We start from the raw sequence: 72,089 nt of genomic DNA on the forward strand, positions 1-72,089 counted from the left end.
AAAATACCATATATATGTAGTACCTTTCCTTTATATGTAATCACTTTAACTTTTCAAAATCCACAAGTTTTTAGTATTTTTTCTGTTATTTAAAGTGACAAAATATCATGTGGTGCGACCAATAATACCAATAACTGTATTAAATTCAGAGTAAAATATCACTTTTAATATTAATCACTGATACAGTATGCTTAACTAATTGTATTTTTTAAATGTTTTCAATCATTTTTAAGCAATTTACAGGAAAAATAAGTCTTACATACATTTCAGAAGGCAACTGTGACATTATAGAACATAAATATGAGATTATTATTTACAAAAACTTAAAGGACATGCAAATAATTTGTTTCGAAACACTTAAATTCATTTATTTTAAGATAGATCATGGTCGTACCACATGACTTTTTTAAGGTCAGTTCTAATTCATCGAGATGGAAAAACACATAAAACACCTAATTTACTATTTTCATATGTATTTATGTGTACTCAAAATTCTTAATGTTTGAATTACTGCAATAGATATTCCCATATTTTTTTTATTTTTTAGATAAATCCTTATACGTCATTGACCCATATATGTATCTACAAGCAGGATTTTGTGGCAAGCCAGTCATTGTCCAATATGCAACTTACAGAAGTATGATGTGGCATATTTATACATTTAGGGTTTTTCAATGAGGGAAAATTAATAGATGTAATTTTAAGAATGTTTAACTAACTGTGATTGAAGTAGGAAGGAACTGAATTTTCTACAAGACCACACAAACTCATCAATATCTATCTCAAACACTGACCTCAGGGATCTTTTGTCGACACATCAGGAACATGAAGAGTGCTCCCAGGAGGATGCCCAGACCTATCAGCATGAAGGGAATGTTCTCCACCACATTCTCCTCAAGAACAATCGTCTTCAACTTCGTGGCTGAGGCGTCGTCGATGACAACGCTCTGAGTAGACAATGGGAGAAAAGACTGGAGTTAAGTTATAGTTCAACTTAATTCATAAAACTGTTGTCTGAAATCACTCCCTTACTTTCCCCCATATAACAGACACTCAACAGTTTACTCAATTGTGAGGAGTGATTTTAGATTTCAGACATCTTCATTTTGTGTGATAGTTGATGAGATATGGACAGATCAGCTGATATTGCCGTCCCTAGAGCCGCCATGCTGCTGATGAGGTAAGACTAAACAAAGAAAATCCTACCTGAGGTCAATTATCGATTACAGTAAAGAATAAACTTCATTATTCTGGCATTTCATGTCTGTTATCTATTGCACCTAAGTTGAGTGCTTTAATAAGAGTGGGTGGTTTTCAAATGTTCAATCATTTAAATTTAGAAAAAACTGACCCTAACCCTTTTCTTCACAGACATTTTTACCCGTTTTAAATCCCATGTGTTACTAATAAAATTAACAATGGCTGTGTTCTACTCAAGCAACTGAAGTCCCACTAAATCACAACCCTAAAACTGTAACGGCTAAATTAAATTCAGCCATCATTAATTTCATTACTTTCACCTGGGGTTTTTCCCACTGCCACATGTCAAAATGCCTTCCAGTGAAAAAGGCCTGTTGAGCTCTCTGCCAAAAACCTGCCACCTTAAAAGTTTTATTGCCACATCTGTGTCTTCTCATTTGTGCTCTCATTATAATACTTCACTTCTACGGACCGAAAGTCTCTTAAAGACTTATTTCCAGGTATTACACAAAGGCCTTAATTTTTTTTTAAAAAGCCAAAAACACATAAGGCATGTATTGATCTTAACCTATTCATTTTAACTGTAACTTCACAGGCTAAATTAAACTGGTATCCCTCCTTAACAACAAGGAATCTGCCTGAGTCAATCAGCAACAAATACTGAATATTACCTGTTTGACCTAAATATTAATTATTTGAATGCTGAAGTGAAGCAATGAGATGCATCAATGATATTCTGTAACAGGTAAGAACAAAAAGCTCTTTGCCCCTTTGAGTATATGGCATACATTTGATCTGGACTGTTGATGATTTGCATGCAAGCCAGGGTATGTTTGGTATGTTTATGACAGACCACCATGACAAAAAAATGTCTGTGTGTTTGTTTTTACCTCATTTAGGTAAACCACAGGCAAGACCACCGTCCTCACGTTTCCTGTTTGACTGAAAGAAAAATAAAATCATTATTTTGTTGTCTTATTAGTAATCTGAACATTCTGCTATTTTATACAAAAATGGCAAAGATACATTCAGAAAACCTAACTTAATGTTGTCTGTGAACAAATTCTTTATGGCCGTGCTGTTCAGGTTGTAGATAAGTAGCTGCAGTGCTTTAACACTTTCTGTTACAAGGTTAATGTGTCTGTCTGAACATCATTTGAAAACATGTTATTGTGTTAGGTCTGTACTCAGAATCATATCACTGTTTTGCTTCTTTTGTATGTCAAGCGGATCCGTAACAAGTGAGGCAGGGCTGTCCAAAAGTCCATTCATCATGATGATGGTGGCATAACTGCTTTATAGTTACAGTATCTTCTTGGCAACACTTCCTAGACGCTGGTCATACAGCTTTTACAGCTCAATTTCAAAGGAGAGGCAGTGTCATGACAGCTGAGCGGTATACTAGACACTGATGAAGCCAATGAGTTGATTACCTGAAGGTGTCAATTTTTTCTACATAGACGTTGACCTGGAGACGCTTGGCAGCTTGCAGGATGAATCCGGTTAGCTGCAAAACAGAATTAAACTTTGTTAGGAACACAAGGTTTTAATTTATAAATTAAAAGGTGAAGAACAACATATCACAGAACTGATGTGTGCACAAACCTCACATCTGACACATATATATATATATATAAATGTAGGTTTGGCAGAGATGATCTGACAGCTAACACACCAATCTTCCCATGCACACAGTGAATGCTGTAATAGTCTGCATACATCTTTGATGCAGGTAATCAAAGTGAAATTGACAGCTCTGAAGTTGGCAGTGTACATGGTTTGGTCTTCCTCTCGTGTCGCACAGGACACTGCCACTCACAGTATTTATGACAGAAGTCAAATGACTTTGATCAATCACAATAATCTCATGCGGTGGCACATTTATTTACCTTGGAAGGTTAATAGACAAAACAGTAGTTTGTTTACCGAGTTCAAGACGTGTAATTGTTACTTTATGATACCCCCACCTGACATGTTGGTCATAATAATTGAATTATTCACTTATGAAGAGAATTGGCATAGAATTAAGTGTGTCCTCTTCACATACAAAAACAGTAACCATCTTTGATATTCATGCATTAAAATCAGAATTTGTTTTATTTCCCTTGTATAAAACTGAGATTTCATAGATAACATTTAAAATTGTATCTTCTAAAATATACTGCAACCAGAGAAAATAAATTAAATCATGTCTAAATTCAACTTTAAAAAAAGAAAAATGGACATGGTTAAAGGATTATTTTAGATATATATAACTGAATTGTAAATGCAAAGCAAATACTGCATGTCCTGTAGTCTGCAGAGAGTCTCAAACTGAACTGTCTTGAAACTGATTTATTCCTACACAAATATTTTATGCTTTACTGAATCTTTCTTTGCCTTGATTTTGGAGAGTATCGGTCAAATTACATTTATCATATGTGACTCCTCTAATGGATTTTTTTATGCTTCCAATATTTAAATCATGTGCATTTTCACAACAGGCGATACAAAAATGGCACCAAGATGACAAAAACGTAAGTTCATATAGATTTTGCATAAAAGTAGATGATTCACTGCAAAGTATGACTCTGTATCTCTAAGGTGTAGCCTTACTGAGCCGACTGATTATTTTGCTTTGTAACAGGAAGCATCTTTGAGGGTGTTCTGCAAATAGTAACCCTGAATCCAAGTACATACAGGAATACAGGAAACTACTCTTAATAATTAACTTTTTAACTCTTTCTGATAAACATACATTCAGGCACACAGTGTGCATCTGAAGCCACGGAGCTTTTCCTGGTCTGCCTTATATTATCACTTATTTGCCACAGACTCAGTTATTACACATGATAAGAGTTGTTAGAGCTTATCTCCGGTGACAGCTCCGTACCAAGTACCTCTGCTTTAATTTTTAACCACTGTTTAAAAAAAGAAACTCAGCCTTGAATGTCCAGTGTGCAGCATTAAGAGGCATCTAGCGGTGAGGTTACAGATTGCAACCAACTGAATACCCCTCTCCTTCCCCTCAACATCCAAGTATGTAGGAGAACATAAGGTGACTGCAAAACTTGCAAAAGTCCCTCTCTAGAGTCAGTGTTTGGTTTGGCCATTCTGGGCTACTCTAAAAACACTGTGGTGCAATATGGCGGGCTCTGTTAAAGAGGAGCAGCTCCCTGTGTAGATATAAAGGGATCATTATAGGGTAACACAAACACAGCAGTTCTTATTGTCATGGGATTATACACTAATTAAAACATATTCATACATTTTATATGCTATTTCTGCCAGGTCTGTTCCACCAAATGCCCCTAAATACTACACACTGGACCTTTAATTGATAACCACAGGTATGAAGCTGAGATAGTACACCATCTAGTGGTAAACATAAATGTCTTTGTGCCAAGTTTTCTACCGGTTTTCAAATCAGTTTAATTACATCACAAACAACATATTCAAGGCTAAAAACATCTTCGAGTATTAAAATTTAATTTCTTACTGGATTGATATCGATGACGGTCTGGTGATACTCCTTCTCAGGTTTCATACCAAATACATCTTGAACAAATTTCTCATCTGCCTGGTAGAAGTGTGGTGAAGACATTATAATGGGAGCTCCTAAACACACAAAAGATTCAGTTACAACAACATTCACACAACACTTCATGTGAAGAGTCAAGACTGCTTGTTTTTTTGTTTAGTTTAGTTTTTTTTATATGCACCAGCTGCTTAATGCACTTCCTACCTTGTTTACATCCGCTGACATTCAGCACGCCAGAGCCCAGGCAATTTCCAGCAGGGACACAGAAGCCTGCGTTGGCTGGGTTCACAGTCAGATTGGCAAACACCATGCTGGGGGGAACGAAGCGATACCCTGGGATGCCCTTCACTTTCACATCCTCCTCATACAGAGCGTATAGAGACCTTGGAAAACAGTCAGATGCTGATTAATCTTTTCAGGCAGAAATAAATTCTATAAAGCTGAAAAAGCAACATAAGAGGAAGGGTTTGGGCAGATTTTGCTCTGTGGTAAGCTGATTTACAGTAAACCTGCACAGCACAATGTTTTAATATGTTACTTCCTCATAAACCTCAGCCAGCAGTTAGTTGACCTCTATATGTTGTACTCTTTGTTCTGATGTATGAACAATTACAGTTGTTGATGTTTGTTGTTTTAAAGCAGCATTAAATCAGTAGTAAGCTAACAGTGACCTCATTCAAGAGGCTAACCCTGACCAGCCATGCAATCAGCCAGGTTAAATAGGTATTTGTAATCCCATATCCAGACTTGAATAATGCTGAGGGAAAAGGCTTAGGAAGACATTCTTAGCATGATTGTGGGGGAGAGCTATTTCTCTGCTGACTCAAGCCAGGAAGATAAGACCAGACCAGACAAAGAATGTCCAACAAAAAAAGCAACAGAGAACTATAATTAATTTGAGATTACTTTTATAATACCTAAAGCTGTTGACATAAGGAGTTCATTGTTGGGTTCATAACTGGATTTATAAACACTCAATGTGTTAATAATGTCTATTCTCTACAGATTCTCCATGAAAACATAAAAGCCCAAATGAGTTTAGTGGTCAAATGTAAAGCCTCGGGTCATTTTTACACGTTTAAATATCAGATGTCCATCCATGAGATTTGTGAATACTAGACAAGGATAAGATTGCCTAGAGCTTCATCTGAGTATACACTTGTCTTGAAATACACTTAACATTTGAGGACACGCTTAGTCTCACAGTATGTTCTTTGGAAACACTCACCTGCACAGGTCAGAGGAGAACATGTAAAGCGTCTCAGTCTTGGTGATGACTGGATGGAAAGACGCTCCGTTGGTTCCATTAATCATATTGCACTCATCAGAGGACCACCAATTCAGTGAGCTGCACACATAGACAAAAAAAGTATAGTATCAATGTATTTGTTTGTATCAGTCTGTCATGTTTGCATTGAAAAATCAAGCAGGTTCATGCATTTAGAATACCAGCTTTAATAAGGGGCCACTAAATGATTTGTTAGCTAAGAAATGTGTCTTAAATGTTTTAAGTGGTGTGGGCCGTAGATCAACATTCAGAATAAGGCTAAAACTACTGCTGCTTTAACTGAACACATCATTTTTGTGTTTAAAGAAAATTCCCTATTTTAACCCTCCTGTCGTCCTCCCGGGTCAAATTGACCACGTCTCTTTTGACTGTTCCTTCTTTCCTTCCTTTCTTCCTCTTTCTTTAATTGTTCCTTTGTTCTTCCCCTCCTTCCCTCTTTCTTTGCTCCCTCCTCCTTCCATACTTCTTTCCTCACTTCCTTCCATCCTTCCATCCTTCTTTCCTCCTCCCTCCTTACTCCTTTCCTTCCTTCCTTCCTTCCTTCCTTCCTTCCTTGATCCTTTCCTTCCTTCCTTCCTTCCTCTTTTCCTCCCTCCCTCGCTCCTTCCTCCTTTTCTTCCTTCCTTCCTCCTTTCCTCCCTCCCTCCTTACTTTCCTTCCTTCCTTCCTTCCTTCCTTACTCCTTTCCTTCCTTCCTTCCTTGCTCCTTTCCTTCCTCCCTTCCTTATCTCATTACTTCCTTCGTCTTTTCCTCCCTCCCTCCCTCCCTCCTTCCTTCCTTCCTTCTTTCCTTCCTCCTTTCCTCCCTCCCTCCCTCCTTACTCCTTTCTTTCTTTCTTCCCTCCTTTCCTTCCTTCTTCCTCCTTTCCTTCCTTCTTCCTCCCTTCCTTCCTTAACTTGAGGACAACAGGAGGGTTAACCATGCAAGTGCAACAACAAGCGCATGGTAGTAGATCAAACAGACAGTGAGGGCGTCTCCATGCGAACCTACAGTACTGTTTTCGTTCAACTATGTGCAGCAACACAACGTGCAGAAGGGCTGAATGAAGGTGGATGTAGATCAGCGGGTGTGGTGGTTATTAAATATTCTCTGTCAGTCACATCACAGGTCTCAAAGGTCTTAAACAGCTGTGCTAATCACAGTTAAGAATTATGACAGCATCACCAAAAACTGCCGGCCAAAGACAGGTTTGGTTTAGTTTTTATAATAATGGTAGAAATAAAAAATGGAAGGAAGTTGGAAAAGAGAATTTAAATAGCTCTGCTAACCTGACATCTCATCCATAAAAAGGCAGAATATCGAGTTATAACAGACCAGTCTGACGTATGTGAGCGTGTGTATGGTTGTTCTGTAGCAGTCCAGTGTCATTTTCATCCTATTTAATAAAGTTAAACACAGTGACCGTGGCCATTTGTGCCGACACTGCGGCACTCTAGCACGGCACTTCTCAGAAGCTGCGGATTCAACGTTTCTGTCCTGCTGCCTTCAGATGCTGCAAAGATTTAATGAACTAAAGGAGAAGCTTTTCATACAATATGAAGTAGCTGTAAATAAAATATACTGTATGAATCACCCATATTCATTTATAGATCAATGCAAACTAATTTACTGACTTTCCTACTTGACCCATCAGAGTGTTTCATTGAAAAATTCCAATAACTTATTTATATTTCAAGCATTAATCCATTGCTGTAGCACATTTGCAGCAATTATATAGTTTGCCCTTGTTGATAAAATCTCCAAAACAGCAATTGACAGATGTAGTTGTGGGACATCTCTTTTCAGTGCAATGTCTAGGTCCGTATTTCAACCAAAATACAATAACTGTCTTACCCCTCCTCCATGCACTCTGCACTGGTCACCAGAGTGAGTTTCAAGGTAAAAAAAAACATGAATACCAAACAATCAGAGCGTTGCTTGCGCTGGACATTGCGACGCTACAAAAATAGAGTCTGCATGCTAGCCAAAGCTAAATGCCTGCTGGCCGTAGCTTCATATCTAACTTACAGATTTAAGGGTGGCATCAATCTTCTCATCTAATTGCAGTGTTAGTATGGAAGGTCATTGTTATATCTTACTGAAGCAGAGATGAATGCTCTTAAGACAGACACAATAAGTGGATTTACTGTTTGATAACTAACCCATTTAGTGACTTTAACTAACCAGATAACCTAATTAATCATTTCATTAATCATTACAGAGACAGTCCCAGAAACAGTGTCATATCAACTATGATATGACAATGGTCTCTTCATGTTATTATGCAGAATCAAACAAGCTTTGATCATTTTCCTGTTTGATGCTGATTAATTACTTGTTATCTGACTGTCATCCAGTGAAACTGCATGTGATCAATGATTCTCACTGATTACAGGGTGATTGTATGCTGGAGATTAGCAGAAACAATTACCTTTCACCATTCCATGTATCCACACGAGCAAAGTCCTTGGAGTCTTGTTGGCCAGTGAAGAAAACATATTCTCCATCATTGGTACCATTGTTCTGTAACCAAAAAAAACAAACAAACAACTTTAGCACAACAAAGCAAAACAACAAAATACAATACATTATACACTACAATTAATGTAAAGCTTTTTTTGTGATTTCTACAGGATTTCTGTGCAGTAATCTTTGTACCATGATATAAATATAACCATCGAGTTTGTAGAGTGTATACAATAATGTATTAATATGCTGAAATTACACCTTGTAGAAGAGTCCGAAAACGTCATCCAGCCCAGGTGATAAAGTTTTGAGGGCTTTGAGCAGCCCATCTTCATATCCCCACAGCAGCTCTCCCACTGTACGGGTGGTGAACAGGCCTTCACCTGTGGATGTCATGTAGTCTGCAATCAAGCGCGCCACTAAAAAGACATCCTTGAATTTTTCCATCACTGTCTACGAGGAGGGACAAAGGAAAGCGTTAAATTATTAACCTCTTGTGTACGGTGCTAAATTGAGAAAGTTCTATTAAAAAAAGGCACCATGTAATTAAATTAATCATTTACTTTAGTAACATTTTAAAAATGTAAAATTTAGGGAACCTCCACATCACAGTAGCACATTCCAATAGATGGTGTAATCACTGATTCATTGGTATATTTTTGTAACACTAAAAGGAAATCACATAATAAAAACCTAATCCTGTAATGCTTGAGAAACCAGCATGATTATTAGATTAAAAAAACATGTAGCAAACTATAACCAGCAAGAGTACACTATTTCATTTCTCTGTCAAGTTAGTTTAATAATTATCAGGAGAAGCTCTTAAAAAGTAAAAAAATAATGTGCATCATATGAATGCTAAATGTTAAACATTATATAAATATAATAAATTATTACTGTCTTTAGACATTCCTTTTAATCCTTTGTGGCTGAAATCATCCCATAATATTTTAGGAAGCCAAAACGTCTGATTTACTCTTCCTTATTTCATAGCTGTAACCTTCTTGTTCCAAAGAGTGAAGCACTTATGATTTAAAATAAATAAATTGAGTAAATAAATACAACAATGGATAATTTTTGTAACTGAAAAAAACAAAAAACACATGTTTTGGTCCATTTATTCCACTGGCATGAATGTGAAAGCTAGTATTGAAATGCAATGCTTTTAACTGTGAAAAGAAAACATGTTTAATGAAACTACACTATTGATTTTGATAGTTTTTTTGGCTCACCAGCGCAGGGATATTGACTGTCCTGATGAGGTCACTCTCTGGACCTCGGGACATGTTACGCTGAAATATGTAGGTTTTAGTGTTGACAGCTGTTACTTTGGTCCCATTTTCCTGGAAGTTCACTTCCTCCATAGGCCGATACTCCCTGTGTTTAAAAAAAAAACAGACAGAAACTGGGTTAATGTGTACATAATTACAAGTGCCTTGATACAGAGTAGCAGCCAAATATGTTGAGAGAGAAAAAAACCTTGAATAAGTTTGTTCATGATGACGGTATGGATCCTACACAAGGATGACCAAGAATGAACTTGATATGAAATGCAATATCATCACCTCAGAACATTAAAAAAATCTTACTTCTGTAATGAAAGTCATATTTGGTATAAATATAGCATAGCATACAGAAGTACTGTCGCTGTGGTTTATTTCCTTCCTTGACTCAATTTCATGTGACTGTTGCGGTCATTGGGCAATACCAACAGCCACTGTGATGATCCAATCATTATCAATCCTACAACTGACAATCCTGATCGATCATCAAAAGGAGTTCAGCTGTTCTTCACTATACCGATTATTATCTTATCTCTTTTGTTACTGCTGCCATCAAAGGTCCTCAATGAGTGACCTGTGTGTTTTGTTTATTATTAGTGGAAGTCTTCATTGTTTATTGTTCAGTATGTTATATGTGATTGCTGTTGGCTGTACCACAATTTGCCCCTCGGGGATAATAAAGTTGACGTTGACCTTATTGTGACTTAAAAAATTGTAAATGGGAAAGAGCAGGAGATTCAGGAGAGTGAATAAGAATAAAGAATAAAGAATAAGAATCCCCTTTTCTCAACAAATCCACATGAGGTGGGTCTAACTGCTCCTGTGTAACCATTTGGTCAACAGCCCATTTATGGGTCAATGACGTATAAGGATTTACAACAACTCAATTGTAGAATAATAAAAACAAGCATATCTAATGCAGTAGTTCAAACATTCAGAATGTCGTGTACCTGAAGATCCATATTATACATTTGAAATTAAGTGATTTTAGTGGGTTTTTCAAGATTAATTGGCACTGGCCTTAAAAAAAGTCATGTGGTGCGACCATGATTCATCTTGAAATAAATTAATTTACTTAACACGCTTCACATCTTTTTTTTTAATTTTTTTTTTTTACAAGTTTTTAGTAATATAAAGTGTTTGGAAACAAAGTATTGCATTTTTTTAAAATTTTTTTTATTTTTGTAAATGATGATCTTTTATTTATATAAGATATTTCAAGATGAATCATGGTCGCACCACATGACTTTTTTCAGGCCAGTGCCAATTAATCTTGAAAAACCCACTAAAATCACTTAATTTCAAATGTATAATATGAACTTTCAGGTACACAACATTCTGAATATTTGAACTACTACATTAGATATGCTTGTTTTTATTATTCTACAATTGAGTTGTTGAAAATCCTTATACGTCATTGACCCTTATACGGATAGCAAAGCTTTCATAAACCTTGTCAGCTCAAGTATTAACCTAACCCTGTTAAACACTGGGTTGGCAATTAAAATTGTCTAAATAAATGCACAGTCAAATATATATTGGGCAGCTCTCCATTTTTTGCCTGGAAGGTTTTTTTTGTGTTTATTGTGCACTGAAGATACACTGTAGTAACATTGTTACACCGCTGTCCTACAGTATATATCTTACAGTCTCTTCTTTGTGTTTCTGGTTAATCTAATCATCAGCTTCTTGGCACCTTTCTATCTTGAGGGATGACAAGCATTTACATTTTCTATGAGACAGCCAAAAGCTTTAAACTTACCCCATGAATAGTAGTAGTCATTTTTGTTCATGTATAATGTCAACAATAGTTTTTATTCCCCCGCTTCTTTAATTCTATGTGTCTTTGTCTTCTAGGTAGAAAAAAGTGAAAAAAAAGTGACGCCATTTCTCCTATTCTTCCCTCACCTGTACGTATACGGCCCAATCTCCACCACAGCGGGCCTGTCCCCATCCAGCACCTCCATAGGGTTGGTTAGATTAAAGAAGTAAAACTGCATGTAGATAGGCGCTGGTGGATTCTCCCAGGCCTCAAATGCATCTGTGCCATTCTTCAAAACTACTTCCTATTGGGAGACAGAGGTCAGTGGGTTACTACAGTCCTACACAGCTAAGACAAATGTGACTTTCACACAGATTATGTGCTGCTGCTGACTAAGCTTGTCCTCACATCATATGACAAATGACCTAACTGTGCTGAAGTGTGCTAAATCACCATGTGGGTTATGAGTGTATGCTTTATCATTGACTTAACATTAAAAGTATTCAAATATAGAAGCACAGTAAAAGAGAAAAAAACTGTGCCACAGGTGATACACGTTTAAATGATGTAAATCTAAATTTGAATTTTACTGAGAGATTATGATAGGAATAGCCTACACATTTCTTTAAAACTGTTCAAATAGCTCATTAAACCGAGTAAATACAAGCTTAGTCGTCTGAAATGGCACTCCCAAATATGAGTCATTTGTAAAAAAAAAATGGCACTTTCTCAGCTGAAGCCCACCAGCTTTCCAACATTTAAATAATGAAAGTTAAAGGCCTGGGGTTTGGTCAAATCAAGCTGCAATATCTAGAATAATCCGTAATCATAATGTTAGCTTACTTGGCTAATAACGAAAGTAAATGCTTGATTTGTAAATGACGTTATAGCCTGGATAAAATGTGACTCACCTTTTTAACTATCGCCTGAAGAAAATGTGGAAACACGTTAGACAAGATGAGAGAAATGCCCACAATGAGGAGCAGTAAAGAGACCACTCCGGTGCTGTAGATGCAACATGTTTTCAGTGGCATGATGACAAAGTAGGTCGATATGTGACAGCAGTAGCCTGCACTGACACTAGCTCCAGTGTGTTGTTGTGTTTGTTGTTGTGAGAAGTTGCTCCGTGGAGCAAAACATGTCACTGTTACCACTTCCGCTTTCTTCGAAAGTCGACAATTTCCTGACTCACGCGGCCGTGACGAACACACATTTTAGTGGTGTATTCAAAGTAGCTGATTTAATGTAAGCTGCTATTTATAATCCTGGGATATATCATGCTCTAACACTCATTCAGTGCGGGATAAAAATACGTTTTTTTAAAGATATTCGCTGGTTGTCATAGCTCAACTGTAATGGAGGTATCTATCTTGCAGATGAACACTCTTTGTTTTTAATCACATGACACTAATACCCCCTCTATAGTCCATTGTTACAACCTCTTTAGTGTCAAAGATAGACCATGACATTGATATTTAATCATTGGTGGAAAGACACGAGAAGGTTGTTTTCACATTCAGCTGCTGAAAGTGTGATAATAGAAAATTAGAGTATAAGAGGTGCACGAGCGTGAACTGTGATGTCACTCCCAGTTTGGATAAAGGTATCGTGGTCCACGCAACTTAAAATCACTATGATGTAAAAACTTGAAGCCTCCAGCTCACATACACTGAGAATGGACTTTTCAGTGAAGTAGGAGACATCTTTAGTCCAGCAGTTAAACTTTTGAAATTAACAGTATTTGCATATTCATTGATTATGGGGTTTTCAATGACGGAGAAGGAGGAGATGTCATTTTAATTAGGTCATTTGACTTTTGACACATATTCCAAGCATTATTTTTATACAGTGCATCTTACGTCATGTCTGGAGGGGCTCTTTAATTATACCACAAAAAACAACATCTGTAGTAAACAGATTTTCCACTAGATGTCACTGCTTTGATAGTTACTGAGACTTTTTTACACCACTTCCTACATTCTTTAATGCCCCATAAACTGAAGTCATGGTTCTTGCTGAGTGAAACTGTCATATTAAAAGGGCCACACCTTAACAAAGCAGATGGGCAGGCATGTGTGTTTCCCTCTCTCTCTTCCTGTCTCATTTTCCTGTCCATAATTGTTGACATATATTCAAGAAACATTTAATTTAACACTGATTAAACTAATTTAATCATCTTTTTATACCTGCCAGATGGTTTTCTGAATAGAAAACAAAATGCTGACTTTGGTGAAAGGTGTTACATTTATTCAGACAGACTATAAATCAAAATATAGAATATTTGCTTTGAATGAATGGTTTCAGTTTATGACAGACAGACAGTGAGAGTCTGACTTATCATTATCTCATCTTACCAAACTGCGTCAACATCACAACCTTACGGCTCAGACATGTTCTTACCTGCATTAATATGTTTCATTGCACTGCTGTTGCGACACAGAACTGTAGCATCAACATGAGTTGTTTGACTGATGCAATTACACATGAAGACCAGTTAACACATTATGGGGAGTACTGCACAGCCTGAGTAAAAACAGTCGAATTGTGACATGTGTGGATCTGGGGGATTTTTGTCAAGACTGGGATGCATTATGGGAAATGTAGGATCCAGCATTTTGGAGCTTAAGCCATATTTTGAAATAAAATATATCTTGCCTCCAGCTGCACCAATGTTAACCACTCTTTAAAGTCTGTGTCTTGATATATAGTTCATATCCTACGGCATTGGCTGGTTCATCAGTTTTAATTAAAAATACTTTAAATAGTGTTATATATTAATCTATGTTGAGGAAAGGTATGTCACATGAAACCGTGATCTGAAGCTATTTCTTGGGGTCATGGGAGTTCAGGGGCCCAGTAAAAAATGTTGAGAAACATTATACACTTTGGTAATTAACAGAAAGCAATTTCTGTAAAAAAAAATCCAGGAGAAGTTTTTCTCAGCTATAGAAGTATTCAGATCCTCTACTGAAGTAAACGTACCAATACAGAAATATAAAAATATTCCATTACAGGTAAAAGTAGGAGTTCATAGCAGCAAAATGTATTACAGTAAAAGTATTCACCTTGTCCCTCTATATATAATAGAATTAGATTGTTTTGAAGCTTCAGTGTGTAACCAGCATGTTACTGTTGTAGCTACTGGAGATAATCAAGTGGTTCCCAACCCAGGGGTCGGGCCCCTCCAAAGTGTCACTAGATAAACATGAGGGGTTGTGAGAAGATTAATTGAGGAGGAAGAAAATAAAAAACAGAGCTCTGATCTGAAATCTTGCTTTCAGTGTTTGGACTTTTCCTCTAATCTTTGATTTTTGGTGAAATATTTGATCATATGAATGTTTATTTAAATGAAACCATGTGAGAAGTTTAGAGGGAGAAATAAGTATTTTGTGGAGCTGTTCACAACTCATAGTTATCTGAAATGTCACCCAGACTATACACTAGTTTTTTTTTAAGACGTCAAAAGCCAAAAAGGTTGGACACCACCGGTTTAATCTTTAACAATATGTTGTATTTTTAAAAGCTTCTTATATTATTCATTGTGTTCAATCTGAAAAGTAACTATAAACTGTCAAATAAATGTAGTGAAGCAGAAGATACAACATCTCTCTGAGATATAGTGCAGTTGAAGTAGCTACAAAGTAGGACAAAATGGAAATACTCAAGTACCTCAACATTGTACTTAAGTATAGTATTTGAGTAAATATACTAAGTTACCCTCCTATTCTATCCTGCCCTACTCCACTGTAGCGGTGTGAGTGTGGTTTTGTGGGGAATACCCCTTTACCCGCAGAGCATGAATGGGGCACAATAGAGCAGAGAAGAGGGCTCGCTCGCTCTCGCTCGCGGTCACGGGAGCACTGGGAGAGTGACGTCACTTTCCTAACCGGGCAACAGCCCTTGAGTTGAGTCCCGAGAAAGAGAGAAAGAGAGAGAGAGAGAGAGAGAGAGAGGGAGAGTGAGAGAGTGAGAGTGTGTCCATGAACACAGCTCAACTTTTAATGTATGCGGGCCAAGTCGGGCCAGTGTGTAGGGGCGCACACACACATACACACACGCACTGTTTTCTTCTCCTTTATGCATCGACTTAGCTGAAGGACGGCTCGCTGTTTTCACACCGGCTCGGTAGCTAACCTGTTTTTTGGCACAAAAAGCGGTTGTGTGTCAAGTCTTTTTTTTATATGTCCAGCCCTGCTACGACTCCTCCAACACATAAAAAGGTAAGTTTGTCCAACAATGTCGTATCATGTAAGTCGCTCTTGTTGTTCGAAGTGATGGTTAATGTTTTTTTTTTTATAATTTAGAAATACCTCTCAACTCTTAACGAATCCGGTTTCGGTGTAGTCTGAAGGCGCAGTCACAAAGCGTTCAATCTGATATTTAAGTGTTTTTGGGTACAATGATGCACATCGCGCGCATTTGATACTTTTTGTGCTAAAGGAGTAGCAGCTCCACTGAGGTTTGTTCATGAAACCAACCAAACAACTGTTTTTTTTGAGCAGTTTGTGTATAAAACAGTGTACTGAACTGTTTGCTGGCATCTGCAAGAGGCTATTGTGTGTAGCTACTGCTGCTTCAAAGTCGTGCTTTAATTAAAAGCTTGTCAGTGGGCTCTGGGGTAAAAGTTTGCTGTCCTGCAGTGTCTTTTTTAAGGGAGTATGTGTGCATTGTTTTTGCTCATTTTGCAAGCTCACCTCTAATACTAACACATTTTCATTGTAGTTTTGATGACATACAAGGTTTTCCACTAATGGGCTGCTGATATTTTACAATATATCTCAACAGTGGTCCTCAGAGTGAATGTGGAAGCTGCCAATATTATATTGAATGGCTTGAATCTTGTCAGAGGAGCCCAGACATGGCTGTCCTTGATGTATCCACTTACAGCAAACCTCTTATCACATCAGTCTCTACCCACATAAAAGTGAAGAGTCTTTGAAATCTGAATAACTCCTTTTAAAGTTCTAACATATGCTTTGTCTCTATAAACAAGCAACATAAACATTTAAAAACTGCCAGTAATCATTGAAAAGCGACTCAAACTGCTTAAGGGGCTGTTGGTTGAAATATAAGCAGAAGCAGAGGACCTGGAAATAATAATAATGAAGTAAGTTGCCTCATTTTGCCTGGAATGCTCATAAGGATATTTTGGGGGTAAATCATTGACAAGGTTATTTCAGCCATGAAAAACTGGAATTTGCTAGAGGGGATTAGGGCGCAGAAATACAGTTACCAGACTGCCTCAAGGGGTTTTGTGGTGATTTAAAACATCCCAATAGGAAACAATACCATGCCGGATACCATTTGCATCAACAGTTTTTAAATTAGAATTGCATGTGTTATGCTAAGTCCATCCCAAAACTGGCCATTCCCTGGAGAGGGGAAGGTAAATGTGAAGTAGCTTCAGATTTGTTACAGCTCAAGATCAAACACATGAAAACATTTGCTTTTGTCACATAGAAGTAGAAGTTGTGCTTGTGATGACACTCTAAAAAACAGCTGCACTTTTACGCCTCATATTGACGGTAATTGTAACTTGTGTGTAACCTGTGGAGACGGCGTGCTGCATAAGTCATGTCGCTGTCTCGTTTTAGGAACGCCAAACTTCACTGAGTCGGAGTTTAAACATCTGTGTGTTTTTTTCCCCCCCCCAGCCTCATTTGAGTGATAGAGTGAAAGACTGTATGGACCAGACTGAACATGAAGAGCCTTAAAGCCAAGTTTAGAAAAACTGATGTAAGTACTCTAACATATGTTCATGGCTATGTTAAAATGTGTGCACATGTGTACTGTATGTCTGCATGGCTGAGTCAGTGTCTGTGTATGTATGCCTTGAGTAGTTACAGATGATTTATGGCAGAATTTCTCAATCTTGGGGTCAGCACCCTGTGGCTTGTTGATGTTTTGCTACTTGTTTAAGAAAAAAATAAATAGGTTCGAAAAATAAAATAAATAGATTTTAATCAAAATATCTGTGTAGTCCATTTTAGAGCTGCCTCCATGCTCTTGTAAACAGAAAAAGTATGCCATCCAAAATTTCACATGACAGCTTGTCAGCTCTAACTGTGGGTGTCATGAGAATTTTAGGACCTGAAGTAAAGGGGGTCACGGGCCACAAAAAAGGTGGTGGAAATATGATTTATGATGTTAGCAATATGATACAGACTTTAATACAGACAGACCAGAAAGAAAACATAAACTTTTCATGTTTATTCACTTTAGAAGGTGCATTTTTTGATAATTCCCACTCAGGCAACAAATGTCTTTGTATACTCTGACTCTGCAGCACTTCTGATGTGGATTTGATCCTGCTGACTATGAATCAGTGTTTCGGTAAAAATTTGTTGGTTCAGTCATTCATTCGGCCACAGTCTAAAATATTGTACACTCACAGGAAGTGAGGCGTCTCCACAGTGTCTGACTCATCTGTTGTCACGGTGACCGTAATGACACAGAGCCAAACTCCAGACAGGAAAAAGTCTGGAGGGTTACTGGATGAATGGGATAAGTTTTAAGTGGCTGGAGGGAGTGTCAGAAGTAGAGGAGTTGGCGAACGGAGCGAGGAATGCTGAGTAAATGAGATATTCGGTTCATGTAGACAGTTTCTAAGAGATTAAGTGAGTGTGGTGAGGCAGGATGGCGAGCTCCGGTTAAATGCTCTGTTGAAAGAGAGACTGTCCCACAGAGGAAGAATTAGGTGGAGTACATCAGTGCTTTTATTTAGTTACAACCACAACATACTGCAAGACATAAGTAGTGCATCAGTGTGTAAAGAGCAAGACTTCTGCTAGTGGAGAGAGAATTCACATCATTAGAGACTGACCTGTAGAACATATTAGAAAATATTGAGATGTATGGAAGATGTTTGTAGAAAATGGGGAGTGAACCGTTTATTCCTAACAGCCTGACATATTACATGGGCATACAGCCTAATATTAGTAAATTATTGAAATTCAGTCAGCTATGTGGGGGAGTACAATGATGTCCATTGTTCTAGAAAATGTTGGGATGAAGATCGGGCTGCAAGGTCGCCATAGTTCCTCATCAGTGTGGAACATGGATGGTGTCTGTCTCACCTGTTTCCCAGCCAAAACCTGATGTTGCAGTAAGAGTTGTAAATAGTTTGAGATGGATGCTTTTGGAGTGAAAGGCTCAGCCTCACTGAAATATCCAGTCGTAGGCGGCATGAGCGAAGAAAGGGAAAAGCAGTGGATGTGAACGTTGCTTAGAAACACGACTGAAGCCATTTGCAGTCATGCATAGTTTTGCAGACTTCACACCCACATACAATGTCGCACTTACAGTAAATCGCAATAATATCTGTTAATGTTCTGGTGAATGAATCCGAGTTTGCTGTGCATTGATATGATACTGTTTGGAAAAGGATATGGCTGCACTGCAAGGTACAAAAAGGTAGTTTTTGTTTTGATGTATGTTAATATCCATTTGAACAATACATTTCTGAAATGGGGATTGCATTTATTTTCAAGTACCCTTTTAAACTGTTGACAGTACAGTGCAACAGTTTTTGTACCAATTATTTTGCAAAGAGTCATTTTTCAAAATGACAGTAATAAGGCCTTGTTGTTTTGTTGTGGAATATTACATCATTTAATAACTCATGTTTGTTTCTGTGCATGTTACGTTTCATGTAAATCACTGCCTGACATCCAAGTCAATATTACCCCCTCAGTGTATGTATGTCATGCTGTGTATATTGATTACTCAATAAATAAAAACATGTCTAATCAACTAAATTCTCACATATATTTACCTCCTGAACAGTTTTCTGAAATACAAAACAATAATACATTATTTTAACACAAAATGACCCACATTTTTAAAAACAAAACTTTCAGGGGAGTACACAATTTGTTCTTTTATGCAGAGAAAACCTGGGTTTAAAAAAAAAAAGTGCGTGCCAGTATTGCAGTGCACACTTGGTGATTAAAATTAATGGTCATGATTAAGAAATGCAGAAAAGAATGTTTCACAGGCCAGCTTGTTTATCCTCTGAGCCAATAGCCATTCCATTGCTTTTTATAGAAACCCTGAACAACGGTAATAGAAAGAAAATATCTCCGTGGGTCTATTTTAGACCGTGTGTGTCAGTGACAGATTACTCTGGAATGTTCCCCCCAAAACCAGCCCTTCATTTTTTTTTTTTTTTACAAAATAACAGAAACTTGATGTCTTTGTAAATGTTTTTTATTTTTATGAAGTGAAGTCATTTTCAGAAAATGTTGTAATGGAATCTGTGTTTTAGTGTCAAATCTTAATTAAATGCTTCACTCTGAGGATCCTCCTCCAGCCCAGTGAGCTTAATGCATCGGGCAGCCAAGCCTTTACCCAAACACCTCTGCAACATGAGGCCTAAATAAGGTAGAAACTTATTTATGGAAGAGAGAATAGGATGTGTTCTGTAATATGATACAGGCAGTATTAACGCTAAATATTATGGTCTGACAATAATATTTATAATGACAATTAATTGATCTTTTTCGGTGTCTTTACACAACCTAGAGTGACTACAACATAATTCAGACTTTTATCAACAGTAGACTTTGTACTCCTTATCAACTGGACCTAGTATTATACAAGAATGAGAAAACAAAAATCATTACATTTGTCTTCGCTTTTCTCAAGATGGCCTGTAAACTAGCTCACAGGAGGGGAGGGGGGGGGGGATTGTTTGTTTTACAGTGCACATAAAGTTAATTCATTAGGGCGTTTACACAGCAGATATTTACACATGTCATTGTAGAAAAAACAACAGGCGTAACTAATAATGCTAACAATTGCTCCCAGTATCACAGTGAGACATGACAGTAATAGAATGCAGCTATTATTGATGTTGTTAGTTACACGTTTGCTTTTCCTGCCCTGACACGTCGACTTCCATCCATCCATTTTATCTAAAGCTTATCAGAGGGTTGCGGAGGAGCTAGAGTCAGTCTCTGCTGACATTGGGCGAGAGGCGGGGTACACCCTGATTGGTCGCCAGTCAATCCCAGGGCTAGCATATAGTATACTAACAGACAACCATTCACACTCACATTCAGATCTACAGTCAATTTAGAGTCACCAGTTAACCTAACCTGCATGTTTTTTGGTCTGTGGAAAGAAGCTGGAGTACTGGGACAGAACCCATGCAGGCACAAACATGTAAACTCCACCCAGACATCTTTTGTTAATAAGACCCTTTGCCATCAGTGTAGCCTAAACTCACACTTGTACAATTCAGATACACACTTTACACACCACACAAAAAACGATTACTCTGCTGAACAGCTGGAATAATGTTTCCACTTGATGCAAAGGTGTAGCCATAAGGGATATCTTCGAGTTTGAATTTAAACTCAATTTGCAGAGGGAGATAAACAATATATACACAAGACTGTACTTTATACTATTACCTATTGAAAAGCCAGCCTTCCGAACTTTTGCACTAATTCTCTTTTTTTTTTTTAAATTCAGACGGTACTGCAGGGGTTTCTTTCTGAGCTTACTTCAGTCAATTTGTTCAATTCATACATTCATATTTATGTTTTTACTTATTACTCTATTTTTGCTTGCTTTCTTTTTGCGTCGTGATCTCATTTAATGCTTAGCTGCAAATCAGCTACCTCTTAAAGTGTATGTATATGACGTCAAGGTACAGGATGTGAAAAGGCTTTTTATCAAACTTTATTGCTACTCAAGTGATTAGGCTTAGAGAACATTTGAAGGCAAGTGGTTCATTTACTTCCCTGCCCTGTTATATTTTACATGCTTGACTATTGATTAGGCTGCTGTAGCAGATAGTGTCAGCTACATAACTATAGGTGATTTCTGCTGATAGAAAAGATGTGGCTGTGACACAAGCTCAAACTGTATGAAGTCACAGTCAGTGTGGACCTCTGAGAGTTCACTTGAACACAAATACACTTTCACATTCAGATCCATGTCAGATCATGGACACTTTTTGGGGACATTACATTTCAACCAACTTCAACCACTACTTGCCTAAGCCTAACCCTTACTCTAACATAACCACTGACCCAAAAGTCTGATTATTCCTGTCCCCAATTGTCTGAAATGTGTCCCCAAAAGTAGCCTATGACACACACACACACACACACACACACACACACACACACACACACACACACACACACACACACACAATGCATTGATTGCACCCATTTGCCCTTGAACTGTGCAGGATGCACACTTCAATACATTGAAATAAAACTGCAATTTCCAATATTTGCTGCCCTCCACCATGATTTTACTAACTTTATGCTGAGCAATTCATCTCCTCTTTTAACTATGACGAAACACAGACCTCACCACATTATGTTTGAGGTATGCTTCTTCTTCTTTTTTATATTTGGAAAATATGTTGGCTGTAGAAATACCACACACACCAGCTCAAACTACACAGCCAGGTAGACTCAGCAGAATGTGTCACCAGGTTAAGTAGATTGGATTTCTCAAATGCTGCACTGTGAATGCACTGTAAGGCTAAGTAGTGTGAAAACACCGCCTACACTAAAGGTGCTCATGCATATCCAACTTCAATATTAAACCGTGTTAATGCTGTACAGAACATTAACTGTGAGAACACATCTGAATGTAAGATTTTCTCGGACACCATGCAGCAGTGGTGATAACAGTATTTTTCTGCACTGGAATCATCATGACTGTGTTGTTGTCTGGCTTTCCACCGAAATTCTGTGCATGCCAGTGCCTAAAAGGGAGTAACACCAGCGCTGCTTTATCAGACGCCGGTGAGTAGGTGTGTAGTTATGCAAGGTCAATGTGAATCAGAGGAATTCTTTTAAGTGTTTGTGTGTGTTCAGAAAGGTTTGCATGTGTCTGCTAGACTTTGTGTCTGCATTTGAGTATTGCTTCTGTTTGTGTGTGTCTGCCTCAGTATATCTTTAGAATACATCACTGACATTTTGGGATTCGTATGTGGATCATTTAGGCTAAGCCTATTTGCCAAACAGTCAGTATAATGAGGGAGGTTCACTGTGTGTGTGTGTGTGTATGTGAAAGCAGTGTTTAAGACAAGCAGACGGTGTAATCTTGTTTCTGGGAATGGGTTTGGCGAACAGCCACACAGAGACTTACAGGCATTCAACAGTCAGCTGTGAGAAATGGTTTTGCCATGATCTGCTCTTAATGTCAATAAGAATGGTTCTCTTTGTTGTGTGCGAACTAGACCTGAATAATTTAAGTGAAATTTAACTCTGTCAGTTCTATCAATTTCACTTAATTTGACCACATATGGAAATTAAGTTTATACACAACCTTTCTAAAATAATATAATGTAAGAGTTAAAATAACATCGCATCATTGGCGCTTTTCCACTACACAGTTCCAGCACGACTCGCCTCGACTCGCCTCGGTTCTTTTTGCGTTTCCACTAGGGATAGTACCTGGTACCTGGTAGTTTTTTAGTACCTGCTCTGGTGAGGTTCGAAGCGAGCCAAGCCGGTACTAAAATGTGAAGTCGACACACTGTTGGCCGCTGATTGGTAGTTGTCGCTGGAAGCGTCATGAGCCGTCCCACACAAGAATCAAACCCGGCATTTTTAAATACCGGCAGCAGCGTTACAACCATAGTTACAGCCATAGTTACAGCCATACGGCTCAATTTTCTTGCTTTTTGTGTGACGGAAAGCCTCAAACAGCAGCAAGTACACCACGGCTTCAATGTCCTCCGTTGTTTATGTGTTTTGTGTTGCGTATAAAACGAAGTCACAGCAGTTTCGCGGAGACGTGCTATGACGACCCCGCCCACGTTGAGTAGGTACTTTTTTGTAATGTAAAAGGTCTGTTCTGGAACCGTACCGAGGCGAGCCGAGTTGTGCTGGAACTGTGTAGTGGAAAAGCGCCATATGGCTGCCAGTTATGTCCCAGTAATTACACTTATGTAATTAGTTTAATGCTGAGATCAATTTTAGATGACTGATGATATTCAAATACATAATTCAGGCCAAACAGTATAATCCGTGTTTATGTGAACATTTTTATTAGATTTACATAAAATATTGATCAATATTTTTGCAGTTGGTAATGATAACATTTGCCAAATGTAAACATGTTTTCCTACAAAACTGTCCAAGTAAATACAGGCAGTTGAATAACAACTTTCCCTAAATAAAAACAGGGTTTACATTAACAAAGCTTTGTTTGTGAGAAAGAAGATGTCAGAAACTGTCATCAATGGATAAGTTAACAAGACATCCAGTTCAAGTCCCGCTATTCTATATAGTAGAAAGAAAACAAACTGTTTTTCTTGAGGGTTTCTCAAACAACCTTAAGCTCAGAAAAAACTGTCATGTGTAATTAGTTTGAGGAATCTTAATTAAATCTTGTAGTGTGCACCGACCCTTTGAGACCACATTAACAACTCTGTCCCTGCTGTTTGAGCAGAGCCAGTCTAAATTAGTTAATTTGCTTAGACTATTATCTTACTCTCAGCCCCTTACTACCATCCCCCGAGCACATTACTTAGTGGCTGTGCTGTTCTACACACACACGCACACACACACACCTTTGTTTATTATGTGTTTTCTATTGTTGACTGTGGTCCTACTATTAAACCCTCACCCATCCCTTCATACTGTCACATTACTTAAACGTGCCCCCCCAGCAATTCGACTAAGCGGGATTACTCGAGGCTTTCACAAACACACACACACACACACACGCACTTTCCCATCCATGTGCACAGACCAGTATATACAGCATATGCACAGACATACACCCCCCTCCTCTTATCATCCAGTCTCTCTGTGTCTAATTGATGTGTGGATTATGCTGTCTCCTCTCACTCCACACAGCTGTTTCGTGGCTTCAATTCATCTCCGCTACATCCGCACCGGAGACTAAACTCCACATTTCCTGTTTGTTTGCTGGCCGCTTCAGAATGTATAGAATCTAATTTTATCCATGCAAATATTGCAAGAATGGAGTCCTCCTTGTCAGGAGTTATGACATTTGTCTGCTGCTGTTAATTGGAGCTGCACTAAAAAGAAAATCACATGCTCATCATTTGAAAACATTTCCACAGAACGCCTTTTGCACTGTGTATTTGAAAACATCCCCCCGACTTGTTGGTGCAGTACATAAAGGAAAAGATAGCCATTTGAAAGAAATGTTAGATGTTACTTTTTGACACATACTTCAGTCACAAAATTGAAATCATTATATGGTTAATTGATAACGCTGAAGTCCTTCAATTATAGAAGGTTTCTTTTTAACTGAACCATAGTCTGAAGTATCTTCACTTGGCTGTATTTGATTTGGCCTGGTCTGACTTGGTTTGGTATGGAATGGTTTGTTCTAGCTGGGAGCAATGAAAGGGTATTAGTGCTGGGAGCGACAGTAAAACCTCAGGGACAGCCCACCATTAATCTGGGAGAGAAGGTGGAGGAAGGGTGTCTGTGTATGTCTGGCAATGTGTTGTCAATTGTCAGCAGGAAATAGCAGGGAAGTCCAAGGGATAGGTGTGGCCCTGTTCACACTTAATTTAGGATTACTCAAATTGTATTAAGATAAATGGCCGATCAATGTCAGCTTTGATCTGAAAATAAATGGGTGACATGATATGGGTTTGTAATACTTGCCAGTTTGATTTAATCATGCAGTAGGATGAACAATCCATCAGCCAATCAAACAGCATGAGCAGGAATATAATTGAAACATTTGGTCAGTTAATTGATGTGAAGTTTTGCTGCTTATTTTAGTTTTAAAACATTGTGAACTGAATATTTTTCACCTCTGCTCTCTGTCTCTGTGTCATGGATGTATAAAGAGCAGCAGGGCTGTGTCTCTGTTTGACTGAGGGTGCACATACACAGATCAGAGGGGCCATTGCAGACAGTATGAAGCTCTGCATTCACACAAAATCCAGCAATGCTGAACCTTCCCTCAGTGTTGTGCAGTGGTGTGGGTGTGTTTATTTGTGCTTCAGAACCAACGCAAAACAATCAGAAAATATCACTCTCACTCTCTCTCTCTCTCTCTATCTCGCTCTGATCAAGCTGAGGAGGACTGGCCAACTTGCACACTAATGGCGCTTTTCCACTACACACTTCCAGCACTACTCGCCTCGCCTCAGTACGGTTCCTTTTCCATTACAAAAAAGGAACTACTCAACGTGGGCGGGGTCGTCATAGCACGGCTCCACGAAACTGCTGTGACTTCGTTTTATACGCGACACAAACACATAAAACCACGGAGGACATTGAGGCAGTGGTGTACTTGCTGCTGTATGTGGCTTTTTGTCTCACACAAAGCAAGAAGATTGAGCCGTATGGTTGTAACTATGGTTGTAACGCTGCTGCTGGTATTTAAAAATGCCGGGTTTGATTCTTGTGTGGGACGGCTCATGACTCTTCCAGCAGCAACTACCAATCAGCGGCCAGCAGTGTGTCGACTTCACATTTTAGTACCGGCTTGGCTCGCTTTGAACCTCACCAGAGCAGGTACTAAAAAAGGACCAGGTACCAGGTACTTTCCCTAGTGGAAACGCAAAAAGAACCAAGGCGAGTCGAGGCGAGTCGTGCTGGAACTGTGTAGTGGAAAAGCGCCATAACACTAACTTGTGAACCCTGCATAGTATACCTTTAACTATTTGCTAGACCAAGCGATTCATTGATTAATCAATAAAATATCTGGCAGGTTAAATTGATAATAATAATAATAATATTTGTAACAGTTGCAGCTTTACAGAAATAAAACTTTTCAAATGTTTCAATTAAAAACCTTCATGGTGAAAAATACACAAAATAATAAACAATGCAAAATCATAACAGTTCTAAAAAACTAATAAAAAGGAATAATCTAGTGAATATAATTAAATTCTCACATTTTATCTTTTTTTTTAAATGGAAAAATAAATGGATGATTTGATTTGATTAAATGCTAACATGTAGGCCATTCACTCTGTATGTCAGACATGAGGCATATCAGTTAAGCAGAAATGTCATGTTGCTAAAAGTATTTTATCTTACAGTGGCTTATTTAGTGTGCAGATGTCCAGTCCACCTTTTCTGCTACTTTATTCGTCACAGTTAGTTAGCATTTCATTGCACTAGCCACAGTGCTCATAATCCTAAAGTTTCACCCTTGATTTTGACCACATGGGCTCCTACGAGAATGTTAAAAAACAGACTTTAACTATTTTAATCAATCTAAGGAAAGGCAGAGGAAAATGGCTTAGGGCCTGTTTAAACATGGATCCAATTAAAGCAGGAAGTACTCATGGGATCTCTTCATTTCTTATCAGCTGTGTACATGAACTACAGACATGCAGCCAGGAAACCTGCTTGTCAGCAAACACATGAGGCACTGAGCATGATAGAAAGAGGCGGGTGAGATGCTTGTGTCTGTGCATGTGTTTGCATGCTCATCTGTCTGTGGGTGTGTGTTTGTATATCGGTCCGTTTGTTGTCTATAGTGACATTATCGGTGATGATGCAAGGCACTCATCTGCTGCATTTTTTGTATGAGAGTGTATTTGTTTGCACAGGCATATTTCTCAGGGTGGATTAAAAGTTCTTTAGAGAACTGTATTGTGGTAAATTGAGTGTAGCATGACTCACAAGTCTGACACAATTGAGAACTACGTGAATATCGTCATGTAGATGTAGTAATAATGTGAGACACAATTAATCACTGATAATGACGGCAGCACCAGTGAGATAGACAAGAGCAGATAAGGCAGACGAAGGGAGAAGTTGAAAGGTTGCGGAAAAGAGAGAGGAGTTGTAAAGAATAATGAGAGAAGAGACGCAAAGATGAAGGAATAATGAGGAACAAGACCTGAAGAAAGGAGAGAGGATGAAAAGACAAGGATAAAGGAGGAGAGACATTGTGAATGACGAGGAAGAAAGCGAGCTGGAGAGCGGGGCAGTTGGGCTCCCCACCCCCAGTTCGGTTCAGACGGGGGTGTTTAGTTTGGCCTGCTCTGAACAACTGGAACAATATTCATGCTAGGAGATGGATGGAGGGAGGGTTACACTGAGTTCACCTGAAAAAAAAAACGATGAGAACTTTCCTTTTGGCATTGAGCTGCTTGATTTTCTGCTTACTTTTGAGAACTGTTTTTGCTTGCAAACGTTTGTGAGATGTGTTTTTAGCTTTATCTGATGATTTATGTGATGGAAATGACATACAGCTTTATGGATATAACTTTAAAGTAGATAACTCAGACGAACACTGCTTCCTGTTTCAAGTTTGTGCCCCAAATGTTGTCCTAGGAATGATGTTTAACTTTTTTAAAACTCTACTCTGACTCTTTGCATAATGACTGATCTCCGTTTGTGCATGTGTCTATGAACAGCCTTTCCTATCCTGACTGAACTGAGGGCCGCAGTATACTTTTGCCCTACTCCACTGACTTTATGAGCAGCCCTCAACCGTAATGAGGCTGGGTGCTTTCCAAGTCCAGCAGTGTTTATTTATAGGGCAGGAAAGGCTATTTGTGTCAAGAGGAAGTGTTGCAAAAGGCCTATTTTTTACTGGAGGTCTTCTTGCACCCATAAATGTCCTATGCCGGACTTCTGCATCAATCCTTGAGTTTTAAAATAAACAACAAATGCCTTTCAGTGAAGACTTTTATTCAAAGTTGAAACTCCAATTGTGACTCCAGTTGCAAACCATTTAAATACTTCTAGCAGTAAGACAATGTACATGTGGTCAGCTAATTTTGTTATGCTTTTTTTTTAAAGAGGTGACACACCAAACAAACATGTTTTATTGTCACTATGTCCAAAATTGCATTTGAACTTTGCTTTGATTTTAGGTGAACAGCTGATGCTTGTATCTGACAGAGCACATGGGTACAATGGGCTTGAGTCATGGTGGCCTGTAACTACGCAAGCTGTTTATAAGAGGGTTACTTGGAAAGCTGTAAAATAAGAGGTAATTAGAAAGGCCAAAGGGAGATGTTTGGAGTAGGGGTCGACTGGTTTGCTGAATGAGTTTTTCAAGGGCTGATAGTGAAGTGAAGAGAGGGCAGGGTGGGCGGATGGATGACAATATATATATCTTTGTCTTAGTGGAAAGGCTGAGGAGGAGAGATTACATGCAGTCAAAGTACAATGACATTTCAGTGCAGTTTTCAAAGCAATTTTAAGCTAATCTTCTAGTGCTTTACCTTTTTAAAATATATTACATGTAAACACAGTAGCCTACTTGTTTAGCATACACACTGCAGTATTTCTATCGGACATACATTTTCATGACAGTATATTTAGCAAGTAAAGCCTTAAAGAATCTCAGTATTAATAAACACAAATGAGAAAGACTTAAAACAACTTAAATAAGAACTTTAAGGCACTATGCTGAGTGCTGCTTTATTTCCTTTTTTGCAAATGAATGGCAAACACAGTCATACGACCACAACTTGATTCTTTTGAAAATGATTAATCATCAGTTCATCTCAGGCTAACATTTTCTCATTGGCATTCTTTGATGTTGGCAGAGTCGGTGCAAAAAAAGCTTCCTTGGCAACCGTTAGGTGTTAATATGGCTGGCTTTTTAACTTGCCTTCTCGCTGGCATCTGCAACTACAGCGCTGGCTGATGTTCTTATATGGACATACGTTACGTGTTATATGACAGCGCCAACATTCACTAGTTTTGAGAGAAAAATTGTAGTCAGTTTAAAACAAAGTCGCTAAATGCTGTCAAGATGTACATTTTTTTTCATTCTCTAAACGTGCGGTCCAGATTGGGCACTATTGTGAAATACATGGCGGCATCTTTCATTATGAGAGCAACCATCTGGTCTTTGTTTAAAAGTTCTGTCTACTAACTCTCTTATTCTGGGTTTGAGTTTCAGAGTCCAGTAAACTATTGTGGTGTGTGTGTGTGTGTGTGTGTGTGTGTGTGTGTGTGTGTGTGTGTGTGTGTGTGTGTGTGTGTGTGTGTGTGTGTGTGTGTGTGTGTGTGTGTGTGTGTGTGTGTGTGTGTGTGTGTGTGTGTGTGTGTGTGTGTGTGTGTGTGTGTGTGTGTGTGTGTGTGTGTGTGTGTGTGTGTGTGTGTGTGTGTGTGTGTGTGTGTGTGTGTGTGTGTGTGTGTGTGTGTGTGGCTGCGAGTGCTCATGTGTGTTTGTACCACGCTAAGCTGTTTCAGCTGCAGCCCGAGAGAAAGGACGTATTGTTTGAGGACATTTGAGCATCTGCTTTGTTGTAGATAAGGGGTTTGAAGTTAACGTCCACTGCTGATCAAAGGGCACAGATATTGTAGATGTGTCATCTCTTGTCTTTCCTTCACTGTTTCTTTTCCTTTCTATATTCTGTACATTGTTCTCTTTCCCATCCTCTCCTCTCCTCTACTTCCTGCCTGTACTGCCCTCCTCTGTCTCTCCGCCAGTAACAAAAGAATATAGAGGTTATTCCCCTCTGGAGTCTTTCTGTCTTTCCTCATATCTAACCTATTTTTCTTTCTGCATTTATGTTATGTTCATGTTATGTTCAATCATGTCACTTCTTCTTTGTATTTTCATCTTGATAATCTCTCTTTTCTCCTTTCCTATTTGACATAACCTGACTTGATCTGTTTTATTTCCTTTGCACTTTTTTTTTTTAGTGAGCCAGTGTAACATATTTAGAAATAATACTTCCTAACTCAGTCTACTCTCTTCTCTCATCTATTTCCCTTCTGTCCTTTCTTTAAGTCTTCACCTGTTTTTGTTTTTCTAGTCTTAACTACTGTAACAGCAGGCCCTGGTTGGTTGGCAGTTGATCTGTACTTCACCTCGGTCCAGATCAAGATGTCTTGACAATTACCGGCTGGATTACCGTGAAATTTGTTTGGGGGTATTTTTGATCCCCAGAGTATAACTACCAGTGATTTGGTGCCACCGCTGGGTCAAATTTCCCTGAAACAACACTTTAGTCCATGACAAACCATCTGGAATGTAATTCCTGGATTTCCATGAAATTTTCAGTGGATATGCACAGTCTTGATTTGGCCTCGCTCTCACTAATTTTTCTAATCTTTAGATTTCCTGGGAAAGGATTTGCTTCACATGCGTTTTCTTTTTCAGTGTCACCTAAGTTCAAGAAATGCATGGATGCAGTTCATGAGGCTATTTGTTTGACATTATTTGACGTTAGTTTTATCAGTTTTAATACTGTTACTACCCGTACAGCCCTTGTTTCTTTATATAGGGAACCAATACAGCTGCATTGACATAACAGTAGGGCCTCCTCCCTTAGTCCCTTTTTTAAAGTGATTTTGAGCGTAGCGAAGGCAAACAGGGCCCAGAAAATCAAAGAAGAGCAAACACCTTTTTATCTGTAGATCAACAAAAATGTTGTTTTGTCAGTGTAGGAGGGAAATATCGAGGGTTTTCTAAAGTAAACATTTTTCTGTTAAGCTATGTCTGTTCTGAGTGGCTGAACTCTACAAACATACAGAATGTGATGTAGGAATTACTGTTTCCTGATCTTTGTTTGTTTTTCCCTGATAGACAGAGGAAGTTCAGAGAAACTGAAAAATAACTCTTGGCAGACATGTTTATGCAAAAACAATTAGGTTCACAAACATTCAAATGCACTTGATGAACTGCTCTGATTTGTTTTCTTTGTAATTTAGTCTAAACATGCAGTGATTACTGAGTGTTACAAGTCCCACAGTTTGTTTTCATGACTTCACAAAGTGATATATTGACACCTGTGAAACACATGAAGGACAGAGTGGGTGAGGTGAGGAAGAATGAGTCAATGACTCAAATATAAATTTCAGCAGTACACAGAACATAAAGATAGATTTATATATAATGATGTAATATATCTCTTTATCTCCTCTCTGCTTTTCTCTCCCAGTTCATTTATGGCGCTTTTCCACTACACAGTTCCAGCACGACTGGGCTCGCCTGGGCTCGCCTGGTCTCTGTACGGTTCCAGGACAGACCTTTTCCATTACAAAAAAGTACCTACTCCACGTGGGCGCGGTCGTCATAGCACGGCTCTGCAAAACTGCCGTGACTTCGTTTTATACGCGACACAAACACTGAGCACACACATTAAGGCAGTGGTGTACTTGCTGCTGTATGAGGCTTTTTGTCACACACAACGCAAGAAAATTGAGCCGTATAGCTGTAACTATGGTTGTAACGCTGCTGCCGGTATTTAAAAATGCCGGGTTTGATTCTTATGTGGGACGGCTCATGACTCTTCCAGCGACAACTCTTCTGACCAATCAGCGGCCAGCAGCGTGTCAACGTCACATTTTAGTACCGACTTGGCTCGTTTGGAACCTCACCAGAGCAGGTACTAAAAAAGTACCAGGTACCAGGTACTTTCCCTAGTGGAAACGCAAAAAGAACCGAGGCGAGGCGAGGCGAGTCGTGCTGGAACTGTGTAGTGGAAAAGCGCCATTATTCTTACTCTTCTCATACCTTTTTACCTCTTTTGCTCTCTTGTTCTTCTCCTTGCAGCCAGCCTCTGGCCTGGACAAACAGGAAACACTTAGTGTTATCAGCTGACTCTTTGTGTGTCTTAATGAGTGTCAGGCTAAAGACAGAGAGGGAACAAACACTACCGTCCACACCCCGATCCCACTGTAAACACACTTATCACCGCAGAAGAAAGAGAAAGAGAGGTAGAATGTGTGAGAGAATGGCAGAGAGCTGGAAGGACGCAGGCAGTCAGGAAAACTCAACTGAAAGTAAGAGAGGAAGTGAGATCCATTTCACTTCCTGGCAGCACACACAGAATGACAGTGGTCTTACTGCTTCACTGTATAATCTCAGGATTAGTGACCCATGATTTATTGCTGGTGCAACCAATGTGGGCTAAACCCATGCTGTCCAGTACAAACCATTGCATGATAAGCCTACAGTATTCAATACAAGCACATATTATCCAAAGTCATTCACAGTTCATGTGGCGTGCTTTTTAAAAACATTTTCTTATTTAAAATGCTCCTTACTATGTTGTGTCGAGATATTACATCATGAGGAGTTTAATGTTAATCAGATGACACTTAAAAATAGGGCTTTAATTTTTTTCTTAATTAATCATTTAGTCAGAGAAATGTAAAATAAATAGTGAAAAAGTTGAATTCAAAGTTACACAGAGGCCATTGTGATGTCCAAAACAGTCCAGAACCAAAAGATATTCCATTTAGAGTCATATGTGATAGAAAAACAGCAAATGCTCACAGTTAAGAGACTGGAAGCAGAAAATGTGTGGCACGTTTACTTGAGAAATTCCTGACATTATTAATCAATTATCAAAATAGTTGCCAGTTAATTTCCTTTCAATGGACTAAGTGTTGCATCTCTACTGTTATTGATTAATTGGCATTGATATATCTACTGAATATTCAGAAGTTGTTCTCAAAACCCAATCCTATCATCTAGTTGTCTCCAGGACACAAAATGAGCATTCAGCCACCAGCCTGGTAAAATATGCAAGTGGCTGCTAGATTTGCTTCACTCTTAGCAAAAAACTAAACTAAACAAACAATGGTAATCTACTGAGTGGCTGGTCAAATTTGAATATTCACTAACCATTTGAGCTGGTGGACAAAAAAAGTTAGTTTTGAACCCTGAAGTTGTTTTCACACCTTTTTTCCCTGCACCTAAAAATACTCCTTTGTCTCAGGAAACATGTTTAGTTTCGTACAAGCTTTCGGTTACTGATATAATTTCTCATTAGTCTGTAGCTACCATATTCACACAAAGATGTATTTCTCCAGTGTGTATCTGATTGGATCTCTTGTTGTTTAGTAAATAGTTTTTTTTATTTTAAGGACACAAAGAAATGTTCCCCCGCTGGTACACTGCTTGAGGCCTGTGCTGATTTTGCACCATCTCTGCCAGCACATCATTTTTTCATCAGCCTCCCTGCGATGACTGTAGTTGTGTCTGAGGCCGAAACTGGAGCAGTGCATTCCGCTCCACTTAAACCTGTCCATTACGATGTAGTCTAATGCTATCGGTGTCATGCTGCTCTATCGCGTTGGCCCTTCATTTTTGTTCAGCCTATTAACATCACAGAGGCCATTAGGCAGGATCATACTATACAGTGCATCAGTGTTTCCCCTGTAATTCTTTGCTGGTAGGTGGTATTTGTGTTGGTAGAGGTTCAAAGTCCATTCCAACTTCTCTCCCACACGCAGTTCCTGTTAATGAGACCACGATATGAGCATTCAGAATTGTCAACTTTATGCTCTACCAGTATTTTGAATGGAGCTGTTTCTTAACAGTAACAGTAACAGGACAGAAGAATTGCACTGAGAGTGACCCACAACCAAAGACTTAACAAATCTGTGCAATATTCTGACAGCTTTCTGCTTTGTTACTCTTCATGTTTTTTTTTACTTGCACATTTTTCTATTTTTGATCCTCGCTGCTGTGGAGCATGACCAGTGTGATGCTTCAGCATACAAATAGGAGGTCCTGCATGATATGAGATGTAGAAAATAATCATGAACATTGAGTGATACACGTGAGATATGTGAAAAGTATGCAAAACTGTTTGGATCTTGTAAAGCTGGTTTCTCCAGTCATAAAACCCCCTTTGGTTAATAATAAATGTCATAGTAATTAACAGTAACATATTTCTGTTGCATAGAGATGTACAGTGTAGACTCAATAGACATAGTGGAGGTTAAACTTTGGGTAAAAGCTTTGAAGAGATATAAACTTTTAGAGTGAAATTGCTGTGGCCCTCTTACCATTTTCTTTGCCCTAAATGTTCTGCGGCTTCCTGATTTCAAAGTAACTGACAACCTGAGTAGGCATGAACAAATCTTTACTGAAGCGAGTATAGAGAGAACTGCATGTCTGGTGTTTCTGGTAGTTTTTTTAATGACGGTGCAAAACTCTGAACCAAGAAAATATATATATATACCCAGATCCTTGAACCTTAGTTTTAAGACGCTGCACAATCTCATACCTTGTTTGTGGTTTCCCTTCTCTGTAAAAGTACTCTAGCACTTCTAATTGAAGGACCGCTCCTCTTACTGCCCTCTTCGGCCCTACAGGTTCGTGTGGTTGACCATCTTTCATGGCAACTCTGCTCTCCTCTTGGCTTTCCCTGTAAATGTTAGGCGGCTACATCTTAAGAATAAACTTTAGCCCACATATTCTCTCTGTGAGATATTTTCCTGACCGTAGCTGAAATGAATAGACATGCTTCTCTGCATTGGACCCGTATGTTTCCTTCTCCTTATCTATCTTAGTCATTTGGAACATGCTCAGCCAGATGAACATGTCTGAAAATCATTTCATTCCAGCAGTTAAATATTTGCTGCTTGAATGTAAATCAGGAACCAAGATGGCCAATATCACAGGGGGAACATCTTATTCTTGTCATGCAGTGTGTGAGCCTGTGGAAAACTTCTGAGAAAACAATATTCACTTCTTGTAATAAAAAAAATCTATAATAGTTTTCCAACCTGGAACAGGTGAGGATGCAGGCTGGTACAGAGTCTGGTATGATCACATTGAAACAAAACCACAAATTCGCAAAAGTGAATCAGATGTAAGGCCAAGAGAGTTTGTTTTCTTTTAGAGATCTCATATATTTTTGAATTATACAGACGCACAGTAGTTTAAAGTTCGGCTTTAATTCAGCTGTAGTAGCCTGAACTAATTGGGAGATGTGACTGCCTTTTGTTATCCAATCTGTCATGTTTTGGGGTGTGTTGATTTTGCTGCTGTTTCCGGCTCTCAAAGGCACTCAATTACAGCAGTAAGATCCACCCTTCCTGGTGTCCACCAAACAGGATAAGGAGAGCACCGGATATAACTAAACCAGTACTGTCTCTGCTTCAATAAAATGTGTTGAATGATGTAAACAAACCACTGTTTACATTTGTTTACATTATGTGGTTCTGTTTACGTTCTCTTTGAGGATCTTGATAAGAGTCTGGCAACAGAAACGCTGCATACGTTCACAAACGTACATGCTTCTTTCCATTTCCTACAGTTATGTCTCATGTCTATTCATCTTTGCCTTTTTAGTTCTGGTAGCATTTGTGTAAGCGTAACTCTTTTTAGAACTTGAATGCTTCAACGGCCTGTGAGCTGATTGAACAACACATGACTGTCTGTATGTATGTCATGAGATTTTTCATACAAACGTACTGGGAGGGAAATGCAGCCCACCGCTGTGAAAACCGCTACTACACCATATGGGATTTGTCCTGTACAGCCTCATCTACCTCCTACTGTGTTATGTTTCACTGCACACCAATCATACTGACAAACATTTGGCACGTTCCCTGACTTCCACTGTTCCACTTTCACTTACATCCCGCTTATCCCACAGCACCTTTGTGAATGTGTAGCTCAAGACCTCAGGGTCTCCAACAGAAGTGGTAAGCCACCCAGGTCCTGATGCATCTTGTCTAATAATACATTCAGTTTCATTGATGACAGTCTAAATAATAGCCACACTCATTAAAGTAAGCTGTTTTCTGTGTGTGAAAAAGCACATCTTTTGTTACTTTACGTTAATGTTGGATTTCATAAACATGTTTCAATGTTTTGTGAATTGGTCATCATTTCAGGTTCAGGTGAGGTGGTCCACTCAGCTATAATGGAAATATTAGGTTTCTCAGTTTCTGGGGGATGCTAATGAACATGCTCATAATAAGGGCTAATGCTAGGTGTGCTATATAGCTAGCTACTATCTCCTATAATATTGGAATTGGGTAATCAGAATGTTAAAACTCAAATAAACTCATATTAGTTGATTTTCTAATGTTACTGACAAATGGTTGACTCCAGAAAATCTCACGTTAGTGTCTATTTATCAATTTCTATTTACAAATGATGAATGTGTTGAAATTCCTACTACTTCACATGTGCTATACAGCAGGGCTTCTCAACCTCGTTTAATTTAAAGCCCACTTCTGAAAAATCTTTCAAGGACCACCAACCCAAATAAATGAAAAAAAGAACATGAGAAAAATAAACTGGGCTTTAAATATGTGTTATGCCACTGTAAAAAAAATATTAGTCTTACTTCTAGGAAAATAATGAGATGAAGTTGTGGTGTGATGGGTGAGAGGCCCACTGGTTGAGAATAGCTGCTATTGAGCAATGCATTTCGTGATCCAGTCACTACTTTATTTATTAACACTGTACAGGTCTTTGATATTTTGAGATACACTTTATGATCCATCACTGCTGATGATAGACTTGGTTGGACACCTGGTAGATTCATATTTTCCACATGACATTTGTCAGAGCTCAGCCAAGTGCCTCAATACCCAATCTGTTATTCCCAGTCTGTCAGAGAACATTCTCGTCACCACGTCTTAAATCAAATCTCACTTCTTGTTTTACTTCTTTGAAGCCTCATCAAGTAGTTGTGGATGTTGTGGTCGAATTTGTTTACAACAGGATAAGAATCAGTTTTTCAGAGCTCCACAGAATAAAAGCAACAAACTCTAATCGTGGTATTTCTATATTAATTTTTAACACACGAACAATTGAAGTGTTTTTCACTTCCTCAGTAGTCCACATTAATGAATATGTGGCTCAGGCTGCAGAGCTCAGTGGTCATTTTGGCTGTTTCAGTGACAGAGGGGATTTTTATAGCTCTGCGTTTTTCCACCAGCTGTGCGAATTGTATTGCAACGATTGCATTTGGGTGTTTGCCGCAGAGATTATTTACACCATGTATTGCTATGCTGACTTATTGCTGTCCTAAAATAGGGTACAGTTTGCCACCAACAGTATTTATGGAGTCAGAGAGTTCACCCCCTTATCACGTGTAGGTCAGTAGGCTATCGGGTCAAGTCTAATATTGCACTGTATCCTAATATGCAGGTGGATTGCAGGGGGAGTATAATTCAGCTGACTAATGAACGTAAGCTGCCAACATGTTTGGGCTGCATAGATCCAGTTCTCTGCCCTTACTCTGCTATCAGGTTAAGGAAAAAAGTTCTATTTACAACAAGCTCCTCCAACAACCCCCTTCTTTAAGTCTGTTTTAATGTGATGTTTGATAGGTTGAGTAGCTCCTCCAAATGACTTGATGTATGATTTTGTTTGTTATAGTTTGTGTGTCCAAAATCATTCTCTCTGTATGGTTATTGGCTAATGTGCTCATTTATTAAATTGGAGCTAACATTTGTTTTGGTCCAGAAGTAAAATGCTGTGGTGGGCTGCTCTTAAAGCTTGCTCTGCTGGATTTTGTGCCATCAGACTGCAGTGTAGCAAGATTGTCTCTGTATGAGATCATGCTTGAAGCTTTCCAATAGCTGATTTCTCTCTATCTGAACATCCTGTCAGCAATACAAATATGGGGCCATTTGGTTTGTGTTTGTCTGTCAGTGTGTGTATGTCCACGTTGGACATTTTGTGTGTGTGTGTGTGGACACAAATGTTTTGTGTGGGCTTTAGCAGAGCCAAAGAAACATTCTCTCTCTATGAAAAACATTACTCACATTAAGTGCATCTGAGCCATTTTGGCTGCAGAGGAAGATTTTCTTATGTGTTTGTAAATGTCTGACGACAGCACGTCATTGCTGGGAATGTATACATTATTATTAGAGAAGAGGTTGAATGCTTGATGCAACATACTTTCTTAGAATGAAACCGTTTTGGATACATACATCACAATGATAACAAAATAAATATACTAAACTCCGCAATGATGGTTTTGATCCTTATTTTAAAAACTGGAACAGCACATTATTTGCATAGTATTGTTGTTCATCTCTGCTTTGTTTTGATGTTATTCTTTTGTCTCACCCAGTCTATATACAGTATGTCTTATCTCTGTCCTTCATTTTTGCCATGTCTCTCTCTTTCTCTCCTATTTTTAAATCATTTCCTGTAGGTCAATGAGTGGAACAAAAACGACGAGCGCCTGCTTGCTGCGGTGGAGCATGGTGAGGTGGAGAAGGTGGCATCGCTTCTTTCCAAGAAAGGTGCCAGCGCTGTAAAGCAGGACGGCGAGGGCAAATCAGCGTAAGCATTCTTACTATGATCTAAAAAAGACTTTAGTACAGATTTAGCCGTCAAAGAAATGGACACCATGATAAATAAAAGGACACCGTAATAAAAACATGCCTTCTGCCTTCTACACTATTCCTGCAGTGATTAACTGAGAGATACAGAGACAGTAGTCTGCAGTGGCTTCTTTAGGATGAGTGTATGATGCAAGAAGCAGCTTTAACCAAACAGAAAGACACATGGATTGAGATTAGCTGCACTGACTAGGCTGCAAATTGCAAATCAAATCCAGAATAGAGCAAAATGTGCAGGCCTCCAGTTTGGTGCCTGGTCTCATAATATCTGACAAGTACTATTGCAGATATTTAGGGGTTATCTGGGGCTAAACTCACATTTTTAACAACAAAGGTCTGATGAGAGCTGGTCTGATTGTGGTGAAATGAAATTAGATGTATTCAATTTCATGGAAACATTATCCAATCGTGTTTTCCTTTCAATTTTAGGAGTAGATTTGCTTCTGCAGTATATGCTCAGTTCTCCTCAAGTCATGGGCTTATGAAACTACTTTCACGCTGCACAGCAACATTTTAAAAATTTATGGCTGATCTAAAAATATAAATGCCTTTCTTGGTTCCTGGGAGGTTGATGTTTTGCAACCGAATGAAGCCATTCATGCAGCCTCCCTGAGAAGCAGTGTTTTTTTAAAGCCAATTCATTTCTGCGGAGGCGGTGGAGCTTGTTGCCTCACCAGTTGAGATTGTTGATAACAGAGAGGCTTAGTGTTAATATTTGACCTCTTTCTTTTTCTGAAACACAACACCCGCTGACCTCAATGTGTTCAGCAGCTCACGCAGGTCCAGGAATATCAAAACACAGGAATAAATGCACAGGAAAAAGGAAAGTGTGTATTCTCACATGCTGAAACAAACACACACACAGGCTTATTATTCCGCCAGTAGTTCACATCCTTGACCTTTTCTGTGTGTGTGTGACTAGAACACAAAAACACACATACAGATGCATACTCAGCCTTTGTAAATCATGATGAATGTGGTGGTTTGGGATCTCAACGATCCGATCTTTTCACGATGCACAAAGGAGGAGTCTACAGTATCTCTATGGTGATAAAACCTGATTGAAAGGCATGTGGGCATAGTTGTGTGTGTGTGTGTGTGAGAGAGTGTGTGTGTGTGAGAGAGTGTGTGTGTTTGTATCCCACGCACACACCAAGGGAAGGCTGGACATTTGTAGTTTTTTTTCATTCTGCTTGCTGAGCTGGAAAGAGGTTGTATTGATTGTCTTCTGAACACATATGCACAATGCAGACAAAGGGCTTTTTTTGCATACAGGGTGATATTGACTTATAACATTCTTGCCCACAAGGCAGGTCTTTACCTGAAATATTCCAGGTACTTAAAATAACACTGATTACTGGACAAGTTTTAATTCAGAAAACTGTAAGTACTTTAAGATGGGCCGATTTTTTCCCCCCTCTGTATAGGAATTGTTTGGCATTTTGGGAAATGTACATAACATTTTCTCGCTTTCTTGCTGAGAGTGCAATGAGAAGATCAATACCACAGTCATGTCTGTCCACTGAATATGAAATACAGTGAGGAAATATTTAGATAAGCTTAGCACAAAGGCTGGAAACAGGGGGGAAACAGCTAGCCTGATTCTGTCAAGACATGTAAAAAATGGAACAACAATTTTAATGAACACATTTTTATCTTGTTTGTCTGTATAAAACAAAAGTGTATAAATCAAAATTGATGGTACTGCAGGGGGTTACGTGCAGGGTGCAGTGACTTCCTGAAGTCTCAGATGATGGCCTGGAGAGGAAGTTATTGCTCCTGGCCAAGAAATAGTGTTATACTTAACGTCCTATAAACCAACAAATGACTTTAAATGAATTTTTACATCACAGTTTTTTGTACAAATTAAGAAAGCAAGATAAGTGTTATTTAAAGTGTTGGCTATCAGATTGTGTTGCTCTTGGAAAGAGTGAGCCTTGAAGTTTAATCTGTTTTCAATATTGATGTTAAGCTGAGCTAACATGATGTAAACCAAAGTAATATTAGTGATTGACAAAAGGGAAGCTTCCTTTGATAAGACGGCCAGAAAGGTTGGCATGTTGACTTTATTGGTTGTACTTTTTAATTACACCCATTAAAGTAAGAGAGTAGTTGTAAAATAGCACTCTGTTATCATGATTGTATATCCACAGATACTAATTTGTTCTTGCTTTGTTTTTTGTCCTTGTCTTTGGCTTGGTGTACAGTCTTCATGTAGCAGCTGCTCGTGGTCAGACTGACTGCCTGTCTGTCCTCCTGTCCCACGGAGCTGACCTGTCAGTCACTGATGCTGCAGGTGTGTACTGTGGATATAAACTTGAGAATGTGTGAATGTTCTTTATGATCTTATATTTTTCTACATAAATGTGATCATTTTGAATAAACAGATAAAGTATATAGTTTTAGTATTATGTTACGCTTATCCAATTTTGTGACTTGATGATAGTCTTGTAACAGAAAATTCAGAATCATTCAGATTCTTCTTAGTGTCACTTAACTTTCTAAAATGCCTTCTTCTGATCTTTTTCATGTCATTCATATTGTTGCTGTCACTTAAATATTTTTCATAATGAGTATCCTAACAAATATCTGTATCTGTAACATATTTTGTTTTTGTTCAGGGTTTAATCCGTTACACCTGGCTGCCAAAAACAATCACTTAGAATGCTGCAAAAAGCTCATTCAGGTAAGGTGGATAAAGTGAAGGAAGCTTTTAAAACTAACAAAGTGTGACTTGTGTTTCTAAAATAAGCTGCCATTAAAACATAATTTTTGTTTTAATGTAATGCTTGTGCAGTATTTCAGCTTCAGTGAAATATTTCTAGACAGTGTAAGACAACAATAATCATAATACATATGGAGTGAAGACTGTAGTCACCCAGCAAGACGTCTTCTTGGATGCATTACTTGGTGTAGCAGAAGAGGAATGTGTGAAAACAGGAGCACAAACTGTGTGAAACCTACAGTCTGAATAGTCTCACTATTCTGTGAAGATGCCTGAAACCAGACAGTTAGACTGCTTCATTTCCTCAGTCTGCTGATTGTATGTGTGTGTGTGTGTGTGCATGCAGATCAGCAGATCTCAACACACACACACACACACACACACACACACACACACACACACACACACACACACACACACACACACACACACACACACACACACACACACACACACACACACACACACACACACACACACTGCCTTCTCTGATCTTCTGACCGAAGTATCCCATGACAGTCTGCAACATCTCAGCAACACACACCTGCCTGATAAAACATCCCATGATATTAGACACATTATGTCTTATATCATATTAATGTGTTATCTACGTAAAGCATCAGTGGTTAACACAAGACGTTTAGAGTTTTAATAACTATTTTGCACTTTGGGACATAGTCAGGCACCATCTCTAGAGTTTTAAAAGTCCTGCAGGGAAACTGCAGGTTGACGGAGAGTATGGAGATGGACTACATTTCTTAAGTTCATCACAAAACAATCATTGAAAAATACTGCATATCACTGAATGCTGAAACAAAAGTGACAGACTATTTAATAAAGAGGCTTTACTGTCATAATCATTTATAATTTATGTGTAACATCAATTTCTGTTTCCCCTCCAGGGAAAATGTCCTGTTGATGCTGTGGACAGCTCAGGAAAGACTGCTCTGCATCATGCTGGTAAGTGATTTCTGCATCCTGAGAGCTAATTTTACAAAAGTGCTTATTGTGAAGATTAGTCTGCTTAGACACAACGTGGGAAAATATCTTGTGAGGTTAAATTTAAGCTCTAATTTGATTTGGATCAGACCATCTACCATATATGGAATTGAGTGATTAAATGTGATTTCAGTGTAGTTCATATCAAACAAAGGTTCCCAGAGTACTCTTGCGGGTTTCCGGCACCTAAACCAATCACTACAGTAAATAGGCCTGTACATCAGGTTGAGAAGATTGCTGCAACTTTTTTGAAAAGCTTTATTTTTAGAAAGGGTATCTGCCTACATTGGGCAGGACAGACCTCTTTTGAGCTTCTCAGTTCATTCTGATATTAGCTGACGGGGCTGTTTAGGTAAAAAAAAAAAAAAGAAGGAAAATATCTTTCAGTGTTGCATTAGTAGTAATGATGGTTTTCCTGTGTCTTGTCATCCTATGTTATTGTAAATAATTTATTTTCTCCACAGCTGCCAGTGGGAAGATCCAGACCATCCAACTGCTATGTGAACTCAAAAGTCCCATCAACCTGAAAGATGCAGTATGTACTTTATCATTACTTCCACTGTTTCTTCCCCAGACTTATTTCTTTTCGTGGCAGGGTTGAAGGGGCTCTGAAACAGAATAAAGACCACAAAAATCTGCTTTCATTCATTCAACTTCGTCTCAATCATATCACTTTTCTACTGTGTTATTTCCAGACTGGAATTTGTTCTGGGAAGGTTAGTCACTGCTTGTTCGCTTTGGATTTTCTTTAGGATTTACCTGTCTATTGATCCAGTTTGGATTGATGTGCTGCCAGATGCCTTATTTACCTAACTTTAGTTTTGTTAGCATCTCTTTTATGTGCTGTTTGATTTTGTACAGACAGCAGAAAACATATTATTGCAAATGCAGATGTCTTACAACTGTAAAGCAACACGGTGAAGGATCCCATTAACTGACATTTCCTCTCATTTGTCCTTCTCTGTTTTAAGATGGATTAATATTATTCAGTGTGTGTGTGTGTGTGTGTTTGTGAGGGTCAGTGTACTGTGGGAACTCCATTCTCAAGCCGCAGACATGTGGTCTCCATTGCAGTGACGGTCCATGCCTGTGGTTTTTTACCCAACTGGGGTGTGTTAGCATGATATTTAGAGAAGAGAACTTGGTGCCTGTTTATTTCCCTTTTTATTATCACACCGTGGTCTCTCAGGCTACATGTAAAGCTGTTGTGTTATTTCTAATTAAAATTTATTGCAGCCTCGTACTTGTTTAAGCTTAGGTCTAGTTGTATGTTGTGGCTTTTGAATCTGGTTCATGCTACCACTTTGTACCACTGGCTGTGTGGATTTTAAAGCTTAAGTATAGGGTTTCACATTTCACACTCACTTACACATCTCAAGTTTGACACATGAGAAGACAAACTCATCCCATACCGGGGTCTGTCATCTCGTCACAGATGAAAGACAGCGCTGCAGTACTGTTGTCTGATGACTTAAAGACAATACGTGTGATATGTATCACTTTTATTGAACAGCATTTATGTTTTGAGCTACAATCATCTGCGAATGTGTGTGCGTGTGAGACATTAGCAGCTCAGTCTGCTGTTAGTGGACACATAGACAGTGAACCACAAAGTCATCTGGAACATATTGCTGTTTGTGCTGCGTAGAACATGCCAGCTTGTTAGCCTCAGGCATACATCATGGCTATAACATGTATCTGTATCTGATCTATATTTGACTTAAATAAACACACCGTAAGATACTGCATGATAGAGAGGAACACCTGCCAGCTTACATATATCAGACAAAGACTGTTTAGAGAAAATCAAGTAAATGTAAACTTGAATTATTTCTCAGGGGCAGGAGTAGTATAGAGTATAAAAGCTTCCTTTGTTTTCAGTTGGAAATAAACATTTCTCAGTAAGCTCAGCTTTGACACAATTCACAGACGGGGCATGCTCATTCTTTGGCATCCATGCATTTAGTTTGGAATACTACACCAGGCAACATTTGGAATAAACATAATCCTAGTTTCTTCAACCTAGAACAGGGAGTCATATGCATCCTGTAGTCACACAGTATGTCAGTATATTTCTATAGAAAAGAAAAAATACAATATAAACGGCTGAAACTGAGATGTAAGGTGAGCCTGTAGGATAGTGAAAGTGCCAAAATCTACTAATGAAAAAGCTAGGAGTCATCTGAGCTTACAAGTTCATATTATATAGCACTCAATAAACATCTCAATAAAAGTCTGGCTCTTTGTAATTGTTTGTTTCAGTGGTGTATTCATGTTAAAGGCAGTTTGAACGTGCTGTGCTTTGAGAAATAGATGTAGTGTGATAAAACATTATGGTAAAGGTTAGAATAGAGGGGTTTTCAGTGGACATTAACATAACAGACAGTAGGTTATAAATGCATATATTAGTTTTGTAGTAGTACGAGGAACTCTACCTTTCTAATCCCAACCTGATGATTTGGTGAAAAATTGAAAAACGAGGTAAATAATCTACACAGAAATTAATATTGGATTGAATATTTTATAGACAATGCTTTTTCCAGTGTTTTTTTGTGTGTGTGTGGATAGCTTTCCCTCTTCGGGCCTTTTAATTTAACAGTCTGATCACTCTTTGTTGCTACAGTTGATACATGCAACATGAGATGAGGGGTTCACAAGTACACTCTGCCTCATTTTAAGGGATTTGCTTGTTAAAACTGTTGGTACAGTAACCACTGGTTTAAAATATCCCTCACCATCACATACTGTATCGTGATGAAGAGCCACTAAACCTGTTTGAGCACAATGTTAAATAATTTATCCTGTAAGAGCTGGAATAAAATGCTCCTTTCTAAAGTGATCTGTCACATGTTCTATGACATGCACAGACCTACATGTGTATCAACATCAGGTAGCAAACACCACAGCTGAGAGTTACTGAGAGATGTTGATGAGATTTGTCAGTGAGAAAATAATAAACAGATGAGTCATTACTGAAAATAACCATTAGCCCCAGAAAGTTTCATTGCCGTCCAACTTCAACATGTAAAAACAGTATATTTAACTATATGTGGTAGTTTGACAATGAAGACATGTACAGAATTTAGTTTATCTAAAAGATGCTGGATAGAAAAACACGGTAAAGTACAACACAAACTTTGTCTCAAATGTTAGGGTTTAAAGACAGCTTCAATTAAATGTGTTCAGGAGGCAATTTGATCATTATTGCTCCATAAAGACTGTAATAAGCTTTAAACAGGGGTAATGTTGGTGAGAGGGTGTTTGTCTTGATTGGAAGTTGCTGCTTGCTTGCCCCACTTCATTTCAGCTCTTCCCAGACTTTACCCTGTTGCCCAAATTTGGGAAATCTAGCTTTAGACAATTGACAGGATAGTAAACTCAAAAGAACACGTGTAAACAGCCAAGTATTAATACACATCTTTGTACATGTACACACACGTACACACACGTACACACACACACACACACACACACACACACACACACACACACACACACACACACACACACACACACGTACACACACACACACACACACTGAATCTATTAGCCTGAGAAGAACAAAATGATTTCTGCTTTTTAGATTCCAGAGAAGAAACTGCAGAGCAGACACAGGGCTGTTAAAGTCTTTAGCAGAGCTCGGAGGAACCCACAAACATAGTTTTGTACTCTGTGGTGTGTGGAAGCAGCAGCCTTGTAATATAAAACACAAAGCCGTGCTGACACACTTTACTGTTTCTTGACATTCTTTTGCTTTTTCCATTTGGACGTGACTTCTGATTTCCTCTTGTTTCACTTTTAACAATACACATGGCCTGCTGTGTGGAAATGTTTAGTTTCACACTGAGTTCTGTATCTGTTCTTGTTGTTTCACTCTTAATTCACAAGTTTCTCAGATGTATATTTCTTAATTTCATCTTGGTGAATATAATGTTCATGTCCTGAACACCAGCTCCTCCCAGACTCTACACCGCCCTCAACAATCTCATCCAATCATATGTTTAGGTTGGATTTAGATCATAGATGGTTAAGGTTAGGTTAAGGGTCATGCTTGGGGTTAGGATCTGCCAATCTTGGTGAAAAATATGAACAGACTGTGTTGCAGTTGCCCAACGCAGGGCAATAAACTCCACAGAGCCCATTCATTTAGAACTAGAATATGTCATTTAAGGGATTTTCCCTTCTCATCCTAAAACGCACACAGCTTTAGAAAGTGGAACAACTTTGGCTTTCCCGTTTGTCTGCTCGGAAATTCATTTAGGAGACATTCACTCCTTTTCACATGAATCTGAGATTTCTCTCACCACACTCACACTCACCATACTCCGTGTCAAGGCCCACGTCCTCATGTCACGCAAGATAAGTTATGTAGTATATCTGAATGTATGTCATGTTAATACCGTCTTTGTTTGTTCCAAAGGACGGTCTCACCCCCCTGCTGTTGTCAGCTAAACACGGTCATGCTGAAGTGTGCAGCACTTTGCTGGACTGTGGAGCTGAAATCAACACTCCTGACAACAGTGGCAGGTACAGAAACAATCACATGTTGAATGTTTGGATTGATTTTTGCGACAGAAATAATGTTAATGGATGTTAAACAGCATTGATGATCGATATTCATACTCTTGTATTTGTGCTTGGTTGCTTGTGTGTTGCAGGACAGCCTTGTTGCTTGCCACAGAATCAAATGCCGCTTCTGTCGTTGAAGTCTTGGCTCAACGAGGAGCAGACTTGTCAGCTGTAGATTCACAAGGCCACGATGTCATGCATTATGCCAAACTGTCTGGCAACTCTGAGGTCAAAACTGCTCTTACTGCCGCTCTGAACAGACAGCAGGTTCCAGGTGAGTTATGCAACAAGACATACACATGATATGGCAAGTGGTGAAAGATGAGAGTTGGTGTTGCACAGTAGTCAACTTTTTTAACACACATAAAAGTGATGTGTATGTATGGTGGAGATTCATGCTGCTGTAGTTTCAACACAGGAACAATACTGCCATCTGTTGGTGTTTTCCTGTAATAAGTGTTTGTATTTTTATTTTTTTTTTTACAGATGCCAAATCTCCCAGAAGTCCTCTGGTAAGGAATTAGGTCATTTTCTCCTCTCCTTTTCTGTTTCTCTCAAACTATTGATCAAAGTTAATGAAAATTTATGACAGAATCAATTATTAATAATGGAGTCTAAATGTGTTTTCAGTACTGTGATTCATAGAGTGGCTAAAATTATGAACAAAAGACATTTAGTTTCTTGTGTAGCTGCACCTCATGTAGAGTAGGTTAGCATCAGTTTCTGTAATCAGTATATTTCTCAGCTCGGAAAAGACATCTTTTAGTTGCTCTCTGTTTTGGAAACCAAATCTCAAGTCTAAGCACTCATTGATTGACTCTCCTTTTACTAACCAGCACTGAATCCCACTTTTCTTTCTTTTCTTCTCCCTCTTCTTTGCTGACCCCCCCCCCACCCCCACCCCTCCCCCCCTCAGCATGATCAAGTAGCTAAGATAAGTGATGAACGGATCACAACTCCCAAAAAACGAAAAGCACCTCCACCTCCTATTAGCCCACTGCAGGTAAATGCATGTCTCTGTGTATCTGTCTGCTTGTATCAATATGCCACTCTTTATATTAATGCATGTCTGCGGTATATATTCATGAAATGAGTCTGACTTGTATGTGTATAATCTGAGTATTTGTTTACATACACTACCAGTCAGAAGTTTGGATGGTATGTCAAGACATTTCAAGGGTTTTTCTTTCATTCATTCAAGGGTTTTTCTTTTTTTGCTATTCTTTAGTAAAACAATACATCATACAAGACATCACACTATGAAATAACACATGGAATTATGTAGTAAACACTGCATAATTACATGTTTCATTTCAAAGTTTCAATGTCTTCAGTATCATTCTACAATCTACAAAATAGCAAAAATGAAAAGAAAAACCCTTCAATGAGCAGGTGTGTGCAAACTTTTACTGTCTTACTTGTATTATTATAATTATTACTGTCTCCATCTGTCAGTTGATCTTAATGAATTTATGGTTTGTCTCAGTACATTTATGTTTCATTGCTTCATGTAGTATGTTCATTTAATATATGTACTAACCTGTATTTTATTTTCCAGTTAATGATCTAGGACAATAATTACTTGACATAAAAGTAACAATCCAATCATTCTTGATGTTGTTTTTTGGGTTTTTTTGCTCATTTTTATCTGACTGGGTTTCTATACAAACAGAATATACACAAAATGCACTCACTGGTTCTCAACAAGGCTATTTTACTATTGAAGCAGCTGAATAGCTCTGGGCCTGTTTCTTTAAGCATATTAAGGCTAAGATGATCTTAGTCTTATTGGCTTACAATGGAACTAAAATCATGTTAGCTGATGGATGCTTTTGTTAAGTGGGTCTCTGGGTTTATGAGAAAAACTAACACAACTTTAACTTTCTTCAGAGCTCTGGACCCTCCTCTCCTTCAGTCTTTACCCCCAGTGGGACCCCTGTGTCCAACAAAAATGACACCCCCAAGAGATTCAACTACAAGGTAAATCTAAAAGTAACAGACAACATGATACATATAAGAAGAAAAAGCAGGAGTACTTTGGGATGACTGATATGCAGCACAGACTTAATTCTATTAGCTGATGTTTCCGCAACAATGTTCCTTCTTAAGAGCTTCAAGGAGTCTAAGCTATTGCTCATAATACCCACGGATGTATAAAACTATCAAAGGAAAAAATAAGCACCAAACTTTGACTGTGTATTAGTGGTAATACATGCTGGTATTTATTGAGGTTTCTTCCCGTTAAAGGGGAGTTTTTCTTTGCTGCTGTCGCCAAGTGCTGCTCATGGGGGAATGTTGGGTCCCTGTAAATGAAAGAGTGAAACGGTGTAGACCTGCTTTGAAGAGGTGAAGAGGTTCACAAGAGTAATCAAAAGGTGCAAATAAGAAATGAAGTGTCATACATGTATAAGTAGCTAATATAGGGCTGGAGAATATGGCAAAAAAATGTATCACGATAACCTTTCATACTAGTTGATATCAATATATATCACAGTATGAATTAATTATTAATTAATTATTTCTGTATTATTAATTAATTTAATAATACAGAAATACATTTAAATCTCATCAATGTTAACTCTTTGTTGTACAACACTGGAATGACACTACTGGGTCACATTTTTGTATATAATTATGTGTACCATACAGTAGCATATCATGTACCAATCAGCAAAATTCTTTCCTTTAACCATCATACCATTTTCCTTTCTTTTTTTCTTTTTTTTTTTCTCCCTTCTCTCCCTCATCTTTTGCTCCTCTTTCCCACCATCCCCCACTCCTCTCTCTCTCCTCCCCTTTTCTTTCTTTGAAGGAGGATGAAGTTAGAGAAGAGGTTGAGAAGCTACATGAGGAGAGAAACATGTTGCTGGAGACGATCGAAGACTTGAAGCAGACGGTGGAGCAGAAGGTGACGGGTCCTGAACTGGATACAAAGGTGATTAACAACTGGGCAAGGCATTTTGTAAATAGATCATCTACCCAATGTAACTAAAATGGGTTTCCTAATTGGCTGAATGTAGTTAAAAAACTGAGTTAATTTTTCTTTTAACATGATGGATATTTTTATTCACTTTAAACGTTTCTCTGTGTGTCACAATCTTACAAAAAGTCTTTCTGGTGGTTTAAATCTTTTCTAAGTTGTATGCAATATTCTGACACCAGACGTCTCTGTGCTGCTGAACTTTTTCACCTTCAGCATTCTTGAAGGAGGTCTAACCTAAGCTTAAGACGTGTCACAACTCGTTTTGTTTTTCAGTAGGTAGCTAATGGTCCCTAACGTTGCTTTTATGCCTCTCTGTGTGCCTCTGCATGTGAATGTATGCATGTCGTATGTGATGCCAGGTCGAGCACAGTTTTACAGCATCTGCGGCGCTGGTTTCTGTTCTGCAAGCCAAGATCACTGCGCTTACTTTGGAGAATCAGCAACTTACGAGCAAACTCAAGGTAAGTGACTCATTCATTGTATAATCCACCATAAACAACGACAGCAAAAAAAAGACCTGAATCTACAAGATTTCACTCATAAAAGTGGTTTCAGTGGTGCTTTGTTACTGAGGATTTTAATTTTCACCTCACAGAAACAACCGTCCCTCCAAGGAAACGAGGACCTGAAGGAGACCAGTCGTCCAAACAGCATGACCTCTAACTCGTCCTTTCATTCCACACAGGATGAGTTTGAGTCATCGCCACCGCCTCCTTCCTCCACTACTGGTTCAGGAGGTGTTTCTATCAGACAGGAGGACAGTGTTGAGGAGGATGAGAGTGAAGGAGGAAGCAAAGAGGAGATCAGACTGTTGAGACAAGCCCTCGAGAGCATTCAGATGAAACTACTAGAAACCAGAAAGGAAAACCGCTCGCTTCAGGCTCAGCTAAAGCCTGAGAGAGGCAGAGAAAGAGAGGAAGATGAAGGCGTGAGGGAGAAAGGAAGAGAGGAAGAGCTGATGGAGAGTCTAGCAGAGCTTCAGGCGAAGCTGACAGACACCCAGGAGAGGTATCATCAAGCTGTGGAGGAGGTGGAGGAGCTCAGAGGGCAGATGGGGAGTGGAGGTGGCGACCAGATGGAACATGAAGTAAAACAACTGAAGGCCCAGCTCGTCCAATCGGGATGTGAGCAGGAGAATGCAGCTCAACGAATCAGACAGCTGGAGGAGGCGCTGAGGAAGGCAGAGGAGGAAAGAAGGAGCATCAAGGAGAAAGAACATAAGACGGGGCAGATTGAGGAGCTATACAAGGAGGCACAGGAGGAGATTAGGGTGCTGCAGGTAAATACTGACTTCTCCTCTCTGAGTTTCTAACTGAATGTGTTGAAAGAACAGATAAGATATATTTAAAATGTTGTCAATTTTTACATGCTTTTTTTGTTTTTTGTTTGCTACTTCTTTCATTCTTGTCATTCATTCATATTTTAATCTATTCCATTGTGTTTAGGAGGCTCTGAGGGGCACTGTGCCTGTGGAAGCTGCAGCCAAAGACTTTGAAGAAATGAAGGCTGAGCTCAATGAGGAAATTGCGGGGCTGCACCGCCGCTTGTTGGAACTCTCACACTCCTACAGTGAAACCAAGAGTCAGCTAGGTGCTGCACAGAAACAGCTGGCGGAGGCCCAAGCTGAGAGCAGTGCAGCATCATCTCCCTCCTCAGAACAACAACAAACCCAGTTGCTAAAAGGCCGGGTGGAGGAGCTACAGATGTTGCTAGCTGACACAGAGAAGAAGCACTTGGTCGCTCAGGGGGAGATGTCACTGCTGAGGCAGGAGGCTGAAGCTCAGGCACAGAGCTCTGTGGCCCTCGCAGACCACACACAGGTGATGTCATCTTTAGGAAATGCCATCAAAGAGTTGGAAAGCGAGTCAGAAGCTCTGAAAGAGCAGCTGCACCAGAAGACATTGCAAGTGGATGCTCTGCAAAACAGGTGAGGAATGAAACATTAATGATGAACATTCAATGAGTTTTCTCGCTGTAATCTTTCCTCCTGTTAATACACACCCTCCAAATGTGCTTCAATGTAAGTGATGGGGGATAAAATTCACAGTCCTTGATTTCAGTTTTTTTTTTTTAAATGTTAAGTTTATCTGAAGCTAACATACGACTCAACAGTCCTAGTTAGTCAAATCTGGTGGATATCTTCCACATTTAAAAAAAAATAAATATTTAATGTAAGTTTCATCATCAGAGGGGCATGTGATCATGCAAATTCTGGCAATTACTCTACAATCAATAGTAGCCTAAGTAGATGCCAATCTACTGTGCATGTGTATAACACTTCCTCTAAGCTGACTCCAGAGTGTGATTGAGCCTCTGGAAAATACATAGACATAGATTCTCTATGCAAACAGTATTTGGTTATTTAAAAATTATTACATATGTTAGTGATAATGTGTCACCATGTGGTTCTTCACCAAAAGGCTGACAGTGGAAAAAGACGTCACCCCAGATGATTCGGTCCCCCGTCTGGAGCATAAGACCATGCAAGAGCAACTGGAGGGTGAGGTGAAACACCTGACGCAGCTCCTCCAGGGGGCCCTCAGGAAGCAGGATGAGATGGCTCTGGAGGCTGCTGATGCTTGGCAGAAGGTGAATAGAAAGAGGAGGAGGAAAAAAAACTTTCAAATGTTGACTCATTATGCCCAATACTTACATAGCCACCATCTTATCCAACCATCAGGCAAGGGAGAATCGAGCAGAGCGGGAAGCCCTGCAGGAGCTGGTGATGTCGAGGGAGAAGGAGAACCAGACGCTGACCTCCAGACTAGCTGAGGCCCAAGATGCCGTGTGTCAGCTCAAACAGCTGGTAGAGAATCACGTGGCCTCGGAGAGAGAAAAGAACAAGCGGGTTGGTCAATCTTGTCTGTCAGACTGTTGTTTTCTCTGTTAAACTTGGAAAAAGTTCATTGTTTCATGCACCAGATGTCTTATGTTTTTCCCTCTCAGATAGACGATCTGTCACGGGAGGTCGGGAAGCTGAAGGATGCCTTAAATAGCTTATCACAGCTCACGTACACCGGCAATTCCCCCTCCAAGAGACAGCAGCAAAACCAGCAGCTGGAGACGATGCAGCAACAAATCAAACAGCTGCAGTACCAACTAGCTGTAAGATTTATTGAATGGATTTTTAAATAATGACTGAACACAATTATCAGTAAAATTCTTAAATATACATTTTGATGCATGGGCACTTCTTTTGATATACTCTGGAATAACGTTTGCATTTGGATGCTTTTTTTTGTAGGAGTCAAAGAAACAGCACCATGAGATTGTGTCAGTCTACAGGATGCACCTCCTCTATGCTGTCCAGGTACACCATTATTTTCCATCTTAAATTTGACAGGAACAGTTCACCCAGATTAGGGAAAAACATATTTTACAGCGGTATCCAGCCTCTCAGATAGTTTTGGTTTTAGTTGCTAAAGTTTGGAAAAAGCCATCTCAGATTTCTGCCTCCACCCCACTGCAATGGAGGTGAGGGAAGATGCATTTGAGGTGTTCACAGGACTGAACCGCAGCTACTGCTTAAGGGATCATTTCTTCAGTAGAAAGTATTTCCACTAAAACCTGTTTACTATGAGGTCTGTTAATTGTTGAGCTATGGGGGCACTGTTGTGTCTGTAAATATATGCAGCTGTTTACATTTTAAATGTAATTTAGACATGCAAGATCTTAAACTACTTGAGTATAGAAATATGACCAATTGCAAATGTAATACTATATTTAAAAAAAAAAAAAGACCCCTAATGGAAATGACACACCTCAGGACTATAGGCCTCCTTATGTGAATTCTGCAGTCTGCAGAAATTAACCTCTCAAAACCTGGACAAATCAAACCAAGAGTATCTGTGTGGGTAGATATAATAAAAATATTTGGGTGAACTTACCCTTTTATATCACAGTAATTTTGATTTTATGTACTGTAGTTGGATATATGTGTTTAATATATTTAAGCTTACTGAATCTGTGCTGTGTGCTTCAGGGTCAGATGGACGAGGATGTGCAGAAAGCCTTGAAGCAGATCATAATGATGTGCAAGATGCCAAGTCAAGCCAAGGAGGCCTGCTGAGACACGCCGGGCCTGGTTTCCCAAAAGCATGTTGTCAATGAAACTGAAGAGTACTGCTGGCATCACTTTACTTCTTCCAGTCCGAATTCACTCGTCGATTACAAGCAGGGCCAACACTTGGTGCCTCTGGATAAAGCTTGAGTCTTTGTAAATGAGGTTTACATTCATGTTATTTGCCTTTGACCCATTAAGATCTGAAAGGGTCATAAATCATACAATGGAGGATGTTTTTGGGAAACCGCAGCCCAGCATACAGATACTGTCCATCAGCCAGTCAGTTGAATGGTCATCCTCTGCCAAATGTATAATCTCAGTATGTGCACGTTAACACTACGCTGTAAATGTGCAGTTACCTTAAATCACATGCTGTTGCACATGTGTGATAATGCAAACTTAATGTGTGTACGCACTAATCAGTCCAATGAAAACAGTGAGTTTGATGTGGTTTGTTTCTGTTACAGCGTGTTTAGAGACATGAGAGCGTCAGTTTGGCGCTGCTGTTAATAGTATCTGTTTTCATGATACAGCAGTGTTAGTTTTATTTTACTTGGTGTCTAAATGTTTAATGGTTGTCAACATTTTCCTGAAACAATCTAAATTATTTGTGCCCTCATAGTGATGCACGTGACTTTGTTCAATGCCAGCCCCAAAATCCACGTAAAAAAGTTTTTTGGCCGCACTTCTATGAAGAAAAAGCATGATACTGTTTGTATTGCTATTTTTCTATTAGCACAACATTTTTTTTTACAATTTTACTGAATTGTATTACAGTACAATGTCATGTTTTCTAAGTTACTGTACTTTACTAAAAAGGTTTGATAGCTGTATTTTTGATGGCCTTGTTACGTGTCTGTGTGAGTTTTGTGTGAATGAGAAACTTTTTCTTGAGTATAACAACAACGCACTATTTGTTCTAGTGACACCTTAAATTGTTTAGTTTATTTTCCTGTTATTATCCATATTTACTTTTACCTATAAGGGGTTGAATAGCATTGACTTACTGTAACAAAAAGACTAAATATTACCTTTGTAACCAGAGCCCAGCATTATGGGCTCAATATTTTAGTCTTTTTTGACTCAGAGGATAGTTAGGAGGTAAGCTTTTTGGTTCTTACATTTCCTCTCCTCGTCTACACTTTGGTCTTCTGTTCAGCAATTTCTTACTTGAAAAAGAAACAAAACCTGTCTGTAAAATGTCATGAATTTTGCATAAAACTTCAGTTTTCTGTCACGTGCCTGCACTTGTTAATCCGACAGTGTTTGTTGTGCTCTGTAGTACAAACAACTGGGAATTACCTTCAATATCAGCAATTCTTAGTTTGCTAACTTCTTTTTACCATCTTAACATATTTGCCAATTATCAGGAGTGGCTTTTTTGTCTTTTATTTTGTGATACTTTCATCTCTTTTCCATTTTCCTTTGCACGTACGGCTATACACTGTACAGTGTTGGAGAATTCATTTCAAATGCATGTCTTTGAGACTCCTGAACTATGGTCACATTATACCCCTTTGCCTTAGTATTGTGCTTAGAGCCATACACCCTTAGATGACACCTTTTTCTGATTATTCAAAACAACAGTAACACAGTTTGTCTAGAGACTAATATGACTGACTGAAACCCCCCATCCTCGTTTCTCACTCAGGAACTTTTTTTACTGAACATGATTTACACCTGACTGAGATTTGGTGGACCCTGAGTAGAGCCTCTGCATGTCTTTATTTCATAGGTTGCAGGATATCATAAGCAACTTTTTCTCTAGGCCTTGACTGAAATGTTTTGTACCGAGAAAGGGACGAGAAAGAAACTACTTTTCTGTTAGTTGTTTCTTTACTGACAGTTTTGTAGTTATATGTAAACTTGCTTGTTTGCCAACTGCTTTTTTGCCCACATTAATAAATTTTTACAGTATTGTACTCTCTGGTGTCTGTTTTATGTTTCCCATTTGTTATAAATCAGAATGTGTACAAATGACCAAAATCAAAACCACCATCAGATTTTCAGACCATGGCTACACCAACATTCATATGAAGTATAATAATTACGATGCTTAAGAAATGTAGAAATAAATACAAAAAGTAAGTAGTTCATCCATTTGAGACTAACTTAAAACTAAATTAATCAGATGTAACAGACCGAACTACCATTCACCAGAATACTTAAGGATATTTTTTGTCAAACCATTTCATGAAGAATCGACAATCTCAAATCACAGTATGGGATTGTAATGGGACCCATTTTCTCAAAAATCAACCAGCTTGCATATGTTTTAATCTACCATACACAATTGCCAGTGAAAAAATATCAGTATTCAACAGTGGAGATTTTTGGCTTATAGATAATAAAAAAGACAGAACATAAAAGTCTGTCAGATGAAGATGTAATAAATCAATTTAATCTTCTATTAATTAAACATTTGCAAAAAATAAAGTGAAATACTATAACAGGATAAGGCTGAACAGGCAATAAATGACCACTAGATGGAAACCTTTGTCAAACTTGGACTTCATGTCTCTCACAAAATGTACAAGTCTGTAACAAATTAATGGAAAAAGCTGAAAAATCAACTTGAGAAACAGAAGAAAAATATTTGATTATTGTGAAAATGATCTGAATCATTCGCTGTGGCCTTCACAGTCAGCAAATCTCATCCAAACTGAGCATCTATGGATGATTCTGAAGTGACTTGTTAAGGACAGCGTGCTCTACCAGCATCCTCTAAAAACACTAAATGAGTAAATATATTCAGTCAGACTCTCCAGTAGAGTTACAGACACTCATACGATATATACCGGGGAGGTTGCGGTGGCCCAACACCTGACTGAGACACTTCTGTCCCCACATACATACAAACACATGATAGTTGTTTCTTTTCTAATTTAACATTCATAATTAGAGTAAAAATATATTAATCTTCAAGCTTCAAAGATATCATGCATTGTTTGTTTTCCTGTTAGGCACACCGTCCTCCATGTCAACACTCTGTCCACTGTCCACTCAGCTTTGGCTCTCAGAAGTCCTGCCAGCCCAACTCTGGGTAATTTATCTGCCGTTCTGTTTCCTCTAACCGGTGGCACAACCACTTCGTTTCCTGCTCTGGCCCTGTGTTCTGCCCGCTGGGCAAACACACATACACGTATGCACGCAAGCAAGCACACACACACAAGCGTAAACACACATAAACACACACACACACACACAAACACACACCTCTGCTTTTACACAACAACTTCCTGTCAATCTTGCTTTCCCACACGTTCTGCCCTCAGGCTTCGGGGGTTAGTGAAGAGAGATCTAGTGCTGTGATCCTAATCCAGCTATGGCCCGCATTTGTCAGGCATCCCAGGCTGCAGTGAAATCTCAATGTCTGGAGTCTTTGAGTGGCAGGAAGAATTGTGCTCGGCTGAACTTAAGTTTCAAGGTAACTGACGAGGATGTTTGGACATTACACTTTTCTTTGCCGTTACTGTGTTTGTATTTGCTCATTTCATTAAAATCACCTGTCAGTGTTTTCCTTTGATATCTAATTTCTTTCATTAGCTCTAAAGATAGATACTGTACAACTGTTGCTCCGCACATCACACATATGTTTCTATATCAATTTTTTCCAAGGGCTTTTTGAAGTAGAAGTAAAACAATTTGCCAATAAATCAATTAGACAATCAACTGGAAATGTATTAACTGTCATCATTTTCAAAGCAAAATTTACACAAATGTTAAGATTTGCTGCTTTTTTGTGTTATATGAAATGAATATGAATATGATGTTATGTGAATATGTTTTAAATATAATTAGTATGTTTTATAAACTGTTGGTTAGACAAAAATAAGCAATTTGACTATTTTTTTACTATTTTATGACATTTAAAAAAAAAAAAAAAGTAAGGATTTATCTAGAAAATAGTGAAAATAATTGTTAGTCGCTGCCATATTTTGAAGCAATATTTGGGATTAATGGATTTAAAATGCCAAAATATTAAATGTTGCGGGACCTAAGAATTTAACCCTGAGGAGCCCCAGAGGACAGATAAGTCTAAAATGACAAAGACAGCCAGCTTATATTATATAATTCACTTACTTTTTTGCATGTATACAGATGCAGTGGAAGATTCTGTATAGACAAAAAAAAGACTCAGAAATGAAGGGTGGAGACAGAGTTCAGATGATGCGAAAAAGTCAGAACAGAAGGTCAAAGCCCAGGAGAGGAAGACTACAGCTGAAGGAGCACATTCGGGGAGGAAATGAGAAGAGGTTGTGGCCAAGAGAAAAAAAGCGTGGCGAAGCAGGAGTAGCAGATCAGGAGAGAGGGACAAGTGTGTCCGCTGAATAACTGGAAGGATGACTAATCTGCGACTGAGAGACTCCTCTGAAGTAGCGTACAAACCTGTATCAGCTGCCAGAACCATGAGGGGGAACATGCTGAGGAGGGGAGGAGGCGGGAGGAGAGGAAACTGCTGATGAAGAGGTCAGTTTTCTGGTTAGTTTTCTTGACAAGCGTAGCTCAATGGTGATTAAACATAGCAGCAATAAAGTGCTGTTTCGGCGGCCAACTCGCCACTTTTAGAACATTTTTTTAATTTTACGTCCATGAAGTTGCTAACTATTTGTTTATACGGTGTATTTCCAACCAATTAAGGTCTATGTCTTTGGTAAATATTGTTGTATGACTTCTCGCTAATGTGCGTCATAAGGCTGTGTGCTTGCTATTGGTGAGCAGGCCGCCGTTATCTGCCAGTAGCATGTATGTGTTGTTGCTATTTCTGCTGTTGTTGTTTTAATTAAGTGTTTCCTTCATATTCTGGGTTTGAATTACAGACATCTGGACCAGGACTCTTTTAGATAAATGTGGCACAATTACAGAAATATTCATTATTACCATTTATTGTCGTGTCTCTCTTATAAAATGTAAGACAGAGCTGACTCGTAGCCAGCTGCCCCAAACCGAAATCTGAAACCTTCAAAGCTCAGGAGCTCTTCTGCCTGGTGACAACCGTCAAGATATCTGTGCTGCAGCTGAACTCTGCCCTGCGACTGATCAAGCTGTGGTTAGTCGTACCAACAATAAAATGTAGTATCAAAAACACAGAAAGAACATCACTCCACTGTGGTTCACATTTTCCACCCACCATGGGAAATACAAATTGTCATTTGTGCATGAAAAAACATGCACACGCCATCACGTGCGTCACAGCTGTGTATGTCTGTGCTTGAAACTTGAAACTTTTTTTTTTTTTGGTGGAAAGGTGGATCAATCTCACATTGTGTCAAAATTTGTACCTCCACATTTTCAACATTTGCTATACTATGGAAAATGTCAACAGACAGACAGATGCCTGGATATGCAGAATCCAAGACATTAACATTGAATCATACTCTGTATACATGGTCCGAGCAAGCCACCCAACATCCATTTTTGGATGTCCCCATATTTTGGACCAGTAATTCCCAACGAGGGGTTACTTGTACCACAAGGGGTACTTCTAGGGTGACCACGGGGTATGTGTAAAGCTCACCTAATTACCTCACTAAACTCAACTAACCCAACTAAACAGCATAAAATGTGATTTCATTACACATTTTACAGCTGCCCATCAACATGAGTCAGTTGTAACACTCAGTTGCAGTTGAGTGTTGAAAACTCAGTTGAAATAGTTGGCTATAGATAAAGGAGAAATGGTTGAAATATAATTTAAAAGTAAGGACAAAATAGCTTAAAAAGGTGAAATTGTAACTGAAAGTAATGACTCAACAGCTGAAATTGTTGGCTAAAAGTAACAAATGAAAAAGTTGATTTCATCAGAAACATGTAATGGATAAATCATTGTATGTTGGTTACATGAAAATATACTGTAATAATATTGACCTTTAGGAGATTAATAGTGCAAATAACATTGTAGAATCCGTTCAGCACATATGTGAGTGGTGTTGATAAAAGGATGCACACCAGGTGATTTAAGATAAAATGTGACATATATTGATACTGGGAATAATAACCAGATATCTTACACCTACCACCTAGGGGCCTTGGGGCAGTGAACAGCTATTTAAACACTACTTTCCACTGTGCAGCCAGAAAGATCTAGCCAAGACCATTTCAGTGTGATCACTGTCTCCATAATCAATACTTATGTAAGTCGTCATCTGCAAGAGATCATTTATCTGATTGTTTGTTGATTATCTGCTGACAAACAGTTAAAAAATAATTCTGTTGTGACATTTGAGCAATGCTAAGAGCCTCTCAGCAATGCTAGGGACAATTGGCTTTTGGCATCCAGACTCACATAAACAGGGGAAGGTTTCGGTACATCAGTGATCACTGACATGAGAACTGCTAGCATGGTTTCAGTCATGTTGTCATCGGGGGAACTCGATGGCAGAAAACTGAGAAAACTCACTGATCCGCAGCTCTCTCCTTGGCAGAACACTGAGACCACAGGGGTGTTTACATGTGTATTGTGATGGGAGGTCTGACGGTAACGAGCATTGTGGAAGTGAAGGAATGCAACAGAGAAATAAAACATGTTTGACAGTTTTACGAATTAGAAATCTTTGCTGAGACTAACTTTTGTTTTCCTTAAATGTAAAAATGTAAATATGCAGTATCATCTAAAGCCTGCAAATCCCATCCCGTTCCATATTTTCCAACAGCTGTCATCACATTATGTCCTTCACTTATCTGTCACTCTTCTCCATCTCTCTATTCCCTTCACTCTCTTTTGCCTTCCACACCCTCATCTCCCCCTGTCCCTCCTCCTTCCTGCACATCTCAATGGTTTGTCAACATTGTTAACACGCTTTCGTTCCATCTAATAGAACCACATTTTACTGTAAAGTAATTAACTGATGTGTGCAACATGTTGTTGCTGTGTTCGCCCATCTAGCCCCAGCCACCGAGCCGTCAAATGTTCTCAGTTTGTCTAATGCAGGCTGCCCTTGAAACAAGACCCCGCAGTAGATGAATGGAGGGGCGTAAGAGACGCATGCAGCTTAATTGCTGCAAGATGTAACCTCGCCTGCAGCCTGGCCCACAAACACACTCGCACACATTCACGCACATGAAAGCGTGCGCGCACACATTCAAGAGCACGCAAACACACAATCAAATATGTATACTCATAGACTACGCAGTAAATAAAACACACACAGCTCAAATCGTGTTCCTAGAATCAAAGATGGCTGGATTTCTACTCTGCATAACTTCATAGACACATTTTTTTGTTTGTTTGCTGGTGAAAGTTAAGATTTTAATTCTACTGCACGGCTGTCCTTTGATGGAGAATATTCAAAAGGCCCTTCTCTCTGAAGCAAACCAAATCGAAATGATTCAATATCTCTGGGTTGTGTTTCCTTGAGGCATCTAATGATGGTCTTTGAACTAAAGTCTAATGGATAAAAGATGAAATTAATGCAAGGATGCTTTTGAGCAATCTACATTTGGCCCTTGGTAGAAGCTCATGAGGCATTACTGAAAAAGAAATGATGAGAGGGATCAGAGGAGGGATACTTTGGGTGGATTTGATCCTAGGTAATATGAGGAATTACACCATTACAGTATATTTCTAGGATTACTGAATCCATATACTGTATGTGAACACTTAATGTCTTTTCTCACGGTCAGAAACAATAAAGAATCTGTGACCAGTGCATAGGTCCATAGAGAATCGATTGGAAAAGTTGGAAAAGGTGATCGTAACCGTACACCGGAACATTTCCAATGGCAAAGTTTACATTTTATGACTCAAATCTAACATCACCAATAGATCACAGAAAATTTCACAAAATTCAGTCTCATCTTGATTGTCGCTCTGGGCGGCACACCAGAATGACATCACAGATTACCGCCTCACTTCTCCGGTTTCTTGTTTTGGAAGAAAAACAGTTCGGGTCCCTTAAAAAAGTGATTTGACGGTTCCGATAGCAGATACGATTTCTTAAATTGAGTGGTATTCCCCTGCAACAGCTACACCATCTCTGGGCACGGCGATGCAGTCCTTGACATCATAGCGCGCTGACTGCAGCTCTGCTGGCGGCAGTAACCCAGGTCACTGAGATACAGTTACACTCGCGCCTCTGGAAGACCACAACGCAATAAGACCACAGGGAGGCTCACCAGCAAAGTTCTGCACAGAAACACTGCAAGTGATGTGCTGTGAACAGTCGGGAAAAAACAGTTTTGAGATGATATCATTTCAAATAGATTGTAATGTGTCTACCTGTCTGTGCTGATTTAGGAGAATAGATGCTACAAACATGTTTGGGATATTTCACTTCTTAAGGAAGTAACTTCAGGTTATAATATTCCTCTTGTTCTGAAACATAATTCACTGCAACTTCAGCATTATAGAAAACATAAGAAACCCAACTGTCTTCTTTTCTTTAGTGTTTACATATCTCCGATTTTTGCATGCATATTAGTGATATTCAATCTGTAATCAATAACACATTGTCAGATCAGCAGATCAACAGTACTCCTTTCCTTCCGAAAGCCCTCTCTGTAAAGATGTGGGATAGTTGGATGAGATCCCTGATGTGAGCGAGGGTTTTGGCTATAGATCCGAACCCCAGAGATGTTTATTTCTGCATCTGATTTAGTGCAGAATGATTGCAGCAACACTGTGTGGAGGTGGGCTAATAGCAGTGGGCAGAACAAGGCCTTTGATCAAGCTACTTCCTTGTTTGTGTTTTACATTATGGCATCTTACAAATATGTTAATAGTGATGTCCACTTACTTGTGTCCCAGGGCTCCTACTTTTGTAAACCAATCATATAAGACAATATAATTATATGATCACTTGTGTATTGTTGAAAATGTGTGCATGTCAACATTTGGCAGGGAGCGATAAAGCTAGAGAATCTGAAGGGGGGAAAAAAATCTGCGCAAGCTGAACTTTTTGCAGCTCTTACAATCTTTCCCATGAGATGTCGGAGTCCCTCTTATTCCAAACAGACTTTGTGAATTTTCATATATCACTGAATTGTATACCTGTGGACTGAAATAGTGGAGACCCTGTGATTTAATTACCTTGCCCATTCGAGGCCAGGCTCCCCGGTTTTCAGTCCCTCTCGTTCACTCCGGCCTCCCCACATCAGGTTCTGATGAGCCTAACTGGAAACACGTGCTCCACGCTGGCTCCCCCGACAGATGGGACACTATCATATTATTATTAATGACAGAGAGAGAGAGAGAGAGAGAGAGAGAGAGAGAGAGAGAGAGAGAGAGAGAGAGAGAGAGAGAGAGAGAGAGAGAGAGAGAGAGAGAGAGAGAGAGAGAGAGAGAGAGAGAGAGAGAGAGAGAAAAGTGGGGAAGGAAAATCCTCTCTCCTCAAAGGCTTGCTGGTCTTAAATAGCTCAACACTGAGCTGCCGTCGCTTCTGAGGAAGTTATTATAGGAAGGCAGCCTGTCTGTGTTTGCACATGGAATATCCTCTCAATCTAGCTCAGTACTCAGCAGGATTAGCCCCATGTCACTTCTCCTCAAGCTGCTGAACTGTAGACCCTGAAGCACACTTCTGACTGATGAAAAGATGTACACTAAATGTCCAAAAGTATATTGACACCCACCTTTTGTCGACTCTGTCTAATTGATAATACCTCCAATATTTTAACTACTTCCAATTTTGGGGCATACATTTAAGGAAGAACTTTTCCTGGTTCAACATGCACAAACTTAAAGTTCTCAGGTTTGTTAACCTCATCCAACACCTTTGATATGAATGGGAACAAGTCTGCCACCAGACTTTCACTCCCAATATCAGTCCTGGCCTCATTAATGCTCTTCTAGCTGAATAGGAATAACGTTTTTGACTTTGATGCAGTTTTGAGCCTTAGAGGGAATCATTTTGGTATTAGACTCACCACTATCTACACCAAAAACTAGCTAAAATGGAGAAGCAATTTCATTATTATCTAAATCATGTCTCCTGCTATCAGGGAACATTCATCAGTGCCTTGATTCCGGATTACGAAGAAAACATCCTTGTGCAAAAGGCTGAGCCACAAAGGCCAGATTCACCTGCACCGAATTACTCTGGGAGCCTGAGGCCATGTATCCTGCCAGCGCCGGAAACGCTGAGCATGTATAGATCGCAGAGGTATGGGGTGCGAATCGCAGGAGAGTGGACGTGACCTGTTTCCTTTTAAGATGAGCTCTCACTGAAAAGGAGCAGCCAAGTTGCAAATGTCCAAAAGCAGTGGAGTGGAGGCAGTTAAAGCAGTGCATTAAGACCATGGTGTGGGAATAAAACTGAGACAGATATTGTGAGCGCTGCACAAAACAGTCCATGCTGAGCAATTAGGTGGTCTGCTACCCTTAATGGCTTCTCCCCCCCCCCAGTCACCACTGATTCACTTTGTATCAAAGCACCGGAAGCTACATTCACACTGAGTCAAAACCTTCTGTCTCCCTGTTTCATTTGTCCTCTGTCTCACAAACACACACAAACCCACACGTGTACAGTACTACAGCATATACACAGGAAGGGGTCTCTGAGTTTGCAGCCAAGTGACAAAGAATTTACAGGCGTGTTGTAAGGACCTGTAGATCTAAGTGTGCATGTGTGTGTGTGTGTGTGGGAGAGAAAGAAAGAAAGAAAGAAAAAAAAGGTCTGACACTTGTCTATGAGCGCCTTATTAAAAAGGTGAGAAGTGAGTGCAGTGTCTGGAGAAGGGGGTTAATTGTGCTTTTAAAAGAGGACTTCAAAGGGAGGCTGGTGTCAGGGCTGAGGGGCATGGGAGTGAGAAAGGATGAAGAGAAGGAGGAGGAGGAGGAGGAAGAAAAGATACAGTAACTGATGTTGGAGGAGGAGGAGAAGGGGAAGAGCTGGGAGAACTCAGGAAAGAAAAGAGCTAATTTTGGGGTCATACTGTATCAATCATTTAGAGATGGAAAATGAGGAGAAAGAGAAGATGTTTTCATGGAAGCATTGAGGCAAAAACGATGAGAGGGAAAATTAGCAACGCTGTGGAAGTGGAGGAGGGGCAGAAATGTTTTGAGGCAAAAGAGGTTTACATCTTCTTGCTTTTTGTTACCATTTTTCAAATATCTATCTAATCATTTGTGTAACACAAAGAAATAACAACTAGACTGGACACAAACATGGCACCCAAAATGTTTTCAAGCTCCCACATTTTGCAATAAGTGTTTTACCTCAATTACCCTTCCCGCACTGCTCAGCCCAGTTCACATTGTGGTGACCTCACACACTTTCCCAGGCTCTGTGGAAGTTTAATATAAAAGGTTAATGGTTTAAAAATGTATAATACAAAGACTAATAACTGACTTTGTTCAAGATGAGCTGTCAACAGTTTGTTGTGCGTGTGTGTGTGTGTGTGTGTGTGTGTGTGTGCACCTTGTATAGTATGTCATGAAATCAGTGGATAGATGCCAGTGTGTGTGGCTGTAGTCTGAGTTTGGTTAGAGTACTGATTATGTTCATTATACTGTCATCTGCAGGTTTTCTTACAGATTTTCTTGATTAATCGTCTAGTCTATAAAAATTAAGAAAATGCCCAACTTACCAGGATTCAAGGTGAGATCTTCAAATTCCTTGTTTGTTTCGAAATCCCAAAAAGTGTCTGTATTACTATCCAATATGATCAAGAAAAGCAGCAAATTCTTACATTTTAAGAGCTGAAAACAGTTACTGATAAAATTTCCCCCAATTGACTAATTAATCAACTAATCATTGCAACTCTAATCTTAGTTGTTTTGTAGCTTAATAAATGACAATTATTATATTATTAGTCTGTCAATCAACTATCGACTAATCATCTCAGTTCTAGTTTAACTTTACTTGACTTCCGGATACTTGAATAGGGTCATATATGTCGTGTCTGCACATAACACACTAAACAAAGTGTCTTTTCTGGTCATCAGCTCAATATTTATTAGCAAATACAGCTCTCTATAATTAGCACAAGTAACCGACATGTTCTAAATATTTATCAACCTCTCATTTAGCTCTTTGACAGTAACAGCTCCTCTCATGAGCTTTGTTCCCTTGTGCTCCCTGACCTCCTGATTGGTCGAGTTAGATGTTAGCTTAATGTAGCATAGATGATTGGACATTATCACTGCTCTAATTAGACCCTCGAACAGGCAGCTGTAAAGCAGATGGTGGAGTGCAGCTCTCAGACTAAACACTCCAGAGCCAGAGGAGACTTTAAACTCTCCGATATTGCTGCTGTTAAGGGAAAACCTTCCATCTCCAACACTTCAACTGTTCAGTTACCAAGAAAAAACAGTGTTTTGGGCCTGATGACTGTATTCTGTATATTTTTGTATATTTCACAACGCTTCTAACAGAACCCATGAAAGATTAGATATATTTTAGTAAAACTGGGAAGTAATAAAAAATTGGAGATGCAAGTTTTTTTTTGCTCAGCAGTGTTGATAATATTGCTGCAGTAATTTATCAGGCTCCAGTGAGCTCTTGTTATTACATTCACCGGGTTTGCTCTTTGCAAATATGCATTTGTTTATTTTTTCTGAAGTTCTTGGCAAAATATTACATCTATAAAAAGTGGTTTGAAAAACGTCACACCGCTTCTTAGAAAAACTGTCTTGAAATCACATAATTGGAAAAAAAGAGCTGACGCACACTCACAGTTTACATGTAAAAAAGCTCTTGTAATTTTCCCTGACCGCTCTGTGACGTGCACTCAAGTTGTGTAATAATAAAAAATAATCCCATTGATAAATGCAAAGTCATGTGTAATATAAGTAATAATATTAGTAAAAGGTTTGATCATATCCATAAACACAAACAAGAGTGAAGTGGATCTTGTATCAGTGGTGGAATTTGACTGGTTAGAACATTTGTTCAAGTACTGTACTTAAGAACAACTTGTGGTATTTGTACTTGACTATTTCCAATCAAAATTAATCAAAGTTACTTTACACTATTCCACTACAACTAGAGCTCATGTGTTTTCCTTCTTGTTTCTTTGGTTGGATGTTTGAGCTTTACTGTGCAAAATGATGTATGTGAAGAGTTGGACACTAGAAGGCTGTTTCACATTCATCTGCGGGAGAAGGAAAGGTTCTTGGTGCTCACCTTAAATCTGAGTTTTCATGATTTGCAACATCACAACTAGTTTGAAGCCACTCGAAGCCCGGTATGTAACTTACACGTATGTGATGTGGAAACTTGAAGCTTCCAGTACACACACACACACACACACACACACACACACACACACACACACACACACACACACACACACACACACACACACACACACACACACACACACACACACACACACACACACACACACACACACACACACACACACACTCACACACACACTAAGAATGATCTTTACAGTGAGGTAGGAGGCATCATGTTTCCAGCAATTAAACTTTTGAAATGAAATGAATATTGTTGTACATTAAACTACCCAAAAGGCATATAACAGTTGAAATGAGTGAAATTAGTGTCACTTGATCTTTTCTTCACAACATAATGGTGCTTAGTAAAGCTAATAATAATTTACTGTATATTATAACACTCTATTGGCATTGATGCACTATAAGAGCTGGATAGTGCGCCGTAGCTCAGACTTGAAGCCAATTGTTCCCAGTGGTCAATTGCGATATTGCAGGAAAAAAATTCCCCTGCAGCCCAAAAAGCATTTTCCTCAAAGACCACCATCAGGGATCTGAATAGTTCTATTTATATAAAAAAGAAAAAAACAAGAAGAACGTATGTGAAACACCACATAAATTAACAGCACACCTTCATCCAGTGAAAGACTATTAAGTAAAATCACCTGCTGTTGTATTAAGGTCTGTTGAGGTCTCAATTCTATATCCAAAGTTTACATTGATTTCTCTAAAGTGTAATTATAGTGTTGAGTCAAAAGACTCAACACTATGTCGAAAGATGCCTTTCAGTAGATTGGTGAGGGAATTTGCTTCACTCAGGAACACTATAATGAATAAATTGTATGGCTACAAATCCTTTTAATCAAAACCATTTGAACCATGCAAGCAAAACATATAAATAAGAAGCTAACATTGTACAATTAATAGTAGAAAAATACTACGTCTGATTTATGTCCATGAAGAAAACGTGAAACATTTCTAGACTTATGCGAACCACCTTGTGCTTGACATAAATTGGAAACCCTGTGAGAAAGAAAACATTGGCTCAAATAACTCCAGGTGTTACACCTTCAAACTGTCATGCTCTGCAATACAGTGAAACAGCACACAGTGGCAGGTGCAAATTCCAAAACATCATTAAACTGAGTCACATTGTAAAGAGCAGAGAGGTTCAAATCCTGACAAAAACGACTTACATCAGAGCCGTCCAAAGCATTACTAAAGATTTCCAATACAGATTTTTAATCAACATTCACATTTTTCCACTGATTCATGGTCCATCCATGTTATTTCACCTGACACTGATTACTCTCCTTGCAGACAGATGGTTTTGCAGCAGTTGCGTTAAGGGATTTTACCCAACCGCAGCACCAAAAAATGAAAATATAATTTGTAGCTGAATCAACTTGGCCTGCAGCACTTGGGAGTCTTTTTCCATCTTTAAAAAAAGTGTTTCAGCGCTGTTTAAACCATTTGTCTCATGTAATGATATGTTAGCAGGTAGGCCATCAGTACTGAGAGACTTTCTTGGAGCACGGAGTGTATTATCAGCTTAATTACTATTCGGATGAATTCATAATATTCTGTTTGCCATTTGCTAAACACCTGCATCAAGCACATTAACTTCCTTTATATATTGCCAGCACACATACACACACTTTAAAACTACAGCTATGCCTGTGCTAACATGACACTATAATGTTGGTCTCTGAGGTATTCGCTCCCAGCACCCGTCTGAGAATAATTACAATGATTCATTTAGTTTTATTATAGAACAGACATCTCTCTGTGTGTGTCTTGGCCCAGGGAGCCCTTAGTGTCTCTAAGTGACAGGTCTTTAATTACAAGCGCAAACAAACGACACCACGTACATGTGTTCTGGTTTACTGTAATGAGAGAGACACCAATATGAAAATAATGTTGTCATCACACAAAGGATTACTAAGAATGAGATATCATATTAGCTTTTTTTTAAATCTTCTCTCCATCTCCGCTCCTCTTTCTCTCTGCCACACTGTAAAAAGCAATCATCATTACTGTAAGTTCAGTAACTCGATCTGCTGATACTGCTTTGATCCATTGACGCCGCCGAGGCAATGAATCTACATGTTCTTACGAGTAATGAATTAGATCTACAGTATCTGGCCCTTAGAGTCAGTTCTCATCAGGGCCTCACAGCAGTTTAAGCATGTGTTTCTGATCAGTTAACTTAATCACCGTTTATCTGGCTAAGGTTAATTTCTCGCTGGGAGAAAAAAAAACAAAAAAACACTTCAAATCAGCTTTTCGTCCAAGTCGTGCTCTCTGTCTCTGTCACCTGCTGGAGCTTTGCTTGTCAAATGTTCAGAGGAGAGAGAGGCTTGAATTACAAACCAAACTGTGTGTGTGAGCTACAGTCAGGTAACAGGCCAAAGGAGCCTGAGAGCGGTATGCACACATGCATCTAAGTCCTCTAAGTGGTGTTTTTTGTGCATGAAGGCATGCATGTTTCTCTGTATGTGTGCTTAAGAGTGTGTTCTTCCTGCATGTGCGTGTACGTGTGTGTGTGTGTCAGTGTGTGACCAGAAACCCCAGGCGGTGTGAGTAATGCCTTAGCCTTTGGATGTCTCTCATATGAAGCAACGTCAGAGCCTGTTAGTAAATGATTAATCAACAACGTTATTTTGGCTAATGCTGTCTGATAGCGTTTTTCCTGGAAGCTCTGGAATTCGTCTTCACAGCTGGACTTTTACAAGATCTCTCTGCTCTGCAAGGGAGTGACAAAGGAAGAAGTGGAAGAGGGAAGAGTGTTGCAACACTGTGGAGACTCTTCTTGGATAGTAAAAAATAAGCACAATATTTTTATGTGTTGTGTATTTGCCTGAGGACGTTGTTTAATGTCAGCTCCTGAACTTTGCAGAACATTGGACGACTAACTTTGGCAGTAATCAAATAATCGTTTCCAACAACTCACAAAAAAGCTGTTTTTATGCGGCATCACAAGCACAAACATTTTCTGCCTCAACTAAAATCACACAAGTGCAAATGATGACTTGTTATCTTATAATATATCTAAGTGATATATTTGGTTGCATTTAACCTCTTACCTTCTCTCTCCATCTCTCTTAGATAACACCCTCACCACTTTATCTTTATCTCCGAGAAAAATTGGTCTCATGACATCATTCCTTGTTACATATATCACAGCCCACCCACTCTGGAATACTCCCTAACACACATCACTCTAGAAGGTTTAGTTCATTGCCTATATCACTAGCCATCATTGTTCTTGCTGTTTTTCAGAGCAACGTTTTAAGCAGTGCAGCACATAAACAATAGAAAATGTGTAAAAAAAAAGAAAAAAGAAAGTAATCTGAGTCAATTAAAAGCGAGTTCATAGACGTATGAAAGTTTGGGGGGAAAGTGTTTGTGCAGTAAAGCAACATATTAAATGTTTTGGTTTAAAACTTATCGCCAATTTTCCTCCATCCCAAGCTTTTTTCTTCTTCTTTTGTCTCCGGCACCATTTTTTTTTCACCTACCAACATCAAGAAGACTCCTGTTGATTTCACGCTAGTGGCTGGATATGCTAGATGTGTGGGACAGACGTATATAACGTCAGACATACTGACAGATTTACCACTGCAAGGATCACTGCATCTGCTGGGTTAACGGTGGAACAGATGAGCATGCTGGGAACTTTTTAATTTTTTTAATTTGACAATTTCAGGAAAAGCAGATTTCTGTTAAATTTCAGACACAAAAATATAAGTAAATGCATTATATAGTTGTGTGTATGCATTTGTGTTTGTGTGAAAGAGAGAAAGAAAAAAAAACTGGGAGGAGAGCTGACAAAGATATACTGTACGCAAAAAACAGACACGCAGGTAACGAGAAACACAGAGAAAGAATGCGGGTCACCTTTTCCTACTGAGCTGACTGGGCTGGTATGACCTACTGCTGGAGGCCCCCACATACTGAATTGACATTGGCTGGTAGATTTTTTTTTTCTTTAATTGGTTCCACTCAGCCATAATAAAACAGTTTTGTTATAATGAATTTAAATAAAAAAAATAATGATATTTTTACATTGGATACACAAAGACAACTGGCTTCATGCAAGAACATTTTTCTTCTAAATCCCAAAAGTTCAAAGTCGAATTTAACAACCCTACTGAAGTGGACAAACTTCTCATAAATCGGCCATGTCAATCTGATAATGACCTCATTTTCATGAGGTAGTGTGAGTTTTGGTTATTAGCATAGTCAATGCCCCTAAAATTGCCATATAAGGCAACCTGTTCTGCTCCCTTTGTTGGCAGCTTTCATTCATTAAAATGTTAGTAAGTTAGTCAGTTCTGCAGTCAGAAATTAGCGGACAAATGAAGAGGATCCAAAGCAAGTAGCAAAATAATAATGCAGCGCTGTACTGAAACAGAAATAAAGAGGGAATATACAGTCTGACAGTCTGTCATAGGGCTGTGACGGTATGGATCTTCCTCACTGTGGTTAAAACGCAACGTATTCTTGCGGTTTGGTGGTTTAACCAACATAACACGTAGCCCCCATGTATCACTGTATTACCATATATCACCTAGTATGTTCACAAGCACATTAGACTATGGTATATGACCGTTGTGGTTGACATTTTAATTTTAGAAACAACCCTGCAGTAGGCATCACATGACCATGGTATTGCTGTTATTGTCAAAACTCTGACATGAAGTTAGATGGCAAGAAAGAAGGAAAGAAAGTCTTTGTAAAGCAAAGCGCTTCGTGACTAATATGAGACGCAATGTGACAGTCAGAGAGATTACTTAAATATAAATACCTTTTCAGTAAACTGGCAAAAGATGATGATGTTGATGATGATGATAAACATCATATGCATTTTGTATTAAGTTTGTCTTAGTTATATGAATTTCTTAAGTAGCTGAGAACAAAAATCCCAGGTGGGAGAAAATCGGTGAATTCACAATTTCTATTAAATCACTTATACGCTACTTACAGTAAGAACACATCTGTGTGAATGTGTGCTAGTTGTCTATCCCACTCAGGTGTTGATGTGCAAACAACTGCACCCAATTTTTGAGACATCAGGTAGTGTGCACCAAGACTTAGATTCCACAATCTAGTTTTGCTGTTAAAGGGCA

At 38.9% G+C, this 72,089-nt stretch overlaps 2 protein-coding genes across 2 annotated transcripts in view; one reads left to right on the forward strand and one right to left on the reverse strand.

Annotated features, from left to right (window-relative positions):
- Positions 1 to 12,580, reverse strand: part of scarb2c (scavenger receptor class B, member 2c) — a 14,052-nt gene extending 1,472 nt beyond the window's left edge. The window contains exons 1-11 of the mRNA XM_062434811.1: positions 12,411 to 12,580; positions 11,646 to 11,803; positions 9,687 to 9,831; positions 8,716 to 8,907; positions 8,420 to 8,511; positions 5,949 to 6,068; positions 4,925 to 5,103; positions 4,679 to 4,797; positions 2,634 to 2,707; positions 2,091 to 2,142; positions 795 to 947 (exon numbers count right to left, since the gene is read on the reverse strand). Coding sequence (XP_062290795.1) covers positions 795 to 947; positions 2,091 to 2,142; positions 2,634 to 2,707; positions 4,679 to 4,797; positions 4,925 to 5,103; positions 5,949 to 6,068; positions 8,420 to 8,511; positions 8,716 to 8,907; positions 9,687 to 9,831; positions 11,646 to 11,803; positions 12,411 to 12,533 — 1,407 coding nt within the window. The 5' untranslated portion in view covers positions 12,534 to 12,580. The remainder of the gene's footprint in view (positions 1 to 794; positions 948 to 2,090; positions 2,143 to 2,633; positions 2,708 to 4,678; positions 4,798 to 4,924; positions 5,104 to 5,948; positions 6,069 to 8,419; positions 8,512 to 8,715; positions 8,908 to 9,686; positions 9,832 to 11,645; positions 11,804 to 12,410) is intronic.
- An 18,612-nt stretch (positions 12,581 to 31,192) lies between these two features.
- rai14 (retinoic acid induced 14) lies at positions 31,193 to 55,469 on the forward strand. The gene is made up of 21 exons (XM_062435169.1): positions 31,193 to 31,213; positions 31,334 to 31,402; positions 38,315 to 38,445; positions 40,712 to 40,800; positions 41,126 to 41,190; positions 42,132 to 42,189; positions 42,693 to 42,763; positions 46,649 to 46,755; positions 46,887 to 47,071; positions 47,284 to 47,309; positions 47,714 to 47,800; positions 48,688 to 48,777; positions 49,610 to 49,732; positions 50,140 to 50,241; positions 50,376 to 51,059; positions 51,226 to 51,707; positions 52,201 to 52,369; positions 52,461 to 52,628; positions 52,727 to 52,885; positions 53,025 to 53,090; positions 53,763 to 55,469. The coding sequence occupies exons 1-21, from the start codon at positions 31,193 to 31,195 to the stop codon at positions 53,847 to 53,849; spliced, it is 3,039 nt and encodes a 1,012-aa protein (XP_062291153.1). The 3' UTR covers positions 53,850 to 55,469.
- The last annotated feature ends 16,620 nt before the right edge of the window (positions 55,470 to 72,089 follow it).

This window comes from Scomber scombrus, chromosome 15 (genome assembly GCF_963691925.1).
Source record: "Scomber scombrus chromosome 15, fScoSco1.1, whole genome shotgun sequence".
Taxonomy (NCBI): domain Eukaryota; kingdom Metazoa; phylum Chordata; class Actinopteri; order Scombriformes; family Scombridae; genus Scomber; species Scomber scombrus.

What these genes read in the sequence shown, in the direction of transcription:
- rai14 (XM_062435169.1), top strand. Translation starts at nt 31,193, where the DNA reads ATGAAGGACAGAGTGGGTGAG. An exon ending in GAACAGACAGCAGGTTCCAG is followed by an intron (nt 47,072 to 47,283) that starts GTGAGTTATGCA and finishes TTTTTTTTACAG; the next exon opens with ATGCCAAATCTCCCAGAAGT. An exon ending in ACCTCCTCTATGCTGTCCAG is followed by an intron (nt 53,091 to 53,762) that starts GTACACCATTAT and finishes TGTGTGCTTCAG; the next exon opens with GGTCAGATGGACGAGGATGT.